Below are 70541 nucleotides of genomic sequence, written 5' to 3'. Positions count from 1 at the left end.
GTCCAACCATTTTCATTTTGTATTTTATAGTATAAATTTCATTTTGTTTTATGTGGTAGATAATAATTTATAAATTTTCATTTGTATTTTTATCTATTGCTTTTTGAAGTTTTAAGTTGAAACTTCTAATATACCCCTAAATTTAAAATAATATATATAAACGGCGTTAGTGAAAATGACTAATGACGCAACATATTGTTAAGTTCGATGACTAAAAACACTAATATAGGAGTTGCGGGACTAGCCACTTAGTACTACGATCTAGTGGTATTCCTCTTCACGTGTAAGTGAGAGGTCTTAGGTTTAATTTTCGCTAAAGGTGAATTTGAACCGCATTATTGCTAACATATTGTGAGGCTAAACCCACCCTTCCCTTTAGTGTAAACAATATCATTTGTTCACAAAAAAAAAAGAGGGAGAGAGTTGAGGGACTAAAATTAAACTAGAGGTAAAATTTAATGACCATTGCAACAGTTAAAGCTTATTTTTAAAATACAACGTCAATAGAGAGTGTCAAATCTAACGTCTTCTATTTAGAAATGAAAGCATGGTACCACTAAATTGTAACCACAATAACAAAGTTGCTAGAATTTTAAAAGTAAGAAAAAAAATAGGTAGTGTTAAGCTTAACCACAAAAAGACTTATTCAGTCGAATTGGAAGACTGCTAGTGAATCAGCGCTTTAAAAGGGGTATTTTCGTGACTCCGCTGCTATTGATAAGGGCTGCTAGCCTCTTGTTAGCTGCTTATCCGGTCTTGGTGGGTTAGGTGAGTAGGGTAACCCTCTTAATTTCAGACATTGAATTAAATGAATTAAAAGATATGTGAAAGGTAAAAATAAGAGTGAATAACACTTTTGTTATAATGGGGCATTTGTAGGGGTTGGTACGAAGAATCACGCGCCACGAGTGCGAATACGAGAATCAGCAGTCCAAAGCAAAATGATACAAAACACGAAAAACAAATAAAAAACAGAGAAATAAATCGCCGGCTTTGTTAGTGTTTGGAAGAAAGGCAGACGACTGTTTGGACTCAACTGCTTTCAGGAAGAGGAGAGGGAGAATTTTCGGAACAAAGGAATCATCTTTCAAGGAATCACAACAATCTCATCTCCCCATTCGAAAATCCCATTTCCCATCTTTCTGGTTTTTCAATCTCTTCTGTGCGAGGAGAGAGTGTCTCTGGAGGCCGGCCTTCCTGCTGCGTGCCCTAGATCTTGAGAGAGTCAACGAAGAATCACCGTTCCCGATCTTCAATTCTCGGTTTTAAGCTCCTTTCAGATCATAGGATCAGGTATCTCCTTCTTCTTCTCCGAGTGTCAGAAACTGAGATTTTGAATTTTCGTTTGGGTTGCACTTGCAGTGGCTGTTTTGATTTTGCCTACTTTCTCGGCAGCCAAACGGGAAATAAGAAAATGGGGAAGAATTTTCGGCGTTGAGGGGTGCTGGGTTTGACTGTTAGGGGGCAATAGAGATTGCGTCTTGGAGTTGGGGTTTTTACTTTTCTTGGGGTAGATTGGAATCTGTGGGTTGGTTTGACTTTTATTTACTTGGATTTTCGTACCTGCATACTTATTCAGGTGTTTGGTATTAGTTGTTGGACTGCTTCTTAGATTTGAATTCTGAACATATGGTTTTGTTGCTTTGGTTTGTTCTTTTATTTGCTCATATATACACTGTTACCGCTCCGATTGGTTGCCTGAGGCGAGGTGAGGAGACTGAAGGGAAACGAAAAACCGAAACAATGAATTATAGTTTATTTGCTTTTCTTGGCAAACAATTATAAGCACTAAACATAACTCGATGATCATGAATTCGATCTGATTTCTGATGTTGCTTAGTCTTTGAATTGTATCGTTGCATTTCTTTGTGATATCATGAACTTAGTCCGCTTATCATTGCATATAGGACCTCTAATTTACCAATTAATCCTCTTAATACTTTCAGATTGCAGAAATTTCTACACCAATCAGGCAGTGCAATGGTGGATAGGGACTATGGGCAGGAATAAGATCATTAGGTGATGACGTTGTGATGCATTTATTTTAGATGAAGACGAGTCATTGGCGATTAGGCATGGGTGACATGCAGATCTTGCCTGGGGCACGCCATCGCCCACCTTTGAAGAGGCCAGTGTGGATTATTGTCTTGGTTTCTTTGGTCAGCATCTTTGTGATTTGTGCTTTTCTCTATCCACCTCAAAGCAACGCTGCTTGTTACATATTTTCTTCCAGAGGTTGTAAGGCTATTTCAGATTGGCTTCCACCTGCTCCTGCAAGGCAATTTACTGACGATGAGATTGCATCCCGTGTTGTGATCAGAGATATTTTAAGCGCACCTCCTATTCAATCCAAGAATCCAAAAATTGCATTCATGTTCCTTACACCAAGTGCATTGCCTTTTGAGAAGCTGTGGGATAAGTTTCTCCATGTAAGGTTTCATCTGCTATTTATTTATTGGCCCAAGAAAGAAATCTTCTGTGTTGTTTTTTCCTTTTATTTTTTTTTGGTTTCTTTAATGTTTTTTTTCCTAATATGCCTGTTCTGTTTAGTTGGCTTAAGCATATTCAGATAGTATATGATCTTTGTCAGATAGTGCTTAGAAAGTATAAGAGTAGAAAGTGATCAACTTATATTGTCGTCCCAATAATCTTTTACAAGGATTGTTGTTGGACTATTCACATACAAGCAAGAGTCTCCATGCCTGAATTATTTTATGGTTACCGATTAACAGTTAAAGACTGTTGGACCAAGAAGCTTAATTCCATCAAGCTATCTAATATTCAAGTTTGACAATGCAGCATAATGGTTGATAAATGCTTGAATTGTCGGTTGTATTAGGTGGGAAATAACAAGTTTGATGGGAGAATCTTTCTGTATGAATGAGGCAAAGTTTATGGAAATGTTCTATACCAAAATGACACACATGCTTCTTATTTGTAAATTTTTTGTCTTTGTGGCTGATGAGATGAGTTGGAGCCTTCTTTCACTGTTACTTTTGGTGCTTTAAGTTCGTCCTTATTTAATCCGGATAAATTCCATGTGGTGGCCCCTTGGTGCTTTTTTCAAGTGATTGTTTTCATATTTCTGATTGATTTATAATTTGTTGGTATACAATTAAATTAGGTATTTTTCATAAAAATATGTGATAATAAATGTTCAACCTGTTACAGGACATAATTTCTGATCCTGTTCAATCAATATTTGAGTGTTGATAGAACCTGTTCAAGTAGTTATCGATTCACATGCTTAGCTTGAGCATTTCCGTTTTTTGTTGGCAGGGTCATGAAGGGAAGTTCTCTATCTATGTGCATGCTTCTAAGGAAAGGGCAATTCATTTGAGCCGTTACTTTTTTAATCGAGAGATTCGCAGTGACCCGGTAAACCTGCTTAGATTACCTTACTTTACAAAATCTATGTTTCATTTTTAATCCATATAACTCTCAAGGAAGCTTAGGATAATATTTAATATTAACTTAAATAGCAGAGACTTACTGATTATTTCTTCATTTAATCTTGCTCATTTTAAGCTTGCAGACATATTGAATCCATCACTATTTGTCATGCAAGGGTTATAATTGTGTAGATGAGGTTCCAGTGATAGGTAGAAGAGTATAAAGATTACACATCTATCAGTAGTGATTGTGATTTATTATTGTCATGTTTAACTAGTGATTTAGGAGGTTAATGAGATCTATCATTGATTCATGTTTCCAGGTGATTTGGGGAAAAATTTCTATGGTAGATGCAGAGAGAAGATTATTGGCAAATGCTCTTCAAGATCCTGATAACCAGCATTTTGTCTTACTTTCTGAAAGGTGATCAAATTCTAGGTACCTTTAGTAATCCTTTTTGTCAAGTTCTGATTATTTCTGCTGTTATTAATCTCATTGATTCTTTCTGTTGTGCAGTTGTGTACCGTTGTACACATTTGACCATATCTATGACTATCTGATGAATACAAATATAAGCTATGTTGACTGGTTAGTAGAATCTTATTTTATGAGCTACTGTTTTAGTTTAAATGTGTTGGCAGCTCACTGTACGATTGGATTTGAATTTGATGAATAAGTACAGTTATGAATGTTGCCTAACTAGGTTTTAATTTTTTTATCCTCTGAAATTATTTGGAGCCAACTTGTTCCGAATTGATAAATTCATTTTTCTTACCTGTATACTTGCGTATTCTTTTCAGCTTTGAGGATCCTGGTCCACACGGAAATGGGAGGTATTCTGAACACATGTTACCTGAAATTGAGAAGAAAGACTTTAGAAAGGGTGCACAGGTATTTTTTTTTTTTATTATGTTGAGGTTGTAGATGTAGTTCTATAATTTGTGGAAATTTTATATGTTGTCCATCTCTTGATGGCCATTTTTATTAGTTTTATATAACTAGTCTGCAATATCAACAAACGTAAACAGTAGGGATATATGACCACCTAAAAATACTTTTCATTCCAAGGTAACACAAAAAGTCTAATATTCTGAATTATATGCAGTGGTTCTCTATGAAGCGTCGGCATGCTGTGATAGTAATGGCTGATAATCTCTACTACTCGAAATTCCGGGACTACTGTAAGGCAAGTTTTCCTTCTCAGCATTTGTATATCTACCTTGTTTAAGTTCTTTAATGTTCTTATATTAGATATTTTCGCCTGTAATTTGTTTATCATATATCTATAGGCTATAGCATATCTGCATGTATGATACTTTCATCCTTGCTTTCTCTTATTATTGGTATAATAGATTTTGGGTCGCTCTTTATTTGGTCGTTTTCAGATGATCTAAGCTCTAACAATGCTGAATTTTTTAATTACTTTTTGTCAAAACATATGCTTGATTTCAACATATGGCTTGCTATCCCCTTCTCATGCTTGGCCCACTGTACAGCTGAGATGCAAGTATCTAATAGGTTTTTTCTGTAATCTTTAAAACCATGATACTGTATGTTCACTGGTCTCAATTTGTTGATGTGGATTGTCTTGGTAACAACAGCCAGGTTTTGACGGGCGCAATTGCATTGCTGATGAACATTACTTGCCAACCTTTTTCAATGTGAGAACTCTTGAAAATTTTCTCTTCAGTGTTCCCTTCTGTTCTCTGCCTGAATGAAGTTTCCTTTGTACATGTTTTCAGATAATTGATCCTGGTGGCATTGCAAACTGGTCCGTAACACATGTTGATTGGTCTGAAAGAAAGTGGCATCCGAAGTTATATAAGTCTCAGGATATTACACATGAGCTTCTGAAGAATATTACGGTAGAATTCTTCTATAAGCTTTTGCATGTGTGTGTGTTTTTTATTTATGGATAACAGCTCCATCATGCATGTTTATCTAGTTTGGATATGTGTTGCATAGCTATGTCCACACTGAATGCCGATTCCATAGTAGCTCATCCCTGGCTCTTTGTGTCACCTGTTGAGCCTCTCATGTTATGTTGTGTCGCACTCCAGCCGTTAGCTGTTCAAAACCATACAAACACCCCGCTTATCTTACAAAAAGAAAAAATAATGAAAAAAGACAAAGGGAATAGTCTAGGGATTGTTTTTTTAAGATTTTAATATTAACACTTGACCTTTTAACGAAGATGGCTGGAAATGGTTTGGTGGATATATAAATCAAAGTGTCTTTATAATTGCTTTCTTTGTGCCATCAGTTCCAGCATGGATAGTGTTTGAAAGAACAACAATTCGAATGTAAATAGTTCAAATTTTCTGATGGCGACTTTGGTTGTCTTATCTCTGCAGTCGATTGATGTGAGCGTGCATGTAACCAGTGATGCGAAGGTATGCATCTAAAAGATTGGTGATACATGCTTATGGAATTGGATTGCTTGGCAATAATTTAATTTACATTTTCTATTTTGTTTTTCAGAAAGTAGTACAGAAATGGCCTTGCTTATGGAACGGTATACAACGACCGTGTTACTTATTTGCAAGGAAGTTCCATCCAGAGACTCTGAATGACTTGTTGCGCCTTTTTGCCAATTATACAACAGTTTGAGCCGGATATTTTTTTACTCCATATTCTTTGGTTGGATCGCCTTCGACCCTTTCACTCCATCCGATATCCAGTATAGCTGACAAAGTTGTAAATTGCCAAATTATCGAGGCTTGATAGTTCCCAACGTCCCGACCACGATTCTTGAGTGCAAGGGCAACTGGCAGAGCAGTTAGGGTGACCCGAGTCAGGCAGGAGGCTAACAGGCTAGTGTTGCTTCCCTGGGGATGATACGAGGATATGTTGTTATCTCTACGAACCCTTCATTCTCTTTCACTGCATCTTGTGGTTAGTCTTTGTAAAAGATGAAGTTTGAACTCTCAAGTGGCAAAATATACAACACGCAATAGCGCCGTGAAATTCACGCTTTGAAAGACATTTCCGGCATGCTTTTGGCAGGTGTGGCAAAATTCAGAGACAAGAAAACTAGAAACAAAGTGATTGAATTGCATATCATTAATCTGGGACGTTATCATGTCATGAGAAAACATGAGTGCCCATTTCATGTGTTCAAAATTGCTCTTATTTTCATCTTTGAAACACAACTACAATCTTCATTCTTCTACTTGCGAATAATTTCTTTTCTCCCTAGATATTTTATATGAGAAACTGTTCGATTTTAGTCTTCAGTCGAAGATTATTGATACAAAAAATCATTCAAATCAGAGATCGTTTAGTAATTCAAATATATGGAATAAATCAGTGGTATAGGTACCAAATAACGCATTAATGATGAACCGTATATTTATTTGATAAATGCTTTTCCTCTCTCGAAACCTTTTATTAGCAATGTTGATATGTTGGATTATATGGAAAGATTGAGCAAGACATAATCTTTTTACCTAAACCCTTATTCGTGCAATTGAGTATCTACTCTAGTAAATGTCAAATATAAACAAATTTGCCACGAAATATGTATCTCATTTTTTATTGCCTGTATTAGGATTTTGGATTCATCTTTCCGGCGTCCGTATCAAAATGACCTTTGAATTCCTTGGTTTGAATTCTGAATGTTATATCTAAAAAGCTGGATGCAAGGCAGTATGCGCCGCTTTCTTTGGTATTGATGTGCTTTGAAAAAAAATTGCTGTGAGAATAAATGGCTGTACTGTGAAAATAAGCGGTTGTGAAATAAATCAGCAGAGTGTTTGGTAAACTTTTTTTGTAAAAGTGCTTTTGGAAAAGAAAAAAAAGCAATATGATAGTGGATCTTTTCATTAAAGGAGCATTGTAGCTCCGTGTGCTTTGAAAAAAAACCAGTTTTCTAAAACTGCAAATAGCAACTTTAGCTTTTTCCTTTGATTTCAGCTTATTCTCACAACAGCTTCCAAAATAAGCCCTTTTTTTCAGTTTACCAAACACCTAAAACCCTTCTAACTTTTTTTCATGGGTGCTTTTTTTTTAAGCACCTCACTCCCAAACCACCCCTTAGATGCAAAGTTTATTTCACTCAAACTCTTATTTATGTTACAGTGAAACACTTTCATTTGCTTCCATTTCACGGAATATAATTTAATCCGACAATCTTTTCAGATAAACGAACTCGATGTTAAGTAATAGAATCAAACACGAATAAGCTTGCAGGCCCCGCCCTTGATAACATGGAAACAGAACATGCTATGCCCAACTTAGTGTTTATAAAGATTTCCACTGCAAGCCACTTAGTACTATGGTTTAGTAGTATTTCTCTTCACTTGTTAGTGAGAGGTCATAGGTTCGATTATTGCCAAAGGCAAATTTGAACCACATTATTGCTAGCTCATTGTGAGATTAAGCCCACACATCCCCTTGTAGATAATATCGTTTGTTCAAAAAAAAAAAAAAGATTTCTACTGCGATAATAGAAGTACCACCCTTTGGTCTAAGACCTATGAAAAATCTTTCACTCCGAGACTTGCTTTGATGCATTGATCCGATTAAGCATGATAAAGTGATTAAATTAGTCTGGAATGACCTCCAAATCATAATGTCAGTCTGACATGTTTCAGTTGCCTTGTTGGCTAAATAATGGTTATTAACACTTGTCATGAAAAGTTGAGCATGACTTTGAATCTGTATGTTCATTCACCTTGCCCTATTGTTTGAAAAATTTAATAATTGCGAACGTGTAACCAAGAAGAGGCTTCATTCCTACTCCAACTTGTGTGTTCGTCGTTCATTAGGGACTTTGTCGCTTGCACATGGGATCAGAAACACCTTTGGAATCCTTTTGTCAGAAACTATATAACTCACGGCAAAGGGGTATCAAAGGCCAATTAAAATGGCCACTAATCCTAACTCTATAGGGGACTTTAAGTCCTTACTAAAAAAAAAAAAGGAAAATAATAAGAGCTAGTAATTAAGTCTCTCCTAAAAATCCACTAAATTGCATTCTCATGTCAATTTGATCTCAAAAACCGTTGTATCTCATGATCCCATCATCTTACCGTGTTGCATATGCTTTGGCACAATTAATTAGTCTCTTTCTCTATTGGAATTACTCTAAACACACGAAATCACCATTTTCTTCTCCTTTTAAAGATCAAAACAAATATAATTGATTGCATTTAACCCATTAGCATATACAAAATAAAAATATATATATATGAAAATATGACGACATTGGGGCTGAATTAGGGTTATGGTGAGCGGGAGTTTTGCATGGCAGTGCAAGTTTCTCCTGAGGGTAATGGCTTTGGGATGATCTTAATGCTTCCTGATGACTAATTGGGAGGTGGAGGAACATGCCTCTCCCAAATCGGGATTCGTTGAGTTTTCACGCTTCCAAGTCTCTCCCGCTCCCGAATCCCTCTCCTCTGCATAAGGCAATCAACCACTTGCATTTTTTTAAGATTGATTCCAAACTCTCTCTTTTGATTGTTATCGTCCTCTTTTATTATACAAAAATGCTACTCTTACATGGAGCTTTTGTGGGCCGCATGACAGTGAGACCTACTTGTGTTGGTGAATTCTCTCTAATAGAAGAACAACTTACATGGTACGAGTACATCACCACGTGACACACGTGTCATATTAGTCATATTAGTCATTTCGGGTGGAGAAGACTTGGATTTGGACCCTGCAGACTTTGTTGTGCAATTCACACAAGGGACCTCATGCACGACCATGATGACATTGTTCTTCTAGTTTCCAAAAAATGATGAAGGAAAAAGGGCTCGAAGTGAGGTTTGAAATGCAAAAGCGCCTCTTCTTGGGGCATCATTCCGTATTTCGATACAAGCATCAAGTAACATCAAATCCAATACTAATATCATTCCGTATTTCACCACTGCTCTAATAATCCTATACAAAATACAAAATTATAAATCCTGCTCATTCCATTAGACATGGTACTGCAATCAAACCCGATGGTTCCAGTCCATGCTGCAAAAAGAAATGGCGTGCACAAGGAATTCTACATGAAAATGGAAAGACGAAAACACATCTTACCTTGCTGAGATGCTTAAAGAATGGTTGCACAGACCCAGTTATGGCCACAAGTACCTCTAAAGCTTCTATCCTCTAGTTAACAACCATCATCAGAAATTACCAACTTTACCAGCCACTGCTTGCTATTGCCTGGTTCACGGATAACATCAGTGCAAAATAACACAAGCTTCTGTGCTCTTTGCTAAATGCACAATGTGGCTTAACTCGACAAATTGAAACTAAATACTAGAAAAGATGACCCCAAATATCAACCTTCGCTAACAGCAAAATCTTTCAGCATAATAATTGATTGTGAGGAATGAAAATAACTCAAAATAATCAAAGGTTTTCTAACACCAAGAACGCATCTAAGGATATCAAAACCATAATCAGACTATTGGCGGCACATACATCCTAGGAAAAGAACTGCATTGCAAAACGTAGTAGTAGATATATATAATCAGATAACTTGCTATGGCTAAGTAAAAGAAACTGATCTACTACCCATTGTCCTTGAAAGACACTCCCCGAGGCACCAAATCTGTAGTAGATGCGACACTAGCAATCAGTTTAATGACAACAATAATATGTCAGAGCAAAATCATTGTATCAATACAAAACGAACATATGATCTCCCATGTAAAATCAAAGAAAGTAGAATAAAACAACCCCACATGATAAATTGCGCATTCTTATGGTAACTAGAAAATTACAGCAAAAACCTTAATCGCTTGGTCAGATAATATTTTCATCTCTTTCTTCCACCACGCTCCCTTAATGAAAGAGTAAGTGTTTCAGCTGCTCCAACATTGTAATATGCAAGTGACATGTTGTCCTTGAGAAAACCAGGTTTTCCACTCAACTTCTGTTTGTTTGCTGGAAGCTGGATCTCCCCAGAAATTTTCTCTTTCAAACTACCAACAGTTTCTGATAAAGACTGCACCAAGATCTCCAAAAGTTGTCCCTTTAGATTACCTTCATCAACATTGGGCACAGATACTGTGATGCGAACAGGTCCCTGTAACCAAAAATAAAATATAAAAGGAATAGTTTCTGTCAGGCTACCAACAGTCCATTATACAATACCACAACACTAACTAAAGAATTTACAGTAGAAAGACAAGGACAGGAAGAAATCCATACCGGATGCTGTGCCAGAAACTGATCTTCTGGAATAAGCATAGAATCATCAAGTTTCTGCCGCTTTGGCTCAGGTTCTTCTGGAAGCGGTGGAGGAGCTTCTTCAGGTGGTGGTGGTGGCATTCCTTGAGGCAAAGGTGGGGGTGGCATCATTTGCATTGTAGGTGGAGGAACAGGAAGAGGCATATAAGGTCGGGGAACTTGCATTGGTGTAAACTGAGAACCAGGTGGAGGTGGTACAGAAATAGCAGGTGCATTCATAGACATGGATGGGTGCATAGGAGGTGGTCGGTTGAGCATAAGGGACTGCTGTCCAGAACTCATGGGCATTGGGGGTCCAGGTGGTCGAATTGATTGATATTGGACAACCGGGGGCCTTGGTGGAGGTGCAGGGAGACCGCCGCTAGTTGGAGCAGAATACTGGACTGTGTTTGGAGGACGAGGTAGATTCAAGGCAAGACCAGGTGGTGGAGGAAGAGGACGAATTGAAGGCACACCAGGTTTTGGAGGAGGAGCTGCAGGACCAGGAAGGTTCCTAGCATCATTGTTAAGACCATCATTTTGGTCCTCTCCATTGATATTCTGCGACATTGCTTGATTTGCTGTGCGGCCAATACTTCCAGTGTGACCATCCCAGATGACCTGCTTTGGTTGCTCATCTTTCTTTTTCTCAATCTCAGCCTTGACAGCATTAGACACTTCTTCCTCTGTGGTACCAAAAATATCAGGACGGGTTCGTGCAAGGCCCACAATGTTTCTTGAGATTTCATCATCTTGAGCAAGAGTAGTCTCCCGAATCTTAGCAAACATCCTTTCCTTTTGCTCTTTGTATTTTGGATCAATGAGAGAAATCCTCATGTGTTCAGACATCTCATTGATAGGTATGAGCTCTCCAGTGATTGGGGAAATGACATACTTTGTTGGGTCTCTTTCGGCAGGGATCCTGTCCTCAGGTCTCTTCCAGTTCTTCACAATTCTCATTGGTGGTTCTGGATCCTCTGTCACCATATTCTCGTTCCTCTTTTCATCATCATTCTCTTCAAGTCTGGCTGTCCTCAAGCCCTCTTCAACAAGCTGCATCTCTTCTTCATCCATTTCCATTTCCACCTCCTTACCAGGCTCAACAATGTCCTCTTCCATATCAGCGACCTTGCTTCTCCTAATAACCTCCTCAAGGGTCATCGGAGGAGGTAAATCCTCATCCTCATCATCTGCAAAGTCTATTGTTTCAACCACAACAAAGTCATGCCAATCAATCATAGCCATTTGTATTCTTTCCTGCTCAATCTCATCTTCAGCCTTCTGTCTTGCCTGCTCTTGTGAACGCTCCCACTCCAGTCGATGGACGCACCTTTCGAGCACAGTTGTCATATCTGCAACACTTTTCTTAAGCTTATCTTGCAAATTCTCCGGAGGCATCAACACCTTAGAATATGCATCAGCCAGAGAAGTGAAAAATGTGAACATGCTATGCATAGGCTTCAGAAAATGGAACTGGTGGTTATTCATTTCCCTGCTTGTCAATCCTTGCAAAAATGTTTTCCCATTTCGAGCTGCAAACTGCGCTGTGAGCTTAATAATATCCAACTCTTCCCCAGTAATACCTTCAGGAAGACGAACAGTATACTCCTCAGCTTGTGGTGGTTCGAGCACTTTGCGAACAGGTCTAAACTGGGCAGAGGGATCAGGCTTTGGGGCTCCTGCTTCACCATCTGCAGCTGGAGCTGGTGGGGCAGACTCAGGTGAAGCAGAATCTGCAGGCTGTGTAGATGGTTGCTGTCCAGAAGACTGATTCAGGGCACGGAATTCAGACAACCGATGCTGATAATATGCATGGTAGGGATCTGTCGAAATCAAGAAACTGAACTTTGCATTTCCGGTATTATTAGCCATAATCCTTTTCTCAAACTCTGGTCCATTCTTCGCCACAAATTGGGCAGTTTTGTCAACAATGTTTCTAATGTCTGGAGGAGGATGTATGATACCAATAGCCCTGGTATGCGTTGCAACTGAAGTAGAGTTGGCTTTGCTCAGCTCCTCGTTCAATTGGTTCTCATCCTGACTAAGTTCAGTCACTTGGGATTCCGGAAGAGGCCCAAGGTCTCCATCAGAAGGAGGAGCCGGTAAGGGCAAAATGGACCCTATCATTTTCCCTACAGAAAAAACAGAACACTTAAGTATGAAATCGGCTAACTAACAGGCATAAAAACAACCTTGTCCTAACCACAACCTGCACATTACAATTCCAAAAACACTCGTATTAAAATGTCGAAGCATTTATATATACGCATAAGACCACTTTTGTAAGTACCGAGCTGTCATACTACTAAATACAGAAAACTAATTCACTCTGATAGCCAAATTTCGAAGATGAATCTGAAAAAGATGGGAACACAAACAGTCATACTGAAAGTAAGACATCCAGATTACTAAAAAAATCCGACAAACCCATCTGCATATATTAACCATAGACACTAATCCTATATCAACTACAAAGAAATCTTCTATTTTTCGAAGTAAGAGGAAACCCAATTCGGAATAATAACTTCTGAATCTCAAAAATTTAGTGTTAATTGAATGAGAACCTCAAACCCAGATAGGAATCAAGCACCAGAAAATAAAAATAAAAACGATTGCACCATTAAGCAAAACAAACATAAAATTTTGTAGCAAAGCCTAGTTGAGAGATTCGTCCGCCCTGCCCTGCCCCGTACTTCCGAAGTGGGCGACAAACGGGATCTTAGAACTTTTTGGAGGACGAAAATATTAGGGCTTAAGGCAGAGAGAGAGAGAGAGAGAGAGAGAGAGAGAGAGAGAGAGAGAGAGTGTGTACCTTAGGGTTCTAACCAGATGATTCCACCTCTTCTAGGGTTTCGAAGCCCTACACTGTGTGTGTGAGAGAGGATGAATGAGCGGGTTTATGCGAACGAAATATGCAGTGCAATAACCGTGTTTATTTATTCATGGGAGATTTTATTTGGACCGACTAATCTTATTTTAACACGCAATTAAAAAAATGGGTGTGATATCCACACATTTCATTTTATTTCTCACACATTTTTTTAATTTTCGGCCGTCGGATCGAATGAATTGAAAAAGAACGGACAGAAATCATCAAGGGGTGTGTGAGAAGTAAAATGAAGTGTGTGGATAGCACATCCCTAAAAAAATTTCTCTGCTAAACTTTCGAGTTTACCTTTAAATAAATAATAAAAAGAAAATAAATATTCGTTTTTTATCTCTACACGCAATAACTAAAAGTCTAACACACCGATGTACTCTTTCATTATTTCCGACGAAACGCATCCAAGTGACATCAAAATATTCTCTCGGGGTCATCAACGACCATGGGTGGTGGTGTTTCTCAAATTTTTCAATGGGAATTATATTGGAATTTTTAGGAATAAATTATCAAAACCATACCTTTAACTATCAAGATAATCTACCACTTACATGTGTTATTTATTTTATTTGAACATGTAGGTTATTTTTCTATTTGGAAAGAACTTTGTTCTTTTTGATATATATTACTATATGGAATGAAAGTGTAAGTTTTTTGTTTATTAAATTGATTTTGAAAAGTAATATTGTTAGTTTGTTGGAATTGTGCATAGGAAAAATAGAAGTTGGGATGATGGCCAAAATAGAAGTGGGGGATGGTGGTTTTTGAACCGTTTGTTGCGGAAAAAAAAAATTGAAAATTTTGTTGTGACCTATGTTTATCTGAGGGGTACGGCATGGAGAGAAAGAGAGTGGAGAATAGACTTGAGGAATTGTGTATTAATTCCTCAGTCCTTGTGCCTTTATTTATAGTAATAAGGAGGAGAGAAACTTGCTTTTCAAGTAATACAAAGTCTATTATGAAAGATCTTCTGGATCCCAAAGGATTCCTAATCTATCTCTACTTAGGATTTACACAATCACAATATGTATTAGAACATATGTCACACCACTCCCCCTTGAGTGTGCAACTACTCAAGTAAATGGTACATCAGGTCTTTAGGCAAATGTAGAAGCAGTTGATGAAGTCGTCTCGTTTAGTCGACACAAGTAACGAATGCGAGTCTCAAAACAAACGGAAGAATGCATGGGTGGTAAAACTCATAAAACCTCGCTATGGCAAAACCCAAGATGAGACAAAAGCCCATAGTCAAAGGAGAAAAGTGAGAAGTTGCATTAAGTCAAAACTATACAACTTCGATACGCAAGTAGAACGTACATAAGGGTATGACAAACCCAGGATGGGTGTTTCGTTAAAACCTAGTCAGGTAGCAAAAACCCAGTGGGAAAAATGCTCCTTATCATAGAAAAAAAAGTACATTAAGGTCAAGTGGGTATACTTCTAAATACTCCCCCTAAGTTTGACAAAACTTCCAACTGAAACTACAAGCATCATAAGTGAGAAAGTTACGCATACCAATTCCTCAAACAAGCTTTTGGAAGGTAGACTTCGGCAGTGACGTCGTGTAGAGGTCGGCAAGATTGTCTGGGATCAGACTACTTGACTTCAATCTTCTGATGCTTATGTTGATGTAGACACAATATGCTTGGCGTTGACTTGTTAGATGTATCATGATTTGGTCGATACATACAACGTTGTCTTCATGGATCGTTGTTAGGACTCAACGATGGATGAAAATCATAGAGATTTTGAATATGCTCAACCATATCTCTCACGTGATGAGATAGAGTCAGTCTTGGAATGATTCGAAGGTTTCGCAACAAATGTATATCTAGTTGACCTCCAAGATATTGCGGTGTTTCTTAATGGTAAAGACATTACCATTTGAGAACGTACCTTGTGTGGTCAGATAGTTAGTTTGATTCAGGGAATCCCACAAGGTAGGCATCATTCTAAAAATCAAGGGGGTGTGATCTATTCTGAGATGCATAGGAATAGATAAGCTCAAATCTGTAGTAATGGAAAAACGTCTTTAACACTACTTTGATGGTAGCAAGTAGGCGCAATGCTGCTTTATGCCAAAAGATTATCACCGCATAAGATGTCTAATCTAGCGCATTGAGCTCAGTACAACAAACACCAATTGTACTTAGATATGGTTACCTTACGTTCCAATATGGAACCTTATGCTCCATATCCTTCATAAAGGTCTCATTTGCATCTAGCGTACAAACGATCAGGGTATACTTGGACATAACACCTTTTGGGTCTAGTTTGAGTGGTGGACCAGAATACCATCAGAACTTGCTCGAAACTTTAGGTCAAGGTAATGTCAAGTTTTCCCAAGATCATTCATCTTGAAGTGAATGCCACATCTGCCCGGATAGGTATACCACATCTGCCCGGATAGTTCTGCATCCGTAAAGTGAATGCCTTATCAGAACCAAGAGGGTGTTCTCGTGGTCTAGATCTATTTGAATTGGTACATGTAAGTCCTTTGGAAACTCCATGTAGTTTTCGTATCAAGATCCCAGAGATAATACAACCATGTTTGTAATGCTACAATTAATTACATGGCGTATGAAAGAAGCCTTACGCCACAAGGCATCATTCGCACTATTTAATTCATCTCATTCGTCATGGATCGATTCTTCTAGTTAAGTAATCAGTTCTACATCGAACTAATCAACGGAACGCAATTCGTTATCGTTGCTTTTCATTTATGTCGGTAGTTACCATATAAATGAAACATCATCTATGATAATCTCATTCCAATTCCATATCTCATCGAAACTATTATACTAGACTAAGAACTTCAGGTCTCAGGAGTAATCTGGATTTAATCTCATGAAATGGAAATGATTGAGAACGTGATCAAGGGATGGATTCGTTCATGCCATGCTCCTCCAATTTCGGGGAAATGAATCCTCAAACCGAGTGATATGCCATGTTTTTGGTGTATGATAAATTGATTGGCTAGTCGCCAGTGTATGAGGGTCAGCCACAGTAGTGGCGTTCTTGCTTTCGGGATGAAGATCCATCGTACATTTGGTACACATCTTTGTAGGCACATTTGCAGCTGATATATGTGATCTCGTCACTTTTTACTAGATCAGAGAAAGTGTCTAGTTATACTTTGACTATCTAGATTGGGATCAAGATGAGACACAGTAGGGACATCCACGATAATTCGCATCGTTCTGTATGACTGTTGACGTTCTTATCTCTCCTTAATGGCGGGACGACTATCTCTTAAATGTGACAATTTGCAAAACAAGCGGTAAAGAGATTGCTTGTTAAAAGGTTCTAAGTAACGAATATTAAAAGGAAAATCATAACCGACATAGCACAACCAAAGACAAGCAGATGCGATATGTCGAGTTCGTATATGGTAACCAACTGACAGACACTTTACAAGGTTGGATTGTGATGGGCCTCAAGAAGACCAACATGGTTGCTTGCAATATTGCATGGCCCCAAGCAGAGATCGGGGAACTTGATATGTATGACCAATGATCGTGCAATCATTTGAAGGCATTTAATGAATGCTTCTGTTGGGTCGTTCTGGGTATGAACATGGGGTACTTTATGTTCAACTTCAAAAAGTCAACCGACATGCGATATCCATCAAAAGTTTTCAATGTAAATTTTCCAACTTATCCAATCAAATAGGTTTAATCAGATAATCAGGGTGGTGAGGTGTGAGCTTGTTAATCTGAGCCACTAATGTGGAAAATGTAGCTTGTGGACAATAGCCACACGTGTGACTAACGTGTAGATGCATCAACCAGTACTATAAAGTATCTAAATGGTCCAATCAGTCCATAAATATCCCCTTGAATCCTTTGTAGAAAAGTTGGAGGGTGCTAAGGCATGATACGCTTCCAGGTATGATGTCTTTACTTCTAGTAAGAAGATGCCCAAAACGGCGCATCACGGATCATCCTATATATCCCAAACGTACATCCACAACGAAAATTCCTTTGAATTCGCAGGCATCTGGCCTGCCACATAGTGGGCCTGAATGGGTGTAATCCATTCGTCAAGTGTTTCATCTTCTTTAGAATACGCTTCTGGCTATATTTGCAGGAAGTGCAATATGGTAATATGTGAAGGAATTTTACTCCATTTGATATGAGCATATTTATGCAACTTAGTTAGCTTGTTTTCTTGCACTTTTATAGTTAGTTTGTGGTTATTATAGTGTTTTAAGCTATTTTCGTGTGTTTGTAGGTCCAAATGACAAAGTTGGCGAGAAAGTGCAATTTGGAGCCTTTTGAAGTAGTTTTGAGCATAAAATGGATATCACATGCTTGGAGTCAAATGGATGGACAAAACTGAAGATCAAAGGAGGCAAGAAGTGAAGAAATGAACATGAAGAACAAAGAGTTCAGAATTGGAAACCAAAGTTTCTAAAGTTGGAAGTTGCTATTCTTGGAGGTTTCCATTCTTGAATTGGAAGTTTCCTAATCCTTTTTCAACTTTGTTCTAAGCCCATGCCGCACCTTAAGGCCCTAATCCTTTATTTTCTGCTAAGTTTAAACCCTAATCCATCCACCCTAGGGTTGTGCCGCACCTAGTGTTCTAGATGCCTAAAAATCTGCATAAAACCCTAATTCTTTTCTCCCTTGGATGGGCCAAGCCTTTTATCTCCAAAACCCTAACCCTTTCCCATCAGATTTTGTGGAAACCTTAGCCCATAAATAGATGTTTTAAAGCCTAAATTCGTCACTACCCTTCACACCATTCAGAAACACCTTGCCACAACCCTAATCACCATTCTACATCACAAAACACCATCCTACATCCATATACATCTCTGCCGCACCTTTTGGAGAAGAAGGAGAGCCTTGTCATGCATTCCATTGATGAATGAGGGCCTTGTGCGCAAGGCATCTGCATCATTGGGAGTTTTAAGAGTTTTTTCTTCCTTCGTTTCAGTTTCGATGTCTATTTCAATTTGCTTTTCAATTGATATGAACATGTGGAACTAAATTCTTATTAGTTAGTGGTGAATTTGAAGCCATGGACATATGTTAATATGAATTGATTCCTTTCAGTTATTGTTTCGTAAAACATGAATGCGATTTACTTATCTATTTGATTGATAACTTATTCTTGTGTGTTGATTAAGGAGGCCTACTTAGTTTGCATGCTTGAATCTGATGCTAAATTATAAGGGACTTTCACCTAATCGTTAGAAACTTATAATTACAAGTAATGGAGATTGTTAGTCACAATTGTGTTAAGTAGATTCTTGGCAAAAGTATCATGCAGTTCATAGTTATAATTGTCTTGTGAATGCTTATGATTTCCATGGAATTTAATGATCTTTGAATGTATCTCTATCATGTTGTTCATATAGGGAACTTGAGAAGAATAATTTGGGTTGTTGCATGCATTCATCCAATTCAATGAATTTAGGGAAATCTAATAGTTAATTTGTGCATTCACGATTAATTTGGGGTATTGTCATTCATGGTTTAAAGAAACAATACTGGAAATTGATTTATGTTGCATATGTTCATGTGTGGAGAATGATCCTCTAACTAGCTTTTCACCCTTGAATTCATCTCAATTTCGTTTTAGTTTACTTTGATTTGCAATTTGTTTAGTTTTAATTCAATTTCGTTAGAAATCAAACACCCTTTTCTGTTTTATGTTATTAGGTCAGAATCTGTCCTAATTAGGTTCTTTATAGTGTTTTGAGTCATTATAGGTTAGGTTTAGTCCATAACCATTGTTTGGGTCTTAGTTTAGTCTTAAATTCGTCCAATTTCATCTCTAGAATCTGTTTTGAGTCTAATTGTTAGTATTGTGCTGTTTTGAGTCTTTGAAGTGTTTTCTGAGTTAGTTAAGTTACAATCTGTTTTCTTTTAATCTTTTGAGTCAAAGTAAGTTTTAATTTCGTCCAAATCACTTGTTAGGTTTAGAATTGAGTCAATTTCACTTAGTTTTGCAGATTTGAGTGTCTTAGGTCAGTTTAGAGTCTATAGAGTCTATTCTTGTGTTTTTAAGTCTAGTTTAGTGTTTTAGAGTTTAATTTCAATAGATTAGCAGCCCTAGTTAATCCCCGGTTTAGAACGATCCCTACTTACATCTTTGCTACAATTGTCATCAATAGGGTTTAATTTGTGTGTCAAGTAATTTTCACATCAAATTTTGGCGCCGTTGCCGAGGATTAGCAAACTTGCTAATCCCTTGTTTATGTCGTGTCTTTTCTTTTATGTTTATCCGTGAGTTTGTGTGTGTTTTTTTGTGTTTCTGCCGTGCCTTAATACTTGTTTGCTGATTGTGTTTGTTTCCTTGTTTTAGGTATTAGTTTATGACTCGTAGTTCTCAACACATTGGTTCAAACATCTTGGAGTTCGACGACGATTTTGAAAGAACTTTGAGACGAAAGAGGAAGCAACCAGAACCTAATCCACCTAGTTCAAGTTCAGAGGCCGAATCTGAATTTGAAGAAGAAGAAGAAGTCATGGCAGCAGACAATCGTACAATAAAAGAACTCTCGGCCTCGGGGTTGGCCAATGCCGCACCCCTTTGCATTCAATACCCCTTGGCTGCTCAAGGCAAGACCAACGAGTTCGAATTGAAGTCAAGCTTGTTGCATCACATTCCCAAATACCATGGGCTGTCCATGGAAGATCCAAACAAGCATCTTAAGGAGTTCGAAGTTGTTTGTTCGAGCATGACACCCATCAATGTCGATGGGAACATTTTGATGATGAAGGCCTTTCAATTCTCTCTTGTGGAAAAGGCCAAAGATTGGCTTTATGAATTAGCACCCGGGACGGTCACTTCTTGGGAAAGCATGAAGAGGGCGTTTTTAGAGAAGTTCTTCCCCACTTCGAGAGTCATTCTCTTGAGGAAGAAGATTAGTGGCATTCAACAAAGCCAAGGAGAGTCCTTTCCAGCATACTATGAGCGTTTTAAGGCTCTTGTCGCCTCATGTCCTCAACACCAAATGAAAGAAGAACTTATACTTCAATACTTTTATGAAGGACTTCTTCCAATTGAGCGACAAATGCTAGATGCTTCAGCGGGATATGCATTGGTTGACAAAACACCAATGGCTGCAAAAACCTTAATTGCCAACCGAGCACTAAATGCATAACAATACGAATGGCTTGGACAAAGAGACCCTCCACGGCAGCAAGTTAATGAGGTAAGTTCTATGTCCGACATTCAATCACAATTAACTAACCTCACTTCTATTATATCTCAAATGGCCGAAGGGATGAAGATACAAGGACCAAGTGTTTGTGGCGTGTGTTCTATGCAAGGACATCTTAATGACCAATGCCCTCAATTGATTGAGAATGGAGGGTGGGAATCTGCCAATGCCGTGGGTTTTGGGAGCCAAAGTCAGCCACGAAACGATCTATACTCCAACACTTACAATCCGGGGTGGAGAGATCATCCCAATTTCAAGTGGAGAGAGCCACAACAACCTGCCCAACAAGGGGGATTTCGGCAAACACCACCTGGGGTGTTTCAAAGGCCATATGCACCACCACAATCTGCCCAAATTAACTTAGGTTTGTCACTAGATAATGATACACTTCTTCAATTACTAAATTCATTAACGCAAGGCCAACAAAATCAAGCCAAGGAGATAAGTGAAGTAAAGAGGCAAATAGGGCAGATTTCAGAATTCATGGGGCAGTTTCGAGAAGAAGGAAAACTCCCTAGTTCAACCATTGTGAATCCGAAGGGAGGGTTTGAAACTGCTAAAGCCATCACGTTGAGAAGTGGAAAAGAAGTTGGAACGGACTCCTAACTATCCAAACCTGCCCAAATAGAGGACGAAAAGCTACAACAAGAGGAGCATGTCCAAAACACACCCACGGCAAGGAAGGAAACAACCTTGCCGTGCACTCCTACACTTCCCAAACCATCCAATTCGACCAAGGTAAGTCCTAATTCGAATTTTTCAAATTCTATTCCACTAAATGCTCATTTTCCTAGCAGATTCATGCAATCTAAGAACGAAGAGGATGAAAAAGACATTCTGGAGACGTTTAGGAAGGTGCACGTCAATATTCTGCTCCTTGATGCTATAAAACAAATCCCGAAGTACTCTAAGTTCTTGAAGAAGCTTTGTACAACAAGGAAACGGATTAGGGAGAAAGAGGTGGTACATGTAAGTGAGAATGTATCTGCATTGTTGCAAAGAAAACTACCACCTAAATGCAAAGATCCAGGTAGTTTCACTATCCCTTGTGTTATTGGCAATACGAGGTTTGATCATGTTATGCTAGATTTAGGTGCATCAATTAATGTCATGTCATATTCTGTTTATGCATCTATGAATCTCGGAGAGCTTAAAAATGATGGTGTTATTATTCAATTAGCCGATCGATCTAATGCATATCCGAAAAGAGTGTTAGAAGATGTTTTGGTGCAGGTAGACCATTTGATTTTTCCTGCAGATTTTTATGTGCTTGACATGGAAGACTCGGCACACTCTCCATCATCACCACTCTTACTTGGACGTCCTTTCATGAAAACAACTCAAACCAAGATTGATGTGGCTAAGGGAGCAGTAACTATGGCGTTTGGTGGTGATATGATTAATTTTAATGTTTCTGACTATGTGGAGAAGCCTAATCATGTTCGTTCTTGTTTTGCCATTGATGTAGTTAAAAATATAGGGCAAAAACCTTCAACACCTATCAAGAAGGATGCATTTCAAACCACCAACGAAGAGGGAATTGGAGTGGATGACAAGGAGTACACGGCCACAATCCTCAAAACCCCAAATCTGGCCAAGAACACCCCACATGCATTTGTGGATTGTGCTGCCATTTCCTTGCAGCACATTGGTAAGCTACCTATTCCAAATTCGATTCCCACTTCAACTAATAGGTTGTTACCTTGTATGGTGCAGGTCCCCAATCAAATCCAAGCTAATGGGAATTATTCCATTGACTTTAGGATGCTCAACACCCCAATCAGGAAGGATTACTATCCCCTTCCATTCATAGAGCCAATGTATGAGTGTTTTGAGGAGCATGCCACGAAAAACATACCCCTCCATGCCATGGGCCCTATTCAAACTTAAATGGAGGTATCGTTCGGCTGGAAGACGTTAAAGCAAGCGCTTCTTGGGAGGCAACCCATGTGTTCAAACGAGAGATTGAAGGAATTCGAGCTCCATAACCAGATTTGCGTTCTTAAACTCTACCCTTTCTTGTTTTACTTTGCCATGTTTGTCATGTTTGTTAGTTGTGTTGTTTGTTTGCATATGTGTGAGTCTATGTTTGAAACATTGAGGACAATGTTTCGTTTAAGTGTGGGGGTAAACAAGTGTTTTTGTTGCAAATTCGTGGGATTTTGTCACCCATAACTTCCAAAGTTGTTCCTTGCTGTTTTTAAGTTTTTTTAAGCTGTTTTGACATAAAAATCCAAAAATCTCATAAAAATTTGAAAAATTGTTTTGAAAAACCCAAAAAGAGTTGTTTTTGTGTGTTTGTTTGTGTCTTAGGGTACCTTCCAACACAATGATGTGAAGGGAAATCTATGAGATTCATGTATGAGATTTCATAATGACTATCATGCATATACAAATCAAATTTAATATACGAAAGCAGCGGAAGCATTTATAACATATTATCAAAGCTATAGTCATGCAAATCCCCTTCAAGGTTCATAGGTTTATATATAATGCATCAAAATAAAATTTAGAGAAAAGAACAAAGTGAAGGTTTAGTCTTATACCTCTTGATCTACACTTGAGACCAAGGATGGACCACCTCCAAGCCCTTTGTTCCTTGAACTCCTTGAGCCTAGCTTCCCTCCTTGCCTCCTCCACTTTGATAGAATGAGTGCTCTTAGGTTCTCTTCAAGTTTCCAAAGTAGGAAACCTCTAAAGATCCTCACCCACTAGTGTAGTGAGAAGGATGAAGGAATAACCAAAGGGTGAAAGATATGTTAGTAAAATCACCCCAAGGTGGCCGGCCTTTGTGTAGTTCTTAGAGAGATATTCTTTTGCCTCTTTGTTGTTTTTAACCACACAAAAACCCTAAGGAAAATATCACTATAAAGTTCCTTATATAGACAAAGAAACCTAGCCAACAACTTGACTAAATATCTCACCCTTTCCACACCTAAAATGGCCGGCCTCTTTGTTGTTTGTTTGGGCTTTGGGCTTTTATTATTTCAAGTCATCCAATGCTTGAATAAAAGCCCAATCGGTTTAGGCCCAATGGGCCCAATTAAACCCGAACGTTTCTTTAAGCCAAAAACGATCTTTATCGCTTTTATGATTTCTTTAGACTTTCTAAATTAATCACAACACTTAATTAATCCAATTAATTAGTTCCTTCATCCATTAGTTACTCACTACAATAGTGTATTGGTGAACAATCTTTTAGGTTCTAATTAGCAAGGCAGTGAGGTGATTGGCATCAATCCAATTGATTATATTTAATTCAATCACTTAGTGAATTAAAACTTCATTTTAATTCACCTTTCTTCTTTGACGACTACATTTAATCATCAAGAAGAACTCACAAGCTATGAGTGACATCTAACCATATGTCATAGCTACCCAAGCTAATGTAGAAGTTTATTCGGAGAACCTATTCAGTTGGAATTACAATGTAATTCGATCCTTCTCTAAAACAATACTCTCAATCACATTATTAGGGTATGGATATATTATGTCAAACCCCTAATGTGATTATTCCTTCTTATATGATTCAATTGAGTCGTATAGGAACGCTTTCCTTTATTACGCTCGATACTTCGGCCGAAGATTCCCGAATCATATCTTAGAGTATTCTTCCTCTCTTATCGAGGATTAGAGATTCCTTGTTGCGCATACACTTGCCTTCATGACTAAGTGGCTTAACCCCAACTATGTCGTTGACATTCTGATAGAGTGACTTTTTACATAATCAAATATCACGTACTTAACCACAAGACAACGACAATGCCTCAGGTCAAAGGACTACTTACATTATTCCAACCATTAGAGTTACTTGCTTGACATGTGAGTAGACCTCCATGCAAGTACTCTCGTTCGATTGTGTTCAGTGAACTCATTCCCTTAATGAGCACCTACATACTTGTCTTAGTGTCACAACACGAATGGGATGAGACTTTCCATCCTTCCAATTGAAGAGGACACAGTATGTACCGGTCTACGCATTGTCAGTATCCCTCCGACAATCCAATGACGAGGAACCTTTTTGGACTTTTGGTTATGTGAAGAAGGTCTCTGTAGTCTAACATCATTAGATTACTTCTTCAATCGATCCATTGTCCATGGATACACTATTTAGGACATATATCGTTTATTGAGATAGTCCTAATTAGTATCTTTGCCATTTGATGTATAAGAATCATCCATACATCGATTCAATTGTCCTGAAAGGTTTCTTCCAAAGATTAACTTTCAGGGCATATTTCCAACAATCTCCCACTTGCACTAAAGTCAATCACTAGTGTATCTTATACATCTTGTTGAGAGAGTTTATGCTCGTAGGTTAACTTGGTTATGTATTAATCCTTTTTATTATTCAAAAGGGATTTACTTATCAAATGTTTCCAAAACATTTGATGATGTCTCTTTATTGTGTTCGAATACTTTGATGAGACCTTGATTCCATGGCTTGAGCTATCGCCCCATTACGTCGTAGTATCATACTAACGACCTTATGGTTTGGATTCAATCATTGGTTCTATAAGAACCCCTTCCATTCAAAACACCTTTTGAAGCAGTTTCTAAAACAATATATCGTCATATATTTCGTTTGTATACTTTATACAAACTTTGCTCCAACATTGAGACCATTGTAGTACAATACTAACAATTCATTTATATGATTAGTACTTCATTCAATATGAAGTTCCATTTGTTAAAATGAGTTATTTTTCACTTTGGTTAACAACCTAAGTGAATGCACGCTTCCAGAGTCCCAATATGATGTTTCTTTCTTAAAGGCAATAATACTCTTTCAGTTGCTTTGATTCTGATCCTGGGATTTAGAAATATCTTAAAGTGACAACCCCTTTGGTTCTTCACCTTTGGATATCTACTTCACAAGTCAATACATGTGTCCCTTTTGTGATTTTATGACACATTCATTATAAGGGTTATGAAAGTGACTTCCTATCACATAGGAAAATGCTTTCTTAAATCTACAACATTTGAGATTTAATTCCCATATAACATTATTGAGATAGCCATGCTATATCAATAAGTCCAATTTCAAGTCTATACTTCAAAATTGACCGTGTCATGTTTTGTCATTTTTCGAGTAACATCTATGTTTTATCAAGTCTATCAAATAGACTTTATTCACATCTTGTTGCTCAAATTATGACATCACTCCCACTGGCCTTGTTGTAACTTAGCATTCATTAAAAAATAACAATTATATTTTTCTTGATTTGAATGCATATTGCTCCCATTAACTTTAAATGAATCATACACAAAAGAATTCCTTCTTAAGTAATTCCATGAAATGTGTGACTTGCTTTATCAAGTCTATTTATTTAAATTATATGGTGTCATACACCATACTTCAAGTTTTAGTCATACTAAGACCTTTAATGTAGTCATACAAGAATTATCCAAGTCTTTAGTGAAGCATGGCTCCTTCTAAGGATATAGAAACTCAACCATTCCTTCTAGGTGGTTGATATAATTCTTTATCAAAACTACATAGAGCAATATCGTTACATGAGATGTTGAATTTGGTTTGTCTTGTTGTTAAACCATATGTTGTGACTCATTTTGAAACTTATTCCCTTTTGTTTCATCAACTTGTCCATATGCTTGGTTATTTAGCTTGTTCTCATAAAAGAGAATTATGGACAACTCCCAACATATAACCATTTAATGCTAGGTTGACGAAACCAACATTCAAAGACTATTCTTTAGAATGTCACACAACATAGAATTTTAACGTTTGAAGAGCTTGAGTCCTTTAACAATTAAAATTACAAACTCTTAATAATAGTCAAGTACTATTATCCTTTAGACAACTATAAACCAATCATATTCAAGTTTATATCCATTTTCACACCTCCCACTATTTCTCATGACTTTAATGAGAAATCATTTCATACATTCAAAATGTATAAAAGTGGATTATATTGGTAGAAGACATTGTGTAGTAGCTTTAAAACCCTTTCAAGCTCATTTGTTTCAATCTTCACTAAGTTAATGTCTTGTTATTAAGTGACTAAAGTCTTTAAACATTTTATAGATTTAGATACTTCTTTCTTGGTTTAATCACTAACATAATTGACATTTTAAAACCTTTTAAAGAATGCCCAATTAGTTGTTCAAAACTACTAATTGAATCAAGAGTGATCTTGATCATTGTGTTTCAAGTGATAACCATATAAGAAACGTTTTTCTTATTACTTATATCATTATAATGTGATCTTCCTTTTCATCAAGAAAGGATTCTCTAGACTTTTGTCAATTTATATAGAACTCATAGGTAGACAAATGGAACCAAATCTAAAGATTCATTGTATCCTTGTATGTCCTACATGTGAGATCTATCCATAATTGATAAATCTAAAGTTTTGATTATCACATTACAATAAGTGATATAACTCTTGTATCTCATCTAGGATACAACAAGACAATTTTCAATTCATAACACTTCTTTAAGGAAATAGTATATTAAAAGGCATACTTCACATTACATTAATATGATAGTTCAAACATTCATAATGTTTAATACAAAAAGTATTAGCTCTATACATTTAGAGACTAATTAAATACCTTTATACATTTAGGCATTAATAGTGGTCTTCCATCATATGAAGCCACATAATAAGTTCTTATCAAAATAAGAAAGTTTTAAAGACAATCTTTAATGCCTAACAAACTTCCTAAGTAGTTAGGAAAAACATAGTGGCCGAACCCTTCTCCACCTTTTCCTTGCTTGTTCCTCTTCTACTTGGCTCCTCCACCTATATACAATTATACAAGTGATTAGCCCTTTATATCAAATATAAATATTTAGAAGATCTAACATTTAGAATTGAAGATAAGAACATAAACCATACCTTATGGCTTGTCCTTCAGAGTTGCAAGGTATAACCTGCAATTCCTCTTCCAATGCCCCTCCTTTCCACAGTGGTGGCAAGTCCCCTTGGGCTTCATTGCCTTCTTTTTCTTCACTCCTCCTTTCGGCTTAGGAGTGGGTGACTTCTTCTCCTTCCCTTTGCCTTTGCCTTGCGGCTTAGACTTGGAAGAGGATGGCTTGTTGTAGACTACTGCAGAAGTCCCTACAACGTTCTCTTTCTTCATAGTCTTCTCAGCAGTTACTAACATATTTAGTAACTCAGAGAGAGTACTATCCATTTTATTCATATTGTAGTTCATTACGAACTGCGCGAATGAATCAGAAAGAGAAGCCAATATAAAGTCCTGGGCCAATTCCCCGTCAAGTGGAGCACCAAGGTTCTCCAATTGTTCAATGAATCCTATCATCTTCAGTACATGTTGGTGTACTGGAGCCCCCTTGACCATCTTGGTCTTCACAAGTTCATAAACAGTGCTAAAGCGACGGTTACGCGTCCCTTCACCATATAACTCCGTAAGATGGAGTATTATGGAAGATGCACTATCCATGCCCTCGTGCTGTCTCTGTAGCTCCTCATTCATGGAAGCCAACAGATAGCACTTGGCCTGTGTGTCATCCTCAACGTGCTTGTTAAACTTAGCACGTTCATCCTCAGTAGCCTCAGGGCCGAGAGGTATGTGAGGTGGGGCCTTGTCTAGTACGTAAACAATCTTCTCCAATGTTAGGAGAATCTTGACATTACGATACCACGATGGGAAATTGTGCCCCTCTAGGCAATGTTTGTCGAGTATTTTCGCGAGTGTGCTTCCAACCATATCTATACATAAACAATAAAATAATTAGATTGATTGTTGCTTAAGTCAAACGATTCGGGTCTTTAAACCGAATGACACCACCCACCATTTTTGGCAAATTCCATATCCCCCAAGATGGAATCCGGGAGATTTCAAAGAAAGCTCCTAGCGGGTTATGGGAGGCTCACTATTACCAAGCCCACCTCACGATGATACGATGTCGGCTAGCAACAATAATAATGAGAGGGTACAATTACCCATTCACAACAACCTCTTGTGATTACCCATCTTTTTGGCCTCTAGAAAACAATGCCTCACGATGATACGATGTTGGCATCATCTCTCTTAGTTAAGTTCTTTCCCACCATGCTGGTTTAGCTAGGGGTTCAAGCATGACCTCACGATGATACGATGTTGGCCACACTCGTTGCCTACCTTAACCTCATCAAATGTTTTAAATAAACTCCTCCTGAATATAAGCATGCACTTTGTCACTTCCCCATGATAGGGTGAAGGCGGTGTACAAGTCATAAACGCTTGGAGCCTACCATGGTGGAAGGCCACGAAAAAGTGTTCTAAGCACTCTTACGCTTACAACTTAATATTGATAGTTTGAGGGATTTTAAGGTCTCATCATTTTATTTATTTAATCACAATCAAATAGATAATGTCCTATCACAACTACTAGTCCAAAGTTAATGAAATTAGTAGCATATGATATTCCCACTATTCGTTTTCATAAAACAAATCAATATCAAAACATTTTTCAAAATATTGGAGATATATATAACTACTAATTGTATTCATTATGGTTTAGTAGCGTATGATACCCCCACTATTTGTTTTGAGAAAAACAAATCAATATCAAAAACGAATTTTTCAAATATTGGAAGTAACTACTACTACTAAGGTTTTTGCATTCCTTTGAAATTGGACTTTATAGTTATCTTAGGCTCTTGGATGACTATGGACTTATTAGGTTATTGCAACAACGAGCCAACATTGTTGAATATAAACTCGGGGAGGTTGTGTCAATTTAATTACGTGCTTATCAATCCAATTAAAACATTTTCATTGAGCCATTAGAAATGAAAGACAATCATTCATTGCTAATTAGGGCATTGGACCCATTTAATCTTTAATCTCATGTCAAAACCCTCTTTTAGTTATGTCTCCTTACCAATAGTTAAAGAAACTCTAGTCTAGCACTAGAGGGAATCAACTAACGAATAGAGATTAAGAAGTAATAAGAATTACAAACCGATTTGTACGAATTCCTATAAATTACATATACTAAAAGGGGAGAGATAGATTAACGTCAAACGTGACAAGGTCCAATTAAACAGTAATTAAAACACATTCCTAAGGTTCAAACAATTTGATTTTAGCGCCTTATCTCATAGCTCAATTATCGTTTAAGGCATAAGTCCATAGTCACCCATTTTATAACTACTTAAACACATTTAAATAATCATAATGGAATGCAACATAAACACTTAGATTTAGTGCATATGGGCATAATAGTATTATGAGTTTAAACAACTAACAAAATTAAAATCAAATATTTTAACTTTCTAGTTAGTAGGGGCCTAAATGCAAATATGAAAAGTTAGGGGTAAAACCGTAAATATATCAAAGTAAATATCAACTTTTCAAAGATTACAAAATAGCCCCACAAGTGGATAAATCCACTAGGGAGGCCGGCCACATTAAGGGGATGGGAGGTTTCTTACACACTCTTACACAACATGCATTAAAAGCCACATTATGTAGAAAAAATTAAATTTTGCTTGTCACTTGGTTTTGCCATTAAAACTTAGGTGAGATGGGTGATGGAAATCCTCCTAGTCAAGTCTAGGGTTTTATAAGTTTTAATATAGTTATGGATGGTAAGAACATCATCCAAAACCATAAAACTATGCATGAAAACCAATTAAAACCATTTTCACCCAAAACCAAACTATGAACACCAAGAACAAAACCATGAACACATTTTCAAGATTTGTATATTCTTGGTGATTTTTCAAACCCAAAAACAAAAGTGACAAGAACCCTTTTTTCAAGCTTTAAAAGGATGTGTGAGTGGTTTACAATAAAACACAAACACAACCCAAAACCACCCCCAAAACCGTGCCAACCATAAAGAACAAAAAACCCCAAATTTTGTTCATGACTTATTCTTCATTCATGCATACAAAACAACTTTTACATGCACATCTTTTCAACTCTTGATTTACATTTTTCAACCATTGAAAAACAAAAGACAAACATACTTTTAAATGAAGAAATAATATGTCAAACTAGTTCTAAACTCATTTTTCATTCATGCATACAAAACACTTTTGCATACATATCTTTCTCAACTTTTGACTAACATTTTTCAACTATTGAAAAACAAAAGATAAACATACTTTGAATGAAACAATAATATGTCATACATAACATTAATACCCATATGCATAAAATCCAAAATGACACATTATACATAAACCTTTGGCTCTGATACCACTTGAAGGGAAATCTATGAGATTCATGTATGGGATTTCATAATGACTATCATGCATATACAAATCAAATTTAATATACGAAAGCAGCGGAAGCATTTATAACATATTATCAAAGCTATAGTCATGCAAATCCCCTTCAAGGTTCATAGGTTTATATATAATGCATCAAAATAAAATTTAGAGAAAAGAACAAAGTGAAGGTTTAGTCTTATACCTCTTGATCTAGACTTGAGACCAAGGATGGACCACCTCCAAGCCCTTTGTTCCTTGAACTCCTTGAGCCTAGCTTCCCTCATTGCCTCCTCCACTTTGATAGAATGAGTGCTCTTAGGTTCTCTTCAAGTTTCCAAAGTAGGAAACCTCTAAAGATCCTCACCCACTAGTGTAGTGAGAAGGATGAAGGAATAACCAAAGGGTGAAAGATATGTTAGTAAAATCACCCCAAGGTGGCCGGCCTTTGTGTAGTTCTTAGAGAGATATCCTTTTGCCTCTTTGTTGTTTTTAACCACACAAAAACCCTAAGGAAAATATCACTATAAAGTTCCTTATATAGACAAAGAAACCTAGCCAACAACTTGACTAAATATCTCACCCTTTCCACACCTAAAATGGCCGGCCTCTTTGTTGTTTGTTTGGGCTTTGGGCTTTTATTATTTCAAGTCATCCAATGCTTGAATAAAAGCCCAATGGGTTTAGGCCCAATGGGCCCAATTAAACCCGAACGTTTCTTTAAGCCAAAAACGATCTTTATCGCTTTTATGATTTCTTTAGACTTTCTAAATTAATCACAACACTTAATTAATCCAATTAATTATTTCCTTCATCCATTAGTTACTCACTACAATAGTGTATTGGTGAACAATCTTTTAGGTTTTAATTAGCAAGGCAGTGAGGTGATTGGCATCAATCCAATTGATTATATTTAATTCAATCACTTAGTGAATTAAAACTTCATTTTAATTCACCTTTCTTCTTTGACGACTACATTTAATCATCTAGAAGAACTCACAAGCTATGAGTGACATCTAACCATATGTCATAGCTACCCAAGCTAATGTAGAAGTTTATTCGGAGAACCTATTCAGTTGGAATTACAATGTAATTCGATCCTTCTCTAAAACAATACTCTCAATCACATTATTAGGGTATGGATATATTATGTCAAACCCCTAATGTGATTATTCCTTCTTATATGATTCAATTGAGTCGTATAGGAACGCTTTCCTTTATTACGCTCGATACTTCGGCCGAAGATTCCCGAATCATATCTTAGAGTATTCTTCCTCTCTTATCGAGGATTAGAGATTCCTTGTTGTGTATACACTTGCCTTCATGACTAAGTGGCTTAACCCCAACTATGCCGTTGACATTCTGATAGAGTGACTTTTGACATAATCAAAGATCAAGTACTTAACCACAAGACAACAACGATGCCTCAGGTCAAAGGACTACTTACATTATTCCAACCATTAGAGTTACTTGCTTGACATGTGAGTAGACCTCCATGCAAGTACTCTTGTTCGATTGTGTTCAGTGAACTCATTCCCTTAATGAGCACCTACATACTTGTCTTAGTGTCACAACACGAATGGGATGAGACTTTCCATCATTCCAATTGAAGAGGACACAGTATGTACCGGTCTACGCATTGTCAGTATCCCTCCGACAATCCAATGACCAGGAACCTTTTTGGACATTTGGTTATGTGAAGAAGGTCTCTGTAGTCTAACATCATTAGATTACTTCTTCAATCGATCCATTGTCCATGGATACACTATTTAGGACATATATCGTTTATTGAGATAGTCCTAATTAGTATCTTTGCCATTTGATGTATAAGAATCATCCATACATCGATTCAATTGTCCTGAAAGGTTTCTTCCAAAGATTGACTTTCAGGGCATATTTCCAACATGATGAGGATTTGATTTTTAATTGCATGACTGTTAAAGAAAGTTACAAACATGGATGGAAGTTTGATATACTCTTTGTTTTATGCTTGGTTGTAGTTAACGTTTACGAATTCAATGTAATCACAAAAGAAAAAAATAAGTTTTTGTAACATGCTTGAAGGAAGGAACTCAAACTAACGCTACAACCCTGAGAGACTTGAGCCTAAACTTTATTTGGAGAGTTAGTAATCTGTGATTTGTTGTTTTCTAAAGTCATTGCATGATCTCATTATTCTTTGCTTGGTTACTACTTAGAATATGTTTTATCACTTTAGTTCCAAATACTAGAACTCATACCCGTTTCATTCAAAACTTAAAATTGAATGCATAACATATAGCGAGATGAAGTTGTTAGTAGTTACCACCAGAGCCAAAAAGCCTTCATTCCATGCATTTGTTTTTGTAGGTTTAACCCCTTTGAGCCTTAATTAGCCTATTTTCTTTGTTAGCCACATTATCCTCAACTAGCCTAGAATAGGACTATCCACACCCTTGTTCTTAAAGTATAGTGGATAAAAACTTAGAGGGAATTCCTTTTGATCAACATTGTTCCAGAAAACAAGTGTGGGGGAAGAAATGAGGCACGGGTAGAAAAAGAAAAAAAAATAATTTCGTGGAAAATAGAAAGGAAAAAGAAAAGTTGCGAAAAGAATAAAGAAGAGCTGAAAAATATGTGAAAAGGAGCTCTAAAGTGTTGGTTGTTGAAGAAAGGGTCCAAAAAGCTTGAATTTGACCCTAAGTGTTGCATGAATCTTCCCTTGTGTTTAAAAGTTGATTTCTGCATTCAAAAGTGAATTCTAGGTGTCAATTTCATTACTTTGCTTACTATTGCTTTAAGAACGTTTGTTTTCCTTACCTTTCTTTGTTAGCCAATACCCTTAGCCCCATTACAACCCTTAAATCAAGGGGGTGTGATCTATTCTGAGATGCATAGGAATAGATAAGCTCAAATCTGTAGTAATGGAAAAACGTCTTTAACACTACTTTGATGGTAGCAAGTAGGTGCAATGCTGCTTTATGCCAAAAGATTATCACCGCATAAGATGTCTAATCTAGCGCATTGAACTCAGTACAACAAACACCAATTGTACTTAGATATGGTTACCTCACGTTCCAATATGGAACCTTATGCTCCATATCCTTCATAAAGGTCTCATTTGCATCTAGCGTACAAACGATCAGGGTATACTTGGACATAACACCTTTTGGGTCTAGTTTGAGTGGTGGACCAGAATACCATCAGAACTTGCTCGAAAATTTAGGTCAAGGTAATGTCAAGTTTTCCCAAGATCATTCATCTTGAAGTCCGACTTTAGGTGCGAGTCAGTATTCTCAACTCTTGCAATTTTGGATTTTGTACACGTAGGGGCATATATCCCTAACTGATCAAATATTCACTTAGATAGGTATACCACATCTGACCGGATAGTTCTGCATCCATAAAGTGAATGCCTTATCAGAACCGAGAGGGTGTTCTCGTGGTCTAGATCTATTTGAATTGGTACATGTAAGTCCTTTGGAAACTCCATGTAGTTTTCGTATCAAGATCCCAGAGATAATACAACCATGTTTGTAATGCTACAATTAATTACATGGCGTATGAAAGAAGCCTTACGCCACAAGGCGTCATTCGCACTATTTAATTCATCTCATTCGTCATGGATTGATTCTTCTAGTTAAGTAATCAGTTCTACGTCGAACTAATCAACGGAACGCAATTCGTTATCGTTGCTTTTCATTTATGTCGGTAGTTACCATATAAATGAAACATCATCTATGATAATCTCATTCCAATTCCATATCTCATCGAAACTATTATACTAGACTAAGAACTTCAGGTCTCAGGAGTAATCTGGATTTAATCTCATGAAATGGAAATGATTGAGAACGTGATCAAGGGACGGATTCGTTCATGCCATGCTCCTTCAATTTCGGGGAAATGAATCCTCAAACCGAGTGATATGCCATGTTTTTGGTGTATGATAAATTGATTGGCTAGTCGCCAGTGTATAAGGGTCAACCACAGTAGTGGCGGTCTTGCTTTCGGGACGAAGATCCATCGTACATTTGGTACACATCTTTGTAGGCACATTTGCAGCTGATATATGTGATCTCGTCACTTTTTACTAGATCAGAGAAAGTGTCTAGTTATACTTTGACTATCTAGATTGGGATCAAGATGAGACACAGTAGGGACATCCACGATAATTCGTGTCGTTCTGTATGAATGGTGACGTTCTTATCTCTCCTTAATGGCGGGACGACTATCTCATAAATGTGACAATTTGCAAAACAAGCGGTAAAGAGATTGCTTGTTAAAAGGTTCTAAGTAACGAATATTAAAAGGAAAATCATAACCGACATAGCACAACCAAAGACAAGCAGATGCGATATGTCGAGTTCGTATATGGTAACCAACTGACAGACACTTTACAAGGTTGGATTGTGATGGGCCTCAAGAAGACCAACATGGTTGCTTGCAATATTGCATGGCCCCAAGCAGAGATCGGGGAACTTGATATGTATGACCAATGATCGTGCAATCATTTGAAGGCATTTAATGAATGCTTCTGTTGGGTCGTTCTGGGTATGAACATGGGGTACTTTATGTTCAACTTCAAAAAGTCAACCGACATGCAATATCCATCAAAAGTTTTCAATGTAAATTTTCCAACTTATCCAATCAAATAGGTTTAATCAGATAATCAGGGTGGTGAGGCATGAGCTTGTTAATCTGAGCCACTAATGTGGAAAATGTAGCTTGTGGACAATAGCCACACGTGTGACTAACGTGTAGATGCATCAACCAGTACTATAAAGTATCTAAATGGTCCAATCAATCCATAAATATCCCCTTGAATCCTTTGTAGAAAAGTTGGAGGGTGCTAAGGCATGATACGCTTCCAGGTATGATGTCTTTACTTCTAGTAAGAAGATGCCCAAAACGGCGCATCACGGATCATCCTATATATCCCAAACGTACATCCACAACGAAAATTCCTTTGAATTCGCAGGCATCTGGCCTGCCACATAGTGGGCCTGAATGGGTGTAATCCATTCGTCAAGTGTTTCATCTTCTTTAGAATACGCTTCTGGCTATATTTGTAGGAAGTGCAATATGGTAATATGTGAAGGAATTTTACTCCATTTAATAAGAGCATATTTATGCAACTTAGTTAGCTTGTTTTCTTGCACTTTTATAGTTAGTTTGTGGTTATTATAGTGTTTTAAGCTATTTTCGTGTGTTTGTAGGTCCAAATGACAAAGTTGGCGAGAAAGTGCAATTTGGAGCCTTTTGAAGTAGTTTTGAGCATAAAATGGATATCACATGCTTGGAGTCAAATGGATGGACAAAATTGAAGATCAAAGGAGGCAAGAAGTGAAGAAATGAACATGAAGAACAAAGAGTTCAGAATTGGAAACCAAAGTTTCTAAAGTTGGAAGTTGCTATTCTTGGAGGTTTCCATTCTTGAAAGTTTCTATTCTTGAATTGGAAGTTTCCTAATCCTTTTTCAGCTTTGTTCTAAGTCCATGCCGCACCCTAGGGCCCTAATCCTTTATTTTCTGCTAAGTTTAAACCCTAATCCATCCCCCCTAGGGTTGTGCCGCACCTAGTGTTCTAGAAGCCTAAAAATCTGCATAAAACCCTAATTCTTTTCTCCCTTGGATGGGCCAAGCCTTTTATCTCCAAAACCCTAACCCTTTCCCATCAGATTTTGTGGAAACCTTAGCCTATAAATAGATGTTTTAAAGCCTAAATTCGTCACCACCCTTCACACCATTCAGAAACACCTTGCCGCAACCCTAATCACCATTCTACATCACAAAACACCATCCTACATCCATATACATCTCTGCCGCACCTTTTGGAGAAGAAGGAAAGCCTTGTCGTGCATTCCATTGATGAAGGAGGGCCTTGTGCGCAAGCCATCTACATCCTTGGGAGTTTTAAGAGTTCTTTCTTCCTTCGTTTCAGTTTCGATGTCTATTTCAATTTGCTTTTCAATTGATATGAACATGTGGAACTAAATTCTTATTAGTTAGTGGTGAATTTGAAGCCATGGACATATGTTAATATGAATTGATTCCTTTCAGTTATTGTTTCGTAAAACATGAATGCGATTTACTTATCTATTTGATTGATAACTTATTCTTGTGTGTTGATTAAGGAGGCCTACTTAGTTTGCATGCTTGAATCTGATGCTAAATTATAAGGGACTTTCACCTAATCGTTAGAAACTTATAATTACAAGTAGTGGAGATTGTTAGTCACAATCATGTTAAGTAGATTCTTGGCAAAAGTATCATGCAGTTCATAGTTATAATTGCCTTGTCAATGCTTATGATTTCCATGGAATTTAATGATCTTTGAATGTATCTCTATCATGCTGTTCATATAGGGAACTTGAGAAGAATAATTTGAGTTGTTGCATGCATTCATCCAATTCAATGAATTTAGGGAAATCTGATAGTTAATTTGTGCATTCACGATTAATTTGGGGTATTGTCATTCATGGTTTAAAGAAACAATACTGGAAATTGATTTATGTTGCATATGTTCATGTGTGGAGAATGATCCTCTAACTAGCTTTTCACCCTTGAATTCATCTCAATTTCGTTTTAGTTTACTTTGATTTGCAATTTGTTTAGTTTTAATTCAATTTCGTTAGAAATCAAACACCCTTTTCTGTTTTATGTTATTAGGTCAGAATCTGTCCTAATTAGGTTCTTTATAGTGTTTTGAGTCATTATAGGTTAGGTTTAGTCCATAACCATTGTTTGGGTCTTAGTTTAGTCTTAAATTCGTCCAATTTCATCTCTAGAATCTGTTTTGAGTCTAATTGTTAGTATTGTGCTGTTTTGAGTCTTTGAAGTGTTTTCTGAGTTAGTTAAGTTACAATCTGTTTTCTTTTAATCTTTTGAGTCAAAGTAAGTTTTAATTTCGTCCAAATCACTTGTTAGGTTTAGAATTGAGTCAATTTCACTTAGTTTTGCAGATTTGAGTGTCTTAGGTCAGTTTAGAGTCTATAGAGTCTATTCTTGTGTTTTTAAGTCTAGTTTAGTGTTTTAGAGTTTAATTTCAATAGATTAGCAGTCCTAGTTAATCCCCGGTTTAGAACGATCCCTACTTACATCTTTGCTACAATTGTCATCAATAGGGTTTAATTTGTGTGTCAAGTAATTTTCACATCACCATTTTCTACATTGATTTCAATATGGTAATAATGCTCTCGAATATCCTTAAGGCTTAAAAGGCGTTCTTCCGGAACGAGTGAGTATAAGGCTTCCCTTTATGGTAAAATTAGTATCATTAGACAATATAAGGCAGTGCCATGCCCCACAATTAGGTTGGATAAGCCTGAAAGGTTATCAAGGGATGGTTAGGTATGAAGTTAGCATAGAACCAGACTACTAACTTCCCCACAAAACATACCTAAGCATAAGTTAATTGTATTAGTCACATGGTAATTTTTGTTAATTAACTCTTATTCGAGAACAATAGTGACATCAAAACATCAATCTTAAATCTGAGAATAAAATAAATTGTTCACAAAGTAAACAAATATATAAGGGGGTTCGGCAAATACGGCATTCCATGTCAAATTTCGCTCACCAAATGTGTTAGGTGGAGCAAAATTAGTCTCACAAATTGACCACGAGAATGGTACTCCTCAACAACATTGGTAAAAACACAGAAAAGTGCATAACCAATGATCTATTCCGTCAAAACGGAGTTAGATTATGCAGGGTTGAGGTTTAGGAATACTATCCCGTATTCTTGAAGTTTTTAGGTCTTAGGTGCCAAGGATCATGCTTCGAGCATGATACCACCTCTTAGTAACCCCAGATTCTACCATAGGTTGTAAAACAAACTGAAATTATTGTATGAGAGAGAGACAGACCTAGACTTGGGTTCGGTAGGATCCAGTCGAAACTGGAGGGGTCAGTTTGTAGCCTCTGCCGAAGCAGAGCAATAACATCCGGTACACCTCTACAGAAGCAGAGCATGCAAGTCGGTGCATCCCTGCCGAAGCAGGGCACCACCATTCGGTAGACTCCATCTGAAACTGGGTATAATCATTCGGTATCTCCCAGCCGAATTGTTAAGGTACCTTTCTCTCACAGGTGTGGTAGTAATCAGATCTGAGAATTTGGTAAACTTCTGCTCTCTATATGTTATTTTAGGAGCAATTTAGATATAGAAGGACGAGAAAGATTTTCTTCCAGTCAAAAATTCGATCGGATATAAACTTCAAAATTGTACCTATTCATGGACGTAAAGAATTCAATCATGTTTTGCTTCAGGCAAGAATTCATCTTTGCATAATTTAAAACAATCCATAACGAGTCAAAGAGCCATGGAGTCTTCAGCAGTGAGGTACTTCCATTTGATATGTTTCAGGCATAAGTCTTCAAATAAAGATCAGGGCAGAGGCTTATTCAGCTCTTCCACACCATAACTGGCTACAATGATTTCGCAACTAATCATAGTCAAGCGAGGTGTCACGTCTTGTATTCCACATAAAGTAGTTTCTTGTTCAACCAAATCAGTGAAATCAAACTTGTTAAGGTTCGACAATACGCTGAATGGTGGGAACAAGAATGTTATTAGTGTTTAGGAAATAAAATTTCCATAAACAGCAAAGTTAGAACATGTAGGTTCTAAAACATGGTTTGATTTAAACATATTTAAGTATGGAGAACTTCAGGTCTAAACATGAGTGTTGCGCGTTAAGAAACTTTAGATTTCTATGGTACTTTTCCGAAACTTTGGGTTTGGGAGTATGAACTCCAAGTTCATAATACTTGCAAACAAACACAATATATACAAGACAAAAATATATAGCAATTGAAAAATGCATGTAAGCAAGAATATATAGTGATTTGATTAAGTATTGGTCTTCGGGTCAATGGAAAGAATTGGGCAAAAAATATAAACCTAATAGTGCCTAAAAAACAAATTTAGGTGATTAAATTTGGTGGCCCAAAATGGACCAAAGTCCACAGAAGCATAAAAAATATGTGCCTTGAGGCCCATGCCAAAGCCAAGGAGGAAGGCACAGGCCTTCCTAGCAGTGCTGGGTTGCATCAAACAGGCTCAAGGAGCGGGGAAAATAGAAGGCCCAAAAACAGAGGCGAAGATCATGTGTGATATAACGTAGGATAAACTGGAGGGCCTACCTAGGGCCGCGATCCAGTGTGGCACGCCACATGGGAGCACCACACATGTGGGCTGAGCAAAGCAACTATACTAGGCTACTGCAAGCGAGCATAGGAAGAAAAAAAACTTGTTTGTTACAGGTCGAGTTCGATGCATGGTGATTTATCCATGAACCAGTCATAATGACGGATAAGGGTCCTCGACGTCGGGGATGTGTGAAACCCAGGGGATTCGATTCGGGAATCTTCTATTTCAATGAATTTCAACATAAATTCAAAGAACGTCATTGAAGTCAACTTGAAAACCCAAACTAACACGACTGCAGGTCGTGATGTCCAGAAAGAATGGCAAAGCCATGGTCTCAGCTTCCTGCGAGGGTAGGTTTTCTGGGTTGGGGATGACGTGCTCCAAAATGGCGTCGTGTTCTCAGCGCAGCAGAGTTCTTTCAATTATATGCATATATAATTCAATTTATGCATATTCAATATAATTCAGTAAAATTATGATTCTAATGCATACACAATTTATGTAGAATCTAAAATTCGAAAAACGTAAAGTTGGTTTATGCATTATGGTGAATGTTCATGTTATCAGGGCTGCAAAAATAGCAAGATAATAATCGTTGTTTTGGAAAAACTTGATTGCGTGATGACATTGATGAACTGGTTTGATGCAAAAAATTATTTCTTTAATTTCGGCTTTCCATCTCCAAAGCTTGTATCACGTTCAACATATGAAAAATAAATTGAATCAATAAAAGTAAATATGTGACAGCCTGTCCCGAACGTATATTTTATTTTATCCTTGAGAGCGTGGAAATTTCTATTATGCCCTTTAATCGTTGAGTCGTGTGTGTGTATAGGCTAAGATTTTGGACCAATTAGTTCTATTCCTAATTAATTGGACCTAATTAGAACTAAAAGGCCTAAGGTTTTGGTTGATTGGCACTGGACCACACACACACACACCAACCAATCCCGTTGACTTTCTCTCTCTCCTCCCTCTCGGATTTTCTTTCATTTCTGTACAACCATACGGTTATTTGCTAAACCAGTTTTTCCTTGCACGGATCGAGGCTATGAAGTTGGTTTTTGTATTCCTTGCGAGTCCAGGAGCTAATCCATACCTTTGGTGGGACGTGAAGACGTCAGGAACTCAAGAACCAAGAAGCTCCAAGGAGGTACACTGTTCACTCGCCGTGATCGCAAGTGTTTCTTAAAGTTTTGAGCTTTTTGGAGGTCTTAAATTGTCTTCACGAAGCTTTTAGAAGAATTTTGGATGGTTTTGAACGTCAGGAAGCTTGGGTTTGGCAATTTGCAGGAGTCACCGGAATATCGAAGGATTTTCCGGCAACTTCCCGTTGGTTTTAGGACTATTAAGTGGTAAGAACTTTTTCCTTTCATCCTAAGCTTCATTTTGGTTTAAGTTTCATGGATTTTGGTGGAAAAATGAGTGAGATATGAAGCTTTAAAACTTTTCCAGAATCCGGCGATCGCAACGGTGACCGGCGCCGAACTCTGGCGAACCAAGGAAGAAGGAGGAGAATATTCCGTCAAAGTTGATGGAATATTCTAAAGGCGTCAGGTATCTTTAACGGCATATTTTATATTTTAATGGAATATTCCCTAACACCGTTAGGGAATCCGTTAGTGTGCTAGACACGTGCTTGGGCATGGGCGGCGAGTTTGGCTGTGCCTTGGCCGGCACGTAAGGGCCCTTAAGACGTCGGAAATTTTTTCTAAAAATATAGGGTTGTTCCTCAGGTTGAGTAGGTCACGGTGGTATATTCAAATACCCCAATTGAGCAATGTATGAGAAGTTATTACCTAGTTTTGTTTATGTGCTTAAAAATAACGTTTAAATAATTGTTTCGCATATAGATGAGACCTATCCTGAGGACGAGCACAGTCAAGCGAGGCTCGGGGGTTACTATCCTTCCACATATCAGTGAGTGGGCTTTTGGTTTTCAGTATATATTTATATACTTGGTATTTGTCCCAGAAAACTTAATTAAATGGTTTTATACTTTAAAATGCCATGTTAAATACTCTTTATGTTTAATTGTGCATTATTATGGTTACATACATATTGTTGCTCGACGTTGTGGACGCTCAGATAAGCTTCAGGTGAGTATATTGATGGTAGTGAGTACATTAGTGCTGAGATATATTTTGAGATTATTATCTTGCACCCTGGTGTTAGTGCTTCGCCCGAGGACATGGCCTAGCCTTCACGTGATCGTTCACCTCCCACACCACACGCTCAACTTTGATCCAAGGTAGGTGCCAACCTGTCGTATAGACCACTTTAGGTGGTTCCAACTCGTAGGTGACTTGCGATACTTCGCACAGCCTTCACATGACTGTAGCACTTAAGCGTATTTATTTACACCTAGCCTGTTGTACAAACCACATTAGGTGGTTTCGACTCGTGTGCAGAATTTGATTGATGAGTTGTGGACCCAACCGTACAGGTCACTTTAGGTGACTCCGGCTGGCTTACTATTTCATAGTGATTAATTGCACCTGACTTACTTATTTCTTTATGAGATTTGACATGGTATATTCAGTGGATTTGTTATTTTGAATATGATTTTGAGATATAATCGTATATGCTATTTTTTTGGTATGATATAGGTTTTACGGCGAGGGGTTACTACTTTTGATAAATGAAATGGTTTTGAAAAGCTTTGTTTTTTCCCACTCACGCTTTCTGTTTTGCGCCCCTCCAGGTTTTAGGTAGGAGTGCTCGTTGGTGGCTCATGAGGAATTGACAGTGGTTCTGACAAATTATCACTATTGTAGGACCATCTTTGGTATTGTATAATTAGTATTCGTCCTACTGGATTGCACTCAGGCTACTTATGCTATGATCATTGCACTTACACCTTACCTTATCTAGTGCTCTACTTGGTTGTTTTTATTTATTCGCATTTCTTATATCATTATTGCTTCCGCACTGTGCACATGGCTACGTCACCCTCAAGTGACGGCCAACATGCCTCGATATTAGGTCGGGGTGTGTCAAAATGAATTAAAGAAAATAAAAATTTAATCAATTAAAATAATTGAATAGTATTACTCTCTGATTGAAGATGAATAAATTCTCTTTAGCATAGCGTGAAAAGTGTGTCTTTTTATGGCAATGCAGCTCAAAACATGCAGCTCGCTGGTTGGATTCTCGAAACCCTAGTTCATTTTTTGTCTTTCAATTATATGCATATATAATTCAATTTATGCATATTCAATATAATTCATATAATTCAATAAGATTATGATTCTAATGCATACACAATTTATGTAGAATTTAAATTCGAAAAACTTAAAGTTGGGTTATGCATTATGGTGAATGTTCATGTTATCAGGGCTGCAAAAATAGCAAGATAAGGACCGTTGTTTTGGAAAAACCTGATTGCGTGATGACATTGATGAACTGGTTTGATGCAAAAAATTATTTATTTAATTTCGGCTTTCCATCTCCAAAGCTTCTATCGCGTTCAACATAAGAAAAATAAATTGAATCAATAAAAGTAAATGAATTCAAGAAAATCAAAATTTAATCAATTAAAATAATTGAATAGTAATACTCTCCTGATTGAAGATGAATAAATTCTTTTTAGCACAACGTGAAAAGTGTGCTGATAATGTGTTGCGACCTATATTTATATGAAGGGTGCGTCATGGAGAGAAAGAGAGTGGGGAATGGACTTGGGGAATTGTGTATTAATTCCCTAGTCCTTGTGCCTTTATTTATAGTAATAAAGAGGAGAAAAACTTGTTTTCCAAGGAATACAAAGTCTATTAGGAAAGATCTTCTAGATTCTAAAGGATCCCTAATTTATCTCTACTTAAGATTTATACAATCACAATATGTATTAGAACGTATGTCACAACAAAATTAAATTAGTTTTGGGTAATTTTTAGTTTTATTTGACTTATTGGGTTTGATGGCAATTTCGTAAATAATGTGAAGTTGTGTTAACATTTTTGGTTTAACATGTGTTAGTAACAAACTTGGAAGAAAGATTTGATGTTGCATGTTGAGCTTGGCCTCAACCCGTGGGATTTAATTTTTTGGGTCCATCGTATGTTATTTTTGTCATTTTCATTAAGGTGGTGCTATTCACATACCCATCTTTTACCTCTCACAAATTTCTCTTAATTTTCAATTGTCGAATCGAATGAATTGAAGAATGTCAATGAATAAAAATTAACAAGAATGTGTGGCAGGTAAAAAGGGATGTGCGAATAACGCTACCCTTTCATTAAATCTCAAGCCATTTTTATGAAATAAAAGTTGTAGATGAATTTTTTTTAAAGAAAAAGTTGGCCTAAAACTCTTTTATTAAAGCTCTTATTTTTAAGGACTCTTTAACACAAATTGTAAAGGAAGGAAACAGTGAATTTTTTTAATTATTCTCAATATTTGACCATCGGATTAAATTAATTAGACAGATCAATAGATAAAAATTAACAAATTAAAATGTGTGAATAGTCTCGCCAGAAAAATCTGTTGGTAGCATTGTTTTATGGTGTAAATTGAAGAGAGAATGATTAAACGTACGATAATATTACTAGAGTCGGCCTTCCCCAACTTCCAGGCTTTCAGCTCCCAAATCTGGATCCACCATCTCCCGCCATTCTGCCACCACTCCGCCACCTGACTGCCCCTAAAAATGGGAACGACGACGCTGGCGCCGGGACTGTCCCGGAAGCTGAAGAAGGTCTTGGAGTGTCGCACCGACTCCCCCGATGTGCTGGCCTCACTCAACACCCTCTCTTCTTTCTATTCCGAAAATACCCCTCAGTCGCGACGGAACCTCCGATCCACCATCGAGAAGCGAGGCCTCGCCACCAACCTCGAGTTCCTCGAGGCCTCCCTGGCAGCCCAAGAGGCCTTGGATCGCGTGGAGGACGAGGTCAGTGCCCTGTCCACTAGCTGCGACAAGATCGCCGTCGCTCTCAGCAGCTGCACCGCCACCACCGGTGACATTATCGCCACCACCGAAAGGCTCAAGCAGGAGCTCAACGTCACCACTCAGAGGCAGCAGATCGTCTCTTGCTTCCTCCGCGATTACCAGCTCTCTAATCAAGAGGTATCCATCAAACCAATTGCGTTTATAAGTTCTGAGATTTGATTCTATTGATTGATTTGGGTTTTTGTTGCGAGATTTGAATCAATTGATTTAGTTGTTGATTTGGGTTTTGGTGTTGATTTGTGTTGAGATTTGAATCAGTTGGTTGATTTGTTGATTTGGGTTTGTTAGATAAGTGCATTGAGGGATGAAGAACTGAATGAAAACTTCTTCAAGGCGCTTAATCATGTTCAAGAAATTCATGCCAACTGTAAATTGCTCTTGAGGACTCATCACCAGGTACTCTTTACTCTCATTGAAAAATTTTCGGGAGCCAGGAGACATGAAAGGTGATACTTACTCAATTACAATTCACTTGCAGCGTGCCGGTCTGGAGCTCATGGATATGATGGCTGTCTACCAAGAGGGAGCGTACGAGCGCCTGTGCAGGTTTTTATTTTCTTACCATCTTCCTTAATTTGCGTATGTATGAGGTAAATTTCTCTTCTCGAATGGTCTAACATGTTATCTTGGAAGACTGTCAATCTAGACCACTAATTAGGTGAATTCTTGTTTACATACGTGGCCAAGATTACAATATGGCAACATAACATTCTTTGATACGGCAAGAGAACTGAGAACATTACCTATATGTATAATTGTTTCAAAATTTTGAGACTAGCATTTTGCTGGGATAGATGAGATATGATGTATGAGTCTTTAATTATTCCTGTGTTCTAGGTGGGTTCAGGCGGAATGTAGAAGACTTGGTGACTCTGATAATCCTCAAGTTGATGATCTTTTGAAAACAGCAGTTCGTTGCCTCAAGGAAAGGCCTGTGCTTTTTAAGTATTGTGCAGAAGAGGTGATTCTCTGTGCTAACCATTTCTCCCTTTTATCTATTACCTTGCTTATTCACTTGTCAGTGAATCTTCTAGGTAGCAAACATGAGGCATAATGCATTGTTTAGACGGTTTATCAGTGCTCTTACACGTGGAGGACCTGGTGGAATGCCTCGACCGATTGAAGTTCATGCTCATGATCCCTTACGATATGTTGGGGACATGCTAGGCTATTTGCATCAGGTGTGAAAACAAAGATCTTGGTTGTGTTGCATTTCCATTTGTGAATTATATTCATCATCTGTCTTTTCTTGCTCCTGTTGCAGGCCTTAGCATCTGAGCGGGAACTTGTCTATGCGTTACTGGATCCAGATGCTACGGGAGATACAAGTCCAACCAGAAACCAGTTCTCCAAGATCCCTGAGAGTGATTCTCGAAAGACAGAATCTGATTTGATGTTTGTTATGGATAGAATTTTTGAGGGAGTTTGCCGGCCATTTAAAGTAAGAGTTGAACAAGTTTTGCAGTCCCAGTCCAGTCTCATAATTTCATACAAACTAAGTAATACCCTGGAGTTCTACAGTCACACTGTAAGTGATGCCTTTTCATATTCATCAATGGAATAAGTTGATCCACATGTTATCTGGCTTTCTTTTCCTTTTTCCCTAATATATGGCTGTCTATCTACATGCTACTTGCAGGTATCAGAATTTATTGGGAGAGAAACAGCTTTATCTGATACATTGTGGACACTAAAAGATGCTGCTCAGAAAACTTTCTTTGATATTCTGAAAACCCGAGGGGAAAAGCTTTTGAGGTACCCTCCCCTTGTTTCTGTTGATCTCTCCCCTCCACCAGCAGTAAGGGAAGGAGTCTCACTGTTGCTTGAAATAGTTGAGACTCATAACAGCATGATGCTTCCAACTTTAGGCAAAGATCCTTCTTTTGGTCCAGTCATATCTGCTTTACTCGACCCAATTGTTAAGGTGCGTTGTGCTGGACATTTCGTTATGTGAATGGCATGATTGATAAGCTTGCTTCTGGTTTCATGATGGTCAAAGCAACATTGACATTAGTCTTTAGGCATGCTTGAAGCTTCAAAACTGTCACATTCCCATTAATTAGAACAAACTTACTGAGAACTTCCTTTGAGTGCTTTGCACCTATTGTTGTGAGTTTGTGTAATCCCTCAAACAGTTGCTTTTTATATTAGTAGAACCACTCCTGTAAACGATTTAAGTTGGCACACCTGGCCTTGGAAGCCAAACTTGTTGCAGATTCGCAGTGTGGAGTCATATCTTGAAACATCATACTGAGAAAATTGTTTCGTTGTACCTCTTTTATTAATCATGTTACAATTTAAGGGGATTCAAAACCGTGCTGATGCACTCCATGTGAAAATTAGTCTCTTTAACTTTTCAGTCAGAAATTGAGATCTGAGATTGACGTTTAATTTATTAAATATGTTGAATTAAGTTCCTTGCTTCTACCATTGCAGATATGTGAGCAAGCTGCAGAGGCGCACAAGTCCAAGGGAGTTGGCCACTCTTCAAGAAGAAGTAAGATGAGTTCTGACTTAGGTCAATTTGGTAAATCACCAGTTGACGCACTATTGTCCAGCAGCAATTCTGCCCCGTCGTCTCAGGTTTCTTTTCTCATTACTTTCCTAGCCTCTAATTTCAGATTAATCTCCAGCCAGTCCTAGGATATCGTGGCTTACTGTTAGATTTTGTTGTAATTCTCGTCAACTCTAGTTTGTATCTGTTCCTGGTGCTAAGTTATGATGAATCCCATGTCAATCTATACCAAAAAAATGTGCTTTTAAAATGGCTGAAAGCACTTTCGGTGAAAATGTTTTTGGAACCAATTCTTAATAAAAATGCAAGTGAATCCTGGAAAAGCACTTAAAGTGCTTTTAGAACCCAAAAACATTTTCGCTAAAAGCACTTTCAATCATTTTAAAAGTACTTCCAAATGAGCCAAAAGTACAATGATGGGGTCTTATTCTTAGAAATTTCTGTAACTACCTCTTTTCATGCTTGTTTCAAAGATTTTTGTGACGCACTCCAATATTCTGATCAATTGCTTTATTCTGTATTTATGCTTTAAGGCAAAAACTAGATTTCTGAGATTATTATGCTCTGCTACAAAGCCGAAAATTCTGGTACCAAAGATATTATTATACTTTCCTCAGGATTTTAGAATCTTAGATATACAAAAAGGACCTTGGTACTAGAACCCTATCTGCAAATATTAGATTATCAAAAACCAGCCATGACACGGGAAATTGGTGTATTTTTCGAAAATAAAAGGTCCTGTATTTAATGATAAATAAATTGGATCGTGAGTCACTTGTGCATAATCTTCCTCACTGCTTTCGTCCTAATGCCTGTTTAATGGATTGGTGCAGTCTAGTGAAACATCCTCTAAAATTTTCCTCATCAATTGTTTGTGTGCCATCCAACAACCATTGCTTGGGCATGAGGTCGCAGTGGAATATGTGAAGAACCTGGGGATGATGATAGATAAGCACATGCAAGCCCTTGTAGAAAATGAAGTCGATACGATCCTTAAAAGATGTGGATTGTCGCAGAAGATGACTTACTTCCGTGACTCACTCAGCAAGGAGACTGGCACTACCCCATTGGTAGAGATAGAGGACACTTCTCCAGCATCTCTTTCCGAGTGTTTGAAGGCTTTCTTTGGGCTTGTCTTGGGAAGTGAAAGTTCCCTGCCTGAATTTGAGCAGATGCAGGTTCCGAAGTTGCGTTCTGAAGCTTGTATCCAAGTGGCTAAATCATTGGCCGAAGCATATGACCTTACGTACGAGGCAATTATGGATCCCAAAAATGGCTACTCAGATCCTAAGTCGCTGGCGAGGCACCCTCCAGACCAGATAAGGACCATTTTAGGAATATGAAGCACTGATTTTTCTTCTCCCCCTTACATTTGTGTTACTCTCAGATTTTCTCGTTCTACAGATTGTTGAAAACTCATATCTCCGTCGGAACAAGTTTTGTTGGATATGCGATTGTGAAATGTTAATATTATTTAGCAGAAGAAGAATTATATGCAAGTAAATTAATCTCTGTAATGGAATAAACAAGTTGTTCAGTTGAATTTCTCTTACGCCGAATGACAGATGCGTGGAATTGTGAACAATTTTGCTCATTTGGACTACTAATTGATGTGTGGATGACAAACTCCAGCGGCGACGGAGAAAACCCTGGCATGCAATGCTGTTGTTAAAACAGTAGAACAAATTTTCCGTTTTCTGCTAACGCATTGATACGAATGTAAAGTTTTCTTATACAACTTCGTTAAGGCTCCGAATTTGGGGTTTAGCTTTCCAACGGTCTTGAGTTTTACTGAAACCACAGAAGCCACAACAGAATGAAGCGGCAAGCGTTCCTTGCGTTTTATCCCTTTCTCGTGTGTGCGTTCCATGTGTGGTTAGTCGGGCGACGGGCTAGGACCTAGCGCCTAGACGGCCATGCAGACCAGACGGATTTAAGTATATTTATTAGATATTGTATAAATAGCTGCCTATTTATACTTTAAAAAATACATAATTGTATTGTTATACATAAATTGCAAAATAAAATGACTTGGAAATTATAATGTATTGGGATACATATTGAGTATTAAAACATAATGAGCGTTCATTCAAGAATTCAACAAGTCTCTTACATTTTCTTGAAAAAATAAAACGCAAAGGGTAAGTTATTAATTTTTTGTACAAGTGGGAGTCCCAACCTAGAAATCGGTCTAGGCGCCCTTTCTTAATTTTCAAACCCCTAAGAATTAATCGGGACAGTGGCCAGCCACCTAAGCGAGAATTTTTAGAACAATGCTTACATCATTCACCAAAGCTTGCTAAATTTGTTCCTCACTTCTGCATTTACAGCAACGAATTGGCAGATCTACTGATCAACATCCGCATCCCGGGAACTTGAGCGACAATTGGCATGATTCTGCAAACACCTCAGGTTGGTTTCACCAGACATCAATTGTTGAGATTAAATCCAACTAGTGTCACCCGGTTGCACCAAGTCCCTTGGCTGAGATTAAAGAGAGAGATTGTTAGCTCAACGTATAGCTACCAAAACTCCTTGAGAAAACATGATCATCCACCAGTAACGTGAATTTAAAAGGATTTAGCACCGAAATAAACGAAAGAACAGGATTTAGTTGACGATATATGCCGTAATAAGCATTAAAATACAAACTGATATGTGCAACAAGCATTATCAGTTTGCACTTATTACAGAGGAACCTGCAAGAGGTTCAAAGAATTTTTTTCAGATGCCGATAAAACGCAAATGATTCTTTACAAATACCGGCAAAACAACAATGACAAAGAAAGCATGATGATCATCCCAGGTTAGTTATTACGAAAGGAGTACGGAAAATGTAAATAAATTTTGAAACTTAGTTTGAAGGCCGAGCAGAATAGGTAGGCCCATAATTCAGGGAACTAAAAGAACACCACACATTCCGGTCAAAAGTTCAAAAAAAAAAAAAACACATGAAAGTTTAACCTAATACTCATGCATCTGAGCTAGTAAATTACCTGAAAAAAAAAAAACATCCGTCAAGTTTTTCCAATGTATCATTCAACAGCAAGGGCAGCATCGGGTTGAATGCCATATTGTGCAGCAGGTTTCTGTAACTAACCAATAAATTCAAACAGACAAAAGAAAAACAAACAAAGAATTGAAACAATGTAGAGGGCTACCTTTTCATCTTAATGATGCCACACAAAGTTTAACTGGCGCAAAACCATCCATTATGTATTACTATCGCTTTCAATTTTCATGCTTCAAGTTCCACCAACTGAAACCGTTTAGCTTGACAGTATTCTGTTACAAGCTAAAAGTTATACTTTAGGGCATAATCATCCAATGAAGTATTCTTTATATACTATCTATGTTATGTATATATACATCCATATATGTAAGAATGTGTGTACATATAAATACGCATTCACATATATGCGCGCGCACACACACAGAGATTACATAAGCCCAAAAAGAAGAAATATTAACAGCAAATCAAAACAGTATCAAAACCAATGTATTAAAGCATAGTCTGTAGAATTTATAACTTTTAATCAATATGTTTGCTTATCTGCGAGACTGATAAAAAAACCAACGGAAGTCCAAAAGTCTTTGGATACCATCGTGAAAAAGTGAATGTATAAGATCATTCGTATTATCAATTGGACATATTCAAAGAAAGATTGCTCAGAAACAATACATATATGCCTTTCCAAAACTAAAATATTAAATAGCATAACACAATGAAATAAATAAACAGAGCCCACATACATAACACACGTAATCAACAATTATTTAACTTGAAAGAGTAGGCAAACCTTCAAAGAATGAAAAAATATACCTGCAACTGCATGCATGGCACCTGTTCCCTCAATGAAGGGGAAGAAGGTTCCAACATCACTTTAGCCGGATTTTTCTATTATACTAACTGGCCCTTCTAAAATTAGAAACCATCTCCTTTGCTAATTGACTAGCCTTTTGTATCTCCCCACATGAACAGAGTGTGGCAACTTGCTTATAGCAATCGTCAAAATCTTTAAACTGAGACCATCTCCCTCCACCGTCATAATTTTCCGCCAACTTCTCTACTTTCTTCATTTCACAAAGCTGAATATCCAAATCTGCACCGGTGGAGGTTACAGAATTTGAAACAACTATACCAGAAGGCTCCCTGTCATAAGGCTTGTCTAATTTAAGAAATTGTTGGTGATTATTAGGTGAACCTCTAACAGGGAAAAACATGCACCCAATTTCATTAAGGACAGTAAGTGATTCTTCGATACGGCCTTGCTCACATAAAGACGCAAGAAAACCTTCTAATGAATCTGTTTCAACCTCAACATCAACTCTATTTATTAGCTCCAAAACAGACTGGGAGTTGAGCATTTCTCTCAAGATGGTTCTGGCTTCTTCCATCCTTCCCTTAGCGCATAGACCTCTTAGTAAATATAAGAAACCCAAAAAATCAGGTAATGTACCTTTTTCCTTGAGCTCAACAAAGAATTCAAGAGCTCCTTCTATATCACCCTTTAGACAAAAGCCATTGATTATAATACTAACAGTGAATTCATCAGGCCTGAGGGATTTTAAATCCAATTCATAAAGAAGCTTCAAGGCATCATCCATATCTCCAATTTTGCAATAACCATCAATAATCAAGTTGTAAACATGTGTATTTGGCTTAAAGCCCTTGAGAACCATCCTCTCAAATAACTCCTTGGCATCCAAAAGAAAACCCTGTCTACGTAAGGCATCAATCAATGTAGCATATGTGATTTCCGTGGGTACCAAATTAATTTTCTCTAATGAATCAAATAGCCGAAATGCTTCAACAAGGTGGCCTTGGCGGCATAATGCATTTATAACTGAATTATAAGTGATGATATCAAGGGCCACTCCTTTATTTTTAGCAATAATACACAAATCTAATGCCTCACTGATATGTCCTCGTTTACAAAGACTATCAACCATAAGTGAATAATCAAATGCATCCAGGATAGGTAGACCATCTCCGGCCACCATGACAAGTTTATATGCATCCAAAACTCTACCAGTCTTTATAAGTGTCTTATAAAGACTAACAGGCAAAGTGACGGCTGCAGGCATATCCTTCATTTTGTCTAGAAACCAGAAAGCATCATCAACATTCTTCAGACTTATGTAGTAAGCTAGAATCTTGCTTACCGTGGGTTCTTCTAGGCCATATTCTTTCACAAAGATGGTCAAGAAGGATTGAGTTAGCCACTCTTTCCCATCACTGATAAGACCTTCTAAAATTGAACAGTAAGTTTTGCTTGTGGCAACTGACCCTTTCCTCCTCATCACCAAATACACTTCACATGCAGACTCAGGAAAACCTCTCCTGCACAAGAAGCTGATAGCATCATTGCAAACAATATCATACACTTCTGTCTTCAAACTATCAATCCGTCGAACCAAATTTATAACTCCAACTGCACTTTTGTCTTCAAAAATTGCCTTCAACAGAATATTATAGATACCTACATCCAAACCTAAACCTTTCCCACTGAGTTCAATAAATACCTCTGTGGCCATATCTACCATTCCCTGCTTACAGAGCGAACTGATAATACAATTATAACATGCAACGGAGGAACCTAGTGTCCTTCTGAACTCATCAAATATCTCAAGTGCCTCATCCATTCTACCAACTTTACAGTACCCGTCAATCATTGTACAATATGTACTGGAATCTGCAACCAAACCCTTATCTGGCATTCCCTTGTATAGTATATAAGCATCGTCAAATGCCCCCACCATGAACAGTGCTTTGATAAGTATGTTACACATAACAACATCCATGTAGACTCCGGCTTCCTCCAATCTTCTCTTCGTTTCAAGAATCCCCGTGATATTTTCTTCCTCAATATATCCATGTAGCAGCGTACTATATGTAATTGTATCTCCAAGTATACCCTTTGAGATCTCATCAGCCTCGCATGTCCTCCCAAATTTACATAATCCATTAATTACAGTATTGTATGTGACAATGCTTGGATTAATCCCCCTCTCCTCCATTTTATGTAGCAAATCAAAAACATCATCGAGATCTCCTCTCATGCAGGACCCGTGAATTAAAGTTGCATACATGAATTCATCAACTACAATTCCCAAATCTTCAACCATCTTGAAAATAGCAAATGCCTCCTCCATTTTCCCTTTCTTGCAAAACCCCAACAGGATGGCAGTATACGTGATCAAATTGGGTTCAAGCCCATCTTTCCTCATCTTTATTACAATACCGAGCGCTTTTTCCACATCTCCTAGCTTGGAAAACCCATCTATCATAATACTATGGCTAATTGTATCAGGTCTTATGCCTTTGTTCACCATCTTTCTATTCTTCCGAAATACCTCCATTAGAACCCCTTCCGAAATATAACCACAAATCCAAATACTGAAGAAAACAACATCAAATGCCCAACCTCTCTTCTCAACCCTACAAACCAAATCACAAACCTCATTAACTCTACCCAATTTACAAAGAGCACCTGCAAGTGCTGTATAAGTCACAACATTAGGCTCTAAAGCTCCCGAAGCCACAGCATTCTTGAAAAACTTGACTGCGATTTCCGGCTTCCCAATCTTACAAAACCCGGAAATTACTGAACTAGAAACAAAATTATCAAAAGGGTACTTAACTTTCTCATCAGTCATCAATTCCAGCACCTCAATTGCCTTGCTCATATCCCCCTGATTGCTAAACGAACGAATTAACGAGCAAAAAGTGAAAGAAGAAGGAAAAATACCGTAGCTCCCCAAGCAATCCCGCAACACCAACAAAGCCTTCTCGGGGTCTTTCCGGTTGACACATAGGCCTTGAATCAGAGAGTCCCACATCCGATTCCGCCGCAAACTCGAAGCTTCGACCATCCGGGTCCTCATAAAATGCTCTGCTTCTTCATATTTCTGCAAGTTTAGGAGAGCCCAGGTGAGAATTACGTGCGTTTGGGCGCTGCCTTTGATTTGGTTGGACTCCATTTGGGAGAAGAAGTGGACGAGGGTGTCGAACCGGCGGGTTCGAGAGAGGAAGAGAAGGAATTGGACGATGGATTTGAGAGTGGGAGAGAAGCCGCTTTTGAGCAGAGTCTGAAGAGGTTGGGGTTCGGGGAGGTTGGTTCGGCAAGGAGATGAAGAAGAAGAGAAGTGTCGGATTAGTTTGGTGTGGAAGATTGAGGAGAAGAAGATTATCATTGTTTGGGAATTTCTTGAATTTGTGTGCTGCTGCTTCCCCTCGAAGCGTTGAGTGGGGGAGTTGAGTTTGAAAGCTAACCAAACATGCGGAAAATTGTTCCATGCTGCTGCGCGGTGACGCTATGAGTATTGGATTGCCTCATTAGACCGTGACAAAATAAAGTGTAAAAAAAATATGTTGATTAAGAAAAGTTAATATAGGTTTCGGTTCTAGGTTGGAAGATCCGTCAGAACCTATAAGCACATAGCAAACCTCAATACTGAGGGTAGCTCAAGATTATATAAGCATATAGCAAACCTTATTACAATTTTTGTAAATTACAATTTTTGTACAGATTGCGATTTTTCTGCATGTTGATTTTTGTACTGAAATCGATTTTAGGGATTCCTGTATTGTAGATTCAGTTCATTTGCTTTGAATTAGAATTTGGGGATTTAGGGGTTCGGATTATTTGCTCCGGCTTTGTTCTCCGATGAGTCCATACAAAATATCGCGATAGTTTCGAAAATATCGCGATATTATCGATAATATCGATAATATCGCGATATTTTTCCTAAAACAAGTTGGATAGTTAATAAAATATCGGGGTCCCAAAAAAACGATAATATCGGCGATATTTCGCCGATATTATCGATATTTTCTTCACTGATTGCCTCATTAGACTGTGACAAAATAAAGTGTAAAAAAAATATGTTGATTAAGAAAAGTTAATATAGGTTTCGGTTCTAGGTTGGAAGACCCGTCAGAACCTATAAGCACATAACAAACTTCAATACTGAGGGTAGCTCAAGATTATATAAGCATATAGCAAACCTCAATACTGAGGGTAGCTTAAGATTATATAAGTATATAGCAAACTTTGTCCCTCACCGATGCGGGATAACTCTCAACACATCCCCGCACGTATGACGGATTTTCAAGTTTACATATGGACAAGACGTATGATTAAAAAGATGCTATGTATATATGATTATTCGTGTATGTCTCAGTATTCGTGACTGTGTGTGCAAGTTAGGGTTCCACAAGCGAGGAGTTCCCAAAATTTCAAAGTTGGGCCTAATCTCAACTTGGACCAGTGGACTGTCTCTTCAAAGTTAGCATTTCACCCCACTCATTCCCACTTTTTCTCAGCTCCCAAGCCACCCAGAGAAGCAGAAAAAGTACCTCAGAAAATATGACCAACACCAGCTCCATTCTTTCCCCAAATCCGTTAATTCAGTTGAAAATCCAAATCCCCCCCAAATTTCGCGCCAGAAAGTTCCCCACAAATTTCTTACCAGTCTCCGCTCGTCTCGACGATTCCAAAAGCACCTCCACCGACCCCCAACTCAACCTCTCCGTCCTCCGCTTCACACTCGGTAACTCTCTCGCTCTCTTTCTCTCTCTTTCTCTGGACTGAGATTTCGATTGTGATGGATTGATGGGTTTTGGGTAGGAATACCTGGGCTGGACGAATCCTACTTACCAAGATGGATTGGATATGGGTTCGGTTCGCTTTTGATTTTGAACCATTTTGTTGGTTCCACTGCAACCCCAGCACAGCTTGTAAGAGAATGAAACGTTTTTTCTTGTGTTGTATTTGTTTCAGTTTGTGTTGGATTTTATGTTAATTTTTGTGGGTTTGTGGGTTTGTGTGTTTTTTGTTGGGTTTTCGGATAGAGGACGGAGGCTTTGGGTCTGTCTTTGGCTGCATTCTCTGTCGCACTTCCCTATCTTGGAAAATTTCTCAAGGTATACTTTTCAAGGCACTTATAAATTCCACTTAATTAGATTACAATTAACAGGCGATCACTCTGTTTTTCTAATAAAAAATTTCGAATATGCGAGTAGCTTGTTGTGTGCACTGCCTACTCAGCCTTTTTGTAAGCCTGATTGTGTGGAGTTATATTGCAGGGTGCTACTCCTATGGATCAGACGACCATCCCACAAGGGTGTGAGCAAATATTTGTTATATCACATAATGTCTCAGATACTCAGAAGGAGGACTTGGCTTGGGCTACATACATATTGTTGCGCAATACAAACACCATAGCAGTGGTACACAACAGGTTTTTATTACATTTGGAACTTCACAGTAAAAAAATTTACCTGGCAGATAGATGGAGAGACCAAATCAATATTATTTTGGATGACTATGTAAAAAATTCTGTTGTGTTGCTAGAGAGTGATAAGTAACTGAACAAATAAATTATGTGCTTATGTTTGCAAATGTTTTATATAAGCTCTTCAGATGTAGTTGTTCCTAATATTTCAGATGATATCCGTACAAAATGAATTGTGTATACGCGGCTATTGGAACATACCAGATGAGGTTTCAAAAGCCAACGCACTTGGTTGGCTTGAGAAACAGATTGAAAGTATTGGCATTTCTGATTTGAAGGAGACCCTATACCTATCTCAGATTGAAGGTAGCTATAACTTGTGCATTATTTAATCAGCGCTGTTTTTGAAAATGACTGTCTTTTCTTGGAATAGTATTGAAACCTTGATTCATGTTTCAGATTCTGGACTTTGGGAGATGCTACCGCAGGGGACTCGTTCTCTCCTTGTACAACCGATTCTCCAAGTTGAGCATTCAATTGACAATGCGATCCAGAAAGTCGAGGGATTTGTCTTGTTGGCTTCCACCATGAGGTATGCATATAGTGATAAGGACAGGGCCTGGATTGGTGCTCTTACAAACAAGTTCAGAGGTAAGCAATAAAGATAGAGCCTTGATAGGAGCATTCCCGTAAAGAAAAAAACCCCAGAACATATGTGCAGCTTTGTATAGCATGTGAATTACACTGCAGCAATTATTATTTTAAATGCAGCTTTTTGGTTCCGTTGATCTCTCTTGTGATTCATATAAGATTAGCATGAGAAGAAGTTTTGCTTTTAGTTCTTTTAGCACCAGAATAGGAGGAAATACAGAAAAATGAACACAGTATTAAAAGCAATATTAAATTTTAGGATTAAGTACCTAAAATTCCCCAACCTTCTAGTCTCATTCCAGATTGGTTTCAACCTCTTTAAACATTCTAAACAAGTACCTAACCTAGTAAAAATGTCACATCTGTTAAGCCCCAATTAATTTTTCAAACCTAGATTATGTTCAAAATCCACCAATTGGGTTTATCATAGTCAACATTAATTTTAGTTGCCTCAAAATTTTAATTTCAAACATAGATTATGTAATATGGAACCCAATGAACAAACGAGTATTGAATTAAATCAAAAATAGACACAAATTGAAATTATATTAGGAGGGCAATCTTTTGACAAAGAAGAGGGTTAAGAGTTCAGATAACGTTTCAATGAGCTTGTTTCTGCTCGTGATTTCCTCATACGCCGATTCTCGGCTTGTAAAGCTTCTAGTTCTTCTTTGTGGGTGATGAAGATGGTGGTGGTTGCATCATGACAGTCCATACCATTTCAGCAACCTCCATGACCTTCTTTTCGATGTTGGTGGCTAGAGTTGTAGGGTAAAGTTAGTGGTTTTGTGTTGGGTTTAAAGGTGATGGCATGGTGGGGCTGGTGGCGACTGTTTGTTGATGGATGATATGCTTCCATGACCTTCGAGTGATTTTGGAGACAAAGTATGGTCTAGTTAATTTAAAAGATTTTTAACTAAGGCTTAATAGATGTGACATTTCAATAGATTGGGTACTTGTTTGGAATGTTTAAAAATGTTAAGCCCAATTTGGAATGACACTAAAAGATTGGGGGGTTTTAGATACTTAATCAACAATGAAACAAATATTTGGTAAAATGATTGGGAAAGGGCAGAGAATTATAGCATATGAATTATAGCATAGAATTGGTAGACAATAACACATTACTTGCCCACCATTCATCATCAGGGCCCAAGTTATAGTAGGAATTATGAAGGGAAGGTGGTTTTGTATGTGTTTTAGTTAAATTACAATTTTGTATACACAATTATTAAGAATTTAAGTGATTTGGGTTTTGTCCAGAAAACGGGGAACCAAGGCCGAAATGATTATCTCACCTCGCTTCCCTTGTTGCCCGGCTTTGGTGGCCTTGAATTGTCATCACCATTGTTCGTTTGTTACTGTAACGCTACTATCGGTGTTCTAGTTGCCCCCACTCATGTTTTCAGATTGATTTATCAAAATACAGAATCTGAAACCTATCTCTTTGAATTCCGTCATTTCGAAATTTCTTAGTACTATCATGTACTTCAAACTATGTCTTGCTAAACGAAATATGATATCCAAATTGGTTGGTTGCCCCAAATCTTACTTCTTTCTCAAGAACGAATTCACCCGTTTCGATGGCTATCAGCCGTTAGAAAAAATGAATCTCACAATTCATCTTCAATGGTTGACAGCCACCGACACGCACAGAAAGACAATGTACTTCATGGAGTGGAAGAGTCAAGAGTAGTTTTGGAGTAATGAGTCAGTTTCACCAACATGCTGCCCCATGTATAAAAGGTCAAGAGAATTTCTACGTTTGCTTAACCACTAAAGCAGTAAAGCAAGAATTAATAATGCTCCCACTCATATGACACTCAAATCATTATCTTTCACAAACCTTAAATGGATTTCTTTTGACTATTTCACACAATTAATTACTTTTAGTTTAACTGCAAACCAAACTTCACCTGTATAAGTTTATCTTACACTGCTGGTCTCAAGCCCAGAAGAAGGAGGAGGGGAGCGCGTCAAGTAATCGACAATCGGCACTCCATTCTCATGTTGAATCCCTTATGATAATGAACTCTAAACGAAATTATCCGACCCCATTTAATGAGATAAGACTTTATTGTTGTTGTACTTAAACTAAATCCAAAACGAAATTTTCAGTAAATTTCATTATCCATTGTTTTATTATCATTTTATAAATATAAAAAATTCTAATATGCTTTGGTGTATAACAGACACCGAAACAATGGATGATTGAATGAACGGTCAAAAATTCAATGGATCCCGAGTTTCATTTGATGTTTGAACCTTATCTTGGTTAATGATGCTAGTCAACAACACGAGGCCTCTCATATCATGATAAAGACTGTTTATTTTTAAATTGAGTAAATTGTAACCTTATGATGCTAATTAACATTTATTTTATTTTCTAACATGTTTTACTTGGTCTCCTCATATTTTATTTTCCAGTCATATCATATTTTCAAGTTGGATTGGAATTTTTCGATTTCGTCATTAAAATTTTGAATCGGAATTCAAATATTTTAAAACCAATTCGACGGAAATTGGAATGTATGCACTTGAGATTCTAACATTTACAATTTTGATCCGAATTTTTTTTTGAAGTGTTCCAAGCTTATTCGATAAAAAACCTTCGAAATATTGTAATTTTCTAATAGTTATTTACTAAAATTATGTACTTTGTAATTAACTTTTATATTTTTATAATATTGATAACGATAAACATAGTACTACGCTACATATTTTCATTGAATTTATATAGAAGCATATACAAAATATAGAACAATAAATAGCATGTAAAAAAAGTTTGAGATATAAAAAAATGTGTAAAATATATGAATCTCAAACTCTGTTTCGAAAATTTTGAGATTATTCCGATTCCGAAAATTCTAAATTTGAGACTGTGTTATGATCGAATAAAATTGAAAACATTGATTCCAATTCGATCATTCTGAAAATGAGATCAAATAAAATTGAAAACCTTGTTTCCGATTCGACCGTCCTGAAAATGAGCTGAATGAAAAGTTGTGGAGTCAGGTTAGTCCAAATTCAAACAAAATACAACGTTTAAATAGTTGATAAACCGTGATTATTTGCGAGTAGTAGTAATATGTGGGATGTTCACTAATGGCGGCGATTCCTGTTTAAGAAAGAAATGGTGGACAATGAGTTTATTTGTTATTATTGTTTGGGTTGTGCAATAAAACTAATACTTTGTTTATGATTTTGGTTAACAAATAAATTATACTATGATGTTCTACATTAAATATAAACAATAATATCCAAGGCGTCATCAAATACGTTATTAATTTTATTAGGCGTCATCAAATACGTTATAATATTATTATTTTTTTTAAGCAAAGACGACTTGGTTTCTCAACTACAAAAGAAAATATTTTTGTACACCTGTTTTTATGTCAAATTCTATTTTGTCTTCATGAACATGTACGGAAATAAAAGCTCAAATTTGAGAGTACAATTCTACCAACTTTTGAAGTAAATGATATTTTGTTTGATAAATTTAAAGGCTGTTTGATATTCTTTTTAAGTTTAGAAAATTGAAAGCTTGTTTGATATCTATTTTTTGGTTTGAAACTGCAAGTCAAAATTAAAGCTAAAATTCGCAAAACTCACAAAAGTAGTTTTTGGGTTTGTTTGATAACCATTTAATTTTTATTTTTTTCTTCATTTAAAAAAAAATTGAAAACTAAAAACAGAAAGTCAAGGGACCGTTGGATAGTTTTTCTGTTTTCAGTTTTTGTTTCATTTTTTTGAAGGCCGAAAACCCATTTGGTCAATTCTTTCATTAAAAAAAAAACTAAAAATTAGAAACTGAAAAACAAAAAATAAAAACTACTTTCTTGAGTTTTTAAAATTTAATTTTCATGAAGAAAGTGGGATCCTCATAATTTTCTTTTGTTCAATTTTCTCGGAAAGGGATCCTCTCTCCGAATCCCTTCAACCAAATCCACCGAATCAATCAATCCGGTTCCTTGAAATTTAATTCAACAACTACAAATAGTGGATCTCTTTAAAAGTTATAATAACTTTAACCGTTGAATCAAATTTAAAGAATCTGAATTAGGTGATTGAGTGGATTTGGTTGAAAGCTTCCCCTTCCAATTTTCTGAACTCTGACTTTCTAATCACGGCAAAAGCTAGGTGGCAGAAGCAAGACGTGCTCGTCTCCATTAGAATTTTGTATACAATTTTTGTCTCACTCGAGGGGCCTAGCTTCCATTAGTCAATAGGCTGCCAGTGCCCAAGCCCCACACCCACGAAAGATAATGCCAACAGCGCCCAAGCCCCACGCCCACGAAAGATAATGCCAACAGGTCACGTGACTCATCGGATAAAACCAATCTAAATCTATCGGTTCAACCCATTTTTGCCCCAAAGACCAAACCAAAAGCATTTTTCAAATACCAAGCCAAAAGTGCTTTCCATTCAGTTGACTGCTTCAACTTCTAGTCAATCACTTGTACCCAAATATACTCTTGAGACTTGACTTACAAATGTTAAAATTTGCAAATTTATGAAGCAATATCAAGGCTTAAACGAGTTTGAACCCGATAAGAAGTGGATTGAAGAAGAAAGAGACTCGATGGATTTTAATTGTGAAATTACAGTTTATTTGGTTTTTATGAACTTGGTTCGGTTTTGAAAGATCAAAATTGAAACCTCCTTGAGTTAAGTTTTTGAGTTTTTAATTTAACAACCGGAAACCTTACAAAAGCTTTTTAGCATATCCTTAGCCACCGTCCTAGAAATCAAATTGTGGAAACGAGTCTAGAAAAAGCAAATGTTAACTTATAGGTTTTGTATGTCGTTTAAAAAAAAAAAAATTCTCATTGTTTATCATTTTTAATTTATTTAGTTTAAGTTCTAAAACTATCAACATGTCAATAAATAAGATGAAAGATAAAGTAAACTAATAAAGACAATTTGATTAAGCATGATATTTTCTTAGCACGTCTAGTCTTTGTAACAAGCCTTAACAACACAGTCTTTCCTTCTTAAATTCTCATTCGTCATATCTACATATATAAATACAAATATACATACACACACACAAACATATATATATATATATATGTATATATATATATCTCCCTTATGGTGTGCCCTTCCATAATTCTTCTCTGCATCCAAAACACACCTCAAAAAACAAAAGGATGGGTGGTTGCTTTTCTTGCAGACCAAAAGTTGAACTCCAGAATGTGAAGGTGGTGCATCTGAATGGGTATGTGGAGGATTTTGAGCACCCAATCTCAGTAGGGCAAGTGACAGGGAAGCCCACAAAGCACTTTGTATGCACTCCATCGCAGCTCCTCTCAACTGGGTCCAAGCCATTGAAACATGACACCCTCCTCCAACCAGGGCAGGTCTACTTCCTCCTTCCCTACTCTGCATTGCGGAGCGATGCTTCTCCTCTCGACTTGGCTTCCATAGCCAGAAAACTCACTTCTGCAGCAGCAAAGAGCAGCAGGAAGCAGTCTCCGTCTGCCCCTCAGTCTCCTGCGGCCTATTCTTCAAGCATGAGCGGCCAGTTTTGCCCAAGCCCTATGTGGAGCTCTTCGTCGTCGCCGGGGAGGAGTCCAGGGAGGAGTCCGGGAAGGTTTGTGGAGCAGGAGAATTTGAGTATGATGGTGGATTATGGCTCTCAGAGATCGTCGCGTCGTTCGTGGAAGCCGCTGTTGGATACGATAACGGAGAGATCGTTGAACAAGATGACTGAGTCTGATGTGCAGGAGAGGCATGTGGAGGTGCTTGTGAAGTAGGTTTTGGTTTTGCAATTTTATCAGTTACACTAGTATATATGTTGTAGTAATTAAAAAAGAAAAGAAAAAAAAATGGTGGCCATGGATGTAATGATAAATTTCTTGTGGAACGGTGAATGAAAAACCTTCTTGATTTTAGGAGTCGTTTGACAACCATTACGTTTTTGAGTTTTTAATTGTTTTTAAAACTGAAAATTGAAAATTCAAATATCTGTACAAGGCATTTGATTTTTTGTGTGTGTGTGTGTGTGTGTGTTGGTTTTCTTCTTGCTCAAGAGTAAAAAATGATATGTTGAAAATACTATTTCCATAGTAATTAAAAAAGAAAAGAAAAAAAAATGGTGGCCATGGATGTAATGATAAATTTCTTGTGGAACGGTGAATGAAAAACCTTCTTGATTTTAGGAGTCGTTTGACAACCATTACGTTTTTGAGTTTTTAATTGTTTTTAAAACCGAAAATTGAAAATTCAAATATCTGTACAAGGCATTTGATTTTTTTTTGTGTGTGTGTGTGTGTTGGTTTTCTTCTTGCTCAAGAGTAAAAAATGATATGTTGAAAACACTATTTGAAATGTTCATAATTCTTCTGATGCTAATCTCGCATCTGAGCCTTTTCCTTTGAAAGTTTTCTTTGGCTTTTTTTTTTTTTTTTTTAGTTATAGTAGTGCATAATATGTGTTTATTTGCTTAAGCTTTAAAGTATGTCAAATGCAAGTTCGTTTGATCTCATAAGTGCCGAAAACAGCCCAAACACACTCCAAGTAACAAATCTGTGTACTTTTGACACCTAATAAGATTTTGTTCTTTTGAGCACTCATCTTCTGATCCTAGTAATGTATTATATGTATTTATTTGTTTAAATTCCATAGGTACTTGGTGCCTTCAAGTGAATTCAATTAGATAACTCTCTATTTTTCAAAGTATGATTCAAGAAAGAAATGAAAATTTTGTTCAATTCGAAAGTAGAAGATGGATTATTCGTTATGAAAGGTGACTCATTTCAACTCCTATAAAATAATAGGATATTTCCATATAGACCAAGTCTGTGATCTTTGTCAATTATTGAGGTGTACTGTAAAGCTAGCTTTTGAATGTCGGGTGGGGACTGGGATCACCTCCGAATGCCAGCCTGCAGACCCAGCTAATCAAAAGATCCCATCATTTCATTTTTGATCATACGGTCAGGAATAAATTTAAAAGTTGAAAAATTCTCACGCAAAAGAAGGCAAGATGAAAATGAAAGGCTGGGATCTTCTAGCCAGCTGACTCCGCAGGCTGGGATCCAGAGGTGATCCCAGTCGATTGGGTGGGTGGACATGATTTTTGTTGTCATGTTCCTGAATTAAAAACAGAACAAGCAAGACGCATCCAATGAATGTATCCATTAGCCCCACTACCATTTAATTCATATGCTAAGTTTGTAACCATTAGCAACTTGAGTGCGACCTTAAGGACTACCATTTTATCAATTTACACAAATTATAATACCTATTCAATTGTGTTTGAAAGTCTTTTTCAAATAACTAAAAGCTTTTTCTTATAAAAATATTTTTGAAACCAATATTTAATTAGTAAATATGCAAGTGAATTTTGAAAAAAATAATTGAAGTGCATGCAAGAAGTAAATAACTGGTTCTTCTTCAAAAAATGCATTTTCAAGTGCTTTTAGAATCCAATAACACGTTTACCAAAAACATTTTTAGTCACTTGATAAACACTTCGAAATGAGAAATCTTAGATGGAACAACATCATGATCTCCCAATTCACACAAATTAGAAGATGCCAAGTTCCAAGTTTTATGATGATGGAAAATAGTTACAAGGGTACAGAAATAGGAGCTGGTGGCACCCATTGCTGGATGGGTGCGCAGTCCCACCCACCGCCTTCTTTGCTATGAGCGACACTAAAATGGTTGGGAACCCAAGTTTCACCTTTTGCTTCCCTCTCTCTCAGCAGCTCCCTCTGTTTTTCTTCCACTACTTTCTTTGCCTCTCTTGCTTTGTTCCAGTCCTTCCCAAGAATTGCTTGGCTCAGCACTCCCCAGATCACAGCTGATTCACTCGGCCAAACCCCCTGATTGTTCCAAATTTAATAAGTAATCCAAAATTTCAACAAATCATTGTTGATTACTCAATTGTCTGACGTAGGAGAATTTTTCACATCCTCACACGTCATCTCGGGCGTGACCACATTTGAAGGCAAACACATGGACAACATATATAAGGTGATGTGGAACATGTGTGACCGTTAACATTGAGGAAGTTGGGGTTTTATCTCGAAACTAATTGGCGATAGAAGAAGTAACTCAACTCTTTATGGCCTTGTTTGGTAATGAGGATTGGCTTGATCGGGATTATTAGCCATATTGAAGGCATTTTGGAGGAAGAAATTGATGATCTCTAAAGTCCAACCCCCTTAGGGGAGTATCTTCATATCCAAGTCAATGTCTAACAAACGAAACCTATAAGTCTATGCTTTCCGTAATATTCCGATGTAGGACAACTCTCCACAACCTCATATGTGGTAAGGCAAAGACTTCGAAGATAAAAAGATTCAAAGAAACAAAAACAAATTTCTCACATAAAAAGGCAAAGACTTTGAACGGATGAAGAGCAATCAGTCTGCATATTTTGTAGGGCACATTGACTTAATGCAATCCAAGCTAAAGAGTTCAGAGATAGAGAGGCAGAATTAGGTACCTTCAAATCGGTAACAATCGGAGCTTTCAGTCCCGAAATGGCTTCTTTTGCATTGTATATAACGGTTTCTTTCCCGCTCCTAACGTCCTTCATTTTGACAGTTCTGCATTGAAATCAAATATCCAGAATTACAGCTAGACAGATATGGATGTGTTAACAAATGTCAGTATAGTTTTTCAAGGCTAAGCATAAGTATATTTAGTAGACAAGGTTAAAGACTGTTACGTAAACTTTCAAGGTGTAACTTCAAAGTAGTCTGTGTTGGTTAATTTTATTTATTTATTGATTTTTGTATATATATGCAATCAAACCACTGTTTTCGATCTGTATGCAGATTACATAGCGGCACTTGGAAAGAAGAATGAAGCCTTGAATTACCTATCCCACTGACCATGTATCTCATAAAGAAGCTCGAATGTTGTTGAGTCAAAGATCTTTCCCTTAATTGTTCTAGGATTTCCCCTAATCCATGAATTGCTTCCATAATATAACTCAGCTTCAAGGCCCGTCTCATGACACCGGATTCTATTTTCACCAACCCAATCAACCCAAGGCAATGGGAGGAACTTTATTAAGAGTTTTGGTGAGTTCATTTCATAAGTTTCTCTGTGATTCAGGAGCTTCAACTGACGTTTTCCATGCACCTCCGTTTCCACTGAAGTACCTGCATCATGGTTCTCCATAAGGATCAATATGACATTTAAACACAACACAATATTTGAAAAAATACTTAAAAAGTCAATTAACATAAACAGCAGCAAAGTTCAGATGAGACTGAAATTTTCTTTATCATTGTATGAGTCCACAGTTCTTGACAAGATGAATACTATTAAACGGTTTTTGAGCTTCCAACAAGTATAAAGTAAAAGATTAGCGTGACCTGAGAATATAAACACATCCTCGTACGGGTAATATCTTAAGGAGTTTACCAGATAACAAAAGAAAAATAACATGTCAAGGGACAAGATAAAAGAACCCTTGCAGACTGATCTCTGGTTTAAGATAGAAACTAAAATCATATCCTCTGTAATGTACCTAAGAATGATTCGCAAAGTAGCTCGAATAGCACTTCCATCTAAAATGTGCATTCAACGCAAGAGAAGCACATTTTCAAAGAGTATAAGAAAGGAAAAGGAAGATATAAGATCAGCAGCAGCAACATAACTGTATTATATGTCACAAATAGTCGGTAATATGTATATTCTCACATGACACTTGAAACTTGAAACCCGATTAGGATTGCTTCTTTTATATTAATGATCACTATGATTTTTACGAAGAAGAGAGTACCATAGAATTTGGGAGTAGGATGTTGACACCAGATCATTTCAAGGTTTTCTTTTTCATCGGTTGCATGAAGAGCGGTAACTGGTGGATGATGTGAAACCTGCAAGCATGCAACCAAAAAAAGCTATAACGTTAGTCAATATATGCATATAGATCCACAAACTCGCCACTCAGCAAGGTAGTTAGTGACATTTAGTTCAAGCTGGGCCATCATGGCAGCATCAATCGGAGAAAAGCTCAGCAGAATAATAAATACAAGCACCTGCTCAAGTAGAACATTGAGGTTCCCCCTTGTAACATGATGGGTTTCTCCAAGAATGGGGTTGTAAGGAGCAATTCCGAAGATCATAGGACGCAAAGTAGAAATGCTCCAAGATACAACAGCTGAGAACCTGTCATGAGGGGTTTCGGCTCTGTTGCACCTTCCTAACAAATCAATACCAACGCAGTACACTGATTCACCGAAACACTGGAGGTGTGACTTGGGAATGTTAAACAGCGGTGACAGCTGAAATTGCAAGAGAGGTAAAAAAAAAAAAATCAGTTACCAATAGCATTGACCATTTACAATCAATCAAGAATACACTGCTGTGTGATATTTAGTGTTTGAACTTGAGCTAGAATTGACTTGCTTCTTATGCGAGCTGAGTTTGAGCGAGCTTACAAAATTCAAGCTTGATACCTAGCCTAAGCTGGTTCGAGCTAATTACTATAGCAAGTTTTATAACAAAAATTTGCAACTTAGCAAAACTTTTAATAACAAACATTATAACAAAAAATATTCAAACTTAAAAGTCTTTCTTTTGTCCAAATTTACTGTAATTAGTTAGAATTTGTGAAATATCTAATCTTGAACGTTTATCAATCCAAATGTTGGTATTTTTAGCTGGTTTCCACAAAAAGAAGAGGACTTGCCTGGAAGCGTGTGAGATCAGATCCTGGCCGTGCGTTTTTAAACAGACTCAGCACACGTTTAAGTAGATTAGGAGCTCTGTAATCAACATCGGAATCCCCTTCTAATGACAATGGCTTTGTCAAGAAAATAACTCTGGAATTGTCCTCCTCCTTGACCTGCACCCACCCCCACCACACCAAATCAAGAAGCCGATTTGAAACTATTTTGTCAAGGAACCTATTTTTGGATGCATACAATTGATTCCAAGCCAAACTACAAGCGGCTATTTGGAAAAGGACATGGTGGAGTACGTTATCTGGCCCATAAATTGACACAAACAATGGGGCATTGAAAACCATATTTAGAATTTCAACTTTTTAATGAGTATATTATTGAAACAGATGCGTTTACAACGTTGCCAAACACATTTACATTGTCTCCAGTGACTAATTACTAACCATTTCAAAAATTAACTAAAAGATCTGGAAAGATTCGCCCTCAAACAAGAAGAGTTTAATTCACGATTCAGCGACCAATACAAATATGTTATTTTGGTAACTGAATCGGAGATGTAACCTCTCGTATAATTAGTGGCGGAGTCTGTGTGGGGTCATTAGTTGTCCTTGACCCTTATAAACAGCTAAGATAAACTAAATTATAACATCCTCCTCCTATTTCTTGTGTGCGACTCTATTGTGCGATCATGTGTTCGATGAAATACTTTAGTTTTTTTTCTCTCTTCTTGTGTGCAATCATGTGCTCGATGAAATACTTTAGTTGAAAAGCCTAGGCAATCTTCAACATTACTCTACAGTATCATGCATCAGCCCTAGACAAGCCTCTATGAATAATAGTAGTTGTCGACATATGTTGGTATAAACTTTTGACATATGTTGACAGGAATTGACAGGTGCTTCGTACGTGCTCGACGAATGGCCAATGAAGATTTTTTTATTGATATTATGACTCAATTATTTGAAAATTATGATTACGCCATTGCGTATAATTCAAAAGAAGAACTAAAAAGACAAAAAGGTTTTACAATGTCCCCACGCATACAACTACTACCTTAAAGTTTCTTAGCAAATAAGTTTTTTCATCTTCTTTTTAAAGAAAAGAAAAGAATGTTATTTTGTACTACAATTTTACCGGAATTTTATAGAAAGCCGGATTTACTTGAAAAAGCACAAAAAAAAGAAAGAAAAATGCCCCAAATAGAAAACAAGAAATGAATTGAAACTTTCAATTGATGACAAAACAAATATGAAAGACGAAACTGAATTATCGCTGAAACAAATAATCATCGGAGATATACATATTTTTTAACATACATCGATATCTACACTAGGAGGCGAGAGATGAACTAGCAATGATGTGATTCAAATTTTTCTTTAATGATAATTCAACTTAAAATTTTTCATTTACAAATAAAAAAAATATCACGAGACGGTACTAAGCGGTCATTTACAAGCCACATAAGCTATCTTAACGTAAAAGAAGTGGCATCATAAAGGAAGGAAAAAGATGCCAGCAGATTCACAATTCAAAGCCATTTTCATTTCCTTGGCACACAAAACAATATATATACATATAATGTGTGTGTGGTACTTAATAAACATATATGGTAAGAGGCTGTGAGTTTGAGAGTCCAATAGAAAACGAGAGGGTATATTGATATAATATTATATGTGAACAGAACCTGGTGCTGCCTGCTTGCAAGCCAGCAAGTACTAAAATCAAAACAGCTTTTGTCGTTCTGAAAGCCGCCGTTTCAACGGCCGGTAAACAACTCATATTTTGACAAAGCATAGAACAATACAAACCCAGCAAAACCATTGCCGGGTTTGAGTTGATCTTTGATTTTTCCGAGTTGGGTGCACAGAACAGATGAAATAATCCAAAACCAATCAAGCAATCATTCAAAAACACATAAAACCATTGTAAGAGAGAGACAGAGAGAGAGAGAGAGAGAAAGGTTCACATACCATTTGAAACTTTGAAGAGATGGAGAGCTGAGGCAGAGAGAGAGAGAGAGAGAGAGGTGTGTGCTTTTGTTTCAATGAAATGTAATAGAAAGAGAGAAGTGGCGGAAACTAAGAATCGAAGAGGGGTTGTTTGGCTGGTTTTGTTTTTATCACTGGAAAAAGACGTTTTTATGCTGTAGGCTCCTTCCTTTCTACAACGCAAGGGAATTGGTGGTGTTGGGACCAATCACCAATGGGGTAACACATTTTAGAGATATTTATTGATTTGTTCCTGGACTTTAATGGAGTTGTCAATTTTCTTTCTGAACTTTAACTTTAGCTGATTATCCCTTTGAACTTTTTTATTTAGCCAATGTCCCCCTTAAACTTTAACTTTAGCCTATTACCCTTGACGTTAAATTTTAAAAACTTTCATTTAATTTTTCATCCATCTAGCTTTTCATCATTTTTGCCCTCATATAGTTGTCATGTATTGTTTCTGTGATCAAGATGGATGAAAAATTGGATGAAAAGTTTTAATACGCTAAGGAGGAAATTGGCTATTTATAAATCAAGGAGTAATCAGCCCAAATTAAAGTTCAATGGAGAAATTGACTAATTAAAA

General features: G+C 37.2%; 7 protein-coding genes across 11 annotated transcripts; 4 read left to right on the top strand and 3 right to left on the bottom strand.

Moving 5' to 3' along the window:
* Positions 1 to 910: 910 nt before the first annotated feature.
* Positions 911 to 6516, top strand: LOC114820504 (glycosyltransferase BC10-like). 2 transcript variants are annotated; one of them, XM_029091295.2, is made up of 11 exons: positions 911 to 1293; positions 1947 to 2429; positions 3280 to 3378; positions 3716 to 3816; positions 3910 to 3981; positions 4194 to 4284; positions 4499 to 4579; positions 4995 to 5054; positions 5136 to 5258; positions 5748 to 5786; positions 5875 to 6516. In XM_029091295.2, the coding sequence occupies exons 2-11, from the start codon at positions 2049 to 2051 to the stop codon at positions 6001 to 6003; spliced, it is 1176 nt and encodes a 391-aa protein (XP_028947128.1). In that variant the 5' UTR covers positions 911 to 1293; positions 1947 to 2048; the 3' UTR covers positions 6004 to 6516. The 2 variants fall into 2 exon arrangements, with proteins under 2 accessions (XP_028947128.1, XP_028947129.1); XM_029091296.2 differs by lacking the exon at positions 911 to 1293 and adding an exon at positions 1569 to 1708.
* Positions 6517 to 9973: 3457 nt separating this feature from the next.
* Positions 9974 to 13513, bottom strand: LOC114820665 (probable splicing factor 3A subunit 1). Its single transcript, XM_029091799.2, has 3 exons — positions 13382 to 13513; positions 10552 to 12701; positions 9974 to 10426 (listed from the first exon to the last, which is right to left on the bottom strand). Exons 2-3 carry the CDS (start codon positions 12694 to 12696, stop codon positions 10157 to 10159), a joined length of 2415 nt encoding a protein of 804 aa, XP_028947632.1. The 5' UTR covers positions 12697 to 12701; positions 13382 to 13513; the 3' UTR covers positions 9974 to 10156.
* Positions 13514 to 44419: 30906 nt separating this feature from the next.
* On the top strand, positions 44420 to 48961 carry LOC103453780 (conserved oligomeric Golgi complex subunit 6). Its single transcript, XM_008393358.4, has 9 exons — positions 44420 to 45020; positions 45192 to 45299; positions 45382 to 45449; positions 45741 to 45864; positions 45938 to 46084; positions 46168 to 46431; positions 46543 to 46827; positions 47340 to 47486; positions 48252 to 48961. Exons 1-9 carry the CDS (start codon positions 44601 to 44603, stop codon positions 48759 to 48761), a joined length of 2073 nt encoding a protein of 690 aa, XP_008391580.3. The 5' UTR covers positions 44420 to 44600; the 3' UTR covers positions 48762 to 48961.
* Positions 48962 to 49478: 517 nt separating this feature from the next.
* Positions 49479 to 54781, bottom strand: LOC103453782 (pentatricopeptide repeat-containing protein At5g57250, mitochondrial). 4 transcript variants are annotated; one of them, XM_029091946.2, is made up of 4 exons: positions 51242 to 54781; positions 50580 to 50703; positions 50415 to 50507; positions 49479 to 49902 (listed from the first exon to the last, which is right to left on the bottom strand). In XM_029091946.2, exon 1 carries the CDS (start codon positions 54613 to 54615, stop codon positions 51325 to 51327), a length of 3291 nt encoding a protein of 1096 aa, XP_028947779.2. In that variant the 5' UTR covers positions 54616 to 54781; the 3' UTR covers positions 49479 to 49902; positions 50415 to 50507; positions 50580 to 50703; positions 51242 to 51324. The 4 variants fall into 4 exon arrangements, with proteins under 4 accessions (XP_028947779.2, XP_070667318.1, XP_008391582.3 ...); XM_070811217.1 differs by lacking the exon at positions 50415 to 50507 and having other exon boundaries at positions 51242 to 54742; XM_008393360.4 differs by lacking the exons at positions 50415 to 50507; positions 50580 to 50703 and having other exon boundaries at positions 51242 to 54742.
* Positions 54782 to 55622: 841 nt separating this feature from the next.
* LOC103453781 (protein COFACTOR ASSEMBLY OF COMPLEX C SUBUNIT B CCB2, chloroplastic) lies at positions 55623 to 58855 on the top strand. The gene is made up of 7 exons (XM_008393359.4): positions 55623 to 55974; positions 56052 to 56161; positions 56276 to 56347; positions 56510 to 56653; positions 56871 to 57024; positions 57118 to 57309; positions 58573 to 58855. The coding sequence occupies exons 1-7, from the start codon at positions 55791 to 55793 to the stop codon at positions 58596 to 58598; spliced, it is 882 nt and encodes a 293-aa protein (XP_008391581.3). The 5' UTR covers positions 55623 to 55790; the 3' UTR covers positions 58599 to 58855.
* Positions 58856 to 62462: 3607 nt separating this feature from the next.
* Positions 62463 to 63068, top strand: LOC139190896 (uncharacterized). The gene has a single exon (XM_070811386.1). The coding sequence runs from the start codon at positions 62463 to 62465 to the stop codon at positions 63066 to 63068; it is 606 nt and encodes a 201-aa protein (XP_070667487.1).
* Positions 63069 to 64703: 1635 nt separating this feature from the next.
* Positions 64704 to 70168, bottom strand: LOC103414805 (oxysterol-binding protein-related protein 4C-like). The gene is made up of 7 exons (XM_008353175.4): positions 69938 to 70168; positions 67973 to 68128; positions 67320 to 67565; positions 67061 to 67157; positions 66149 to 66434; positions 65771 to 65873; positions 64704 to 65144 (listed from the first exon to the last, which is right to left on the bottom strand). Exons 1-7 carry the CDS (start codon positions 69938 to 69940, stop codon positions 64887 to 64889), a joined length of 1149 nt encoding a protein of 382 aa, XP_008351397.3. The 5' UTR covers positions 69941 to 70168; the 3' UTR covers positions 64704 to 64886.
* Positions 70169 to 70541: the final 373 nt, after the last annotated feature.

Source organism: Malus domestica, chromosome 13 (assembly GCF_042453785.1).
Source record: "Malus domestica chromosome 13, GDT2T_hap1".
In the NCBI taxonomy this organism is placed as follows: domain Eukaryota; kingdom Viridiplantae; phylum Streptophyta; class Magnoliopsida; order Rosales; family Rosaceae; genus Malus; species Malus domestica.
The sequence above is the reverse complement of the archived record's forward strand: the minus strand, read 5'-3'. Positions and strand labels throughout refer to the sequence as shown.

Bases quoted from the DNA above. Each gene is read 5' to 3' on its own strand.
- LOC114820504 (XM_029091295.2), top strand. From the start codon at position 2,049: ATGAAGACGAGTCATTGGCGATTAGGCATGGGTGACATGCAGATCTTG. The intron at 3,379-3,715 runs GTAAACCTGCTT...TCATGTTTCCAG, and splicing joins GAGAGATTCGCAGTGACCCG to GTGATTTGGGGAAAAATTTC. The intron at 4,580-4,994 runs GCAAGTTTTCCT...TGGTAACAACAG, and splicing joins AATTCCGGGACTACTGTAAG to CCAGGTTTTGACGGGCGCAA.
- LOC114820665 (XM_029091799.2), bottom strand. From the start codon at position 12,696: ATGATAGGGTCCATTTTGCCCTTACCGGCTCCTCCTTCTGATGGAGAC. The intron at 10,427-10,551 runs GTATGGATTTCT...TTTTGGTTACAG, and splicing joins AGTTTCTGGCACAGCATCCG to GGACCTGTTCGCATCACAGT.
- LOC103453780 (XM_008393358.4), top strand. From the start codon at position 44,601: ATGGGAACGACGACGCTGGCGCCGGGACTGTCCCGGAAGCTGAAGAAG. The intron at 45,021-45,191 runs GTATCCATCAAA...TGGGTTTGTTAG, and splicing joins ACCAGCTCTCTAATCAAGAG to ATAAGTGCATTGAGGGATGA. The intron at 46,432-46,542 runs GTAAGTGATGCC...TGCTACTTGCAG, and splicing joins TGGAGTTCTACAGTCACACT to GTATCAGAATTTATTGGGAG.
- LOC103453782 (XM_029091946.2), bottom strand. From the start codon at position 54,615: ATGATAATCTTCTTCTCCTCAATCTTCCACACCAAACTAATCCGACAC.
- LOC103453781 (XM_008393359.4), top strand. From the start codon at position 55,791: ATGACCAACACCAGCTCCATTCTTTCCCCAAATCCGTTAATTCAGTTG. The intron at 55,975-56,051 runs GTAACTCTCTCG...GGTTTTGGGTAG, and splicing joins CGTCCTCCGCTTCACACTCG to GAATACCTGGGCTGGACGAA. The intron at 56,654-56,870 runs GTACACAACAGG...CTAATATTTCAG, and splicing joins ATACAAACACCATAGCAGTG to ATGATATCCGTACAAAATGA.
- LOC139190896 (XM_070811386.1), top strand. From the start codon at position 62,463: ATGGGTGGTTGCTTTTCTTGCAGACCAAAAGTTGAACTCCAGAATGTG.
- LOC103414805 (XM_008353175.4), bottom strand. The intron at 67,566-67,972 runs GCAAGTCCTCTT...TTGCAATTTCAG, and splicing joins CTGATCTCACACGCTTCCAG to CTGTCACCGCTGTTTAACAT. The intron at 65,145-65,770 runs GTACCTAATTCT...TGGAACAATCAG, and splicing joins CGATTGTTACCGATTTGAAG to GGGGTTTGGCCGAGTGAATC.